Raw genomic sequence first — 50,975 nt, 5'->3', positions numbered from 1 at the left:
CAGAGACTAAGGTGGGGAGGGGGAGGGCATTCACAGCAAGTAACCGAAAATCAAAGTCACGGCCTCTTTAAGTGGAATCTTGGAAATCCCTGGACCACAACGCCTCCACACACACGCTGCTGCTCCCCAGTGCAGAAATTGCCTCTCCTGCACCCTGCCCAAATCCTTAAATATTCAGAAGTTATCTCTATGCATTTATAGGTGTGGGGACAGGATGATTTTTATTTTGTTTAGAGCTGATCTGTATGTCCAAACTCTCTATAATGAATATGTTATCATTTTAATCAGCCTTAATATAAGGAATACATTATTATGAAACAACAAATCATGTAGAAGTACATGCCACAGAAAGGGGAAGGTCCACCTTCAATCTGAGTCCTCGACCTGATCCCACATCCCAACCCCAGAGACAACCCCTATGCAACCTGCTGGAGTAACTGGGCATTTTATTTTACTTTTTGGCCGCGTCGCATGGCATGCGGGACCCTGACCAGGGATCAAGCCTGTGCCTTCTGCAGTGGAAGTGCGGAGTCTTAACCATTGGACCGCCAGGGAAGTCCCTCTCTGGGCATTTTAAAAGTGTATTCTAGGGCTTCCCTGGTGGAGTAGTGATTAAGAATCCGCCTGCCAATGCAGGGGACACGGGTTCGAGCCCTGGTCCGGGAAGATCCGACATGCCGCGGAGCAACTAAGCCCGTGCGCCACAACTACTGAGCCCGCGTGCTATAACTACTGAAGCCCGCATGCCTAGAGCTTGTGCTCCGCAACAAGAGAAGCCACAGCAATGAGAAGCCCACGCACCGCAACGAAGAGTAGACCCCGCTTGTCGCAACTAGAGAAAGCCCGCGCATGGCAACAAAGACCCAACTCAGCCAAAAATAAATAGATAAAACAAATGAATTTTTAAAAAAAATAATAAAAAGTAAAAAAATTTTTAAAAAAAATTTTTTTTTAAGTATATTCTAGAGAAACCCTGAAGACATTATGCTACATGAAGGAGACCAGTCACAAAAGACCAAATATTGTATGATTCCATTTATAGGAAAGAGCCAGGATAGGCAAACCTATAGAGACAGAAAGTGGATTAGTGGCTACCAGGGTCTGAGAGGTAGGGGTAAATGGAAAGTTATTGCTATTAGATTTCTTTTGGGGATAATGAAGATGTTATAAAATTAATTGTGGTGATGGTTGCACAACTCTATGATATACTAAAAACCATTGAGTTGTACACTTTAAATGGGTGAATTGTATAATATGATATGTGAATTATATCTCAATAAAGATGTTAAAGAAAAAAAAGTAAATTATAGAAATGCTCCTACCTCGGAGCCCTCAGCCCACTGACAGGGTGTTTCCCACCTCCAAGCCCCGGGTCCCACCTCCAGGTGGCTGTGACTGAGTGATTCTCAGGTCCAGTCACGGGTCCAGGTGAGTTCCTCAGACTGGTTCACAGATGTCTCCTTACCACACAATCTCAGACTGGGGGAAACCCCAGAAACAAAGCAGCAGTCTCCCTTAATCTTTTCTGGGTCCAGACCTCTCCCCTTTACATTGTAATTTTATTTCATTTTTGAATCAGTAATACACTCTCATGGTGTATAATTTTAAAAATACAAACATCTCCCTTTTCACCCCCAGAGGCAGCCATACGGTGATCAGTTTCCTAGTGAGTTACAAGCAAATGCGTATATTTTCTTTTTTATTCTTTTTAAACACAAGTGGTGGCAGTCTATGCATACTACCCTGCAACTCTGCAAATGGTTTTGTTTTTCTACTTAACGAAGTACTTGGAGACCTTAGTATTTCAGGATAAAGGCAGTTTCCTCATTTTTTCACAGCTGCATGTATATATTCCGCTACATGGAGAGAACAGCCTTTATTCAACCAATCCCCTAGCGATGGACATATGGGTTTTTTCCAATTGGCTGTTCTTCCTGGACATACATCATTTCACACATTTGAGTATATCCTTAGTATAAATTCCTGAAAGTGAAAGTGCTATCTCATGATTTCCCAGAGCCACATGGTATTTCATAGTGTATTTAGCTATTCTTTTGATGGATACTTAGATTGTTTCCAATTGGTTGCTCTTATGAACAAGACTGCTATGAACACTTTATAGATTCCTCGCAGACCCCTTTGGCAATGTGTTAGAAGCCGTGGAGCTTTTCCCCCCAAAAAATGCATCAAATTCACCCAACATCGAAACCCATCCAGGAGCCTCAAAGTTAAGAAACTCTGATCTAAACCAACTGCTGTCACACAAACAGAGAAACACAAGGCCGGAGATGAGCAGGGACAACCGTCCAGTACAGCGGGGAGAGTAACCTTGCAGCAGTGGGCTCAGAGTTGTTGACATTCTGCTCAACGCGTCGGGCCACCATCCTCCTCTGCTCAAAACCATCCCAGGGCTCCTATCTCACCAAAGTCCTCACTGTGGCCTCTGAGATCCAGCTATGCCCCTTCCCCCATATCTCCATGACCTTCACTTCCTAGCAGCCTTCTCCTTGCTCACTCAGCTAAAGTCACGTTAGCCTCTTGAACATACCAGGCACCTTTCTGCCTCAGGACCTTTACACTGATTATGACTTCTGCCTGAAACGTTTCGCCCCCAGTAGCTGAAGGAAGTGAGAGAAGAAGTTCTTTACTGAGATATCACCTTCTCAGAGAAGCCGTTACTGATCACCCCCACCCAAGATTGCAACCCACCCCAATCCCAGTCCTATCTCCCCGTTTCCTGACTTATTTTCCTCCATAATATTTATCACCAGAGGAGATAATATTGCACTTACCCTGCTCATTGTGTGCCCTCCTCCCCTAAATATAAACTCCACAGGGTAGTGAGTTCTGTCTGTTCTGTTCACTATAATATCCCAGTGCGGGTCCGGAGCCAGGGGCGCAGTAGGTGCTCCACAAATATTTGTTGATTGAATGAAGAAATGAGGTTTGCAAAGCACTTAGCACACAGGAAGCTAAAGGAGGCGTGATATATGGGAACCCACAGGCTTTGAGAACCCCAGACTTCAACCCTAGCCCTACCCAATCCTTCTTTGACCTTCGCCAAGTCACTTGTCATTCAGGACCTCCGTGTTCATCATCCCTTAATTGGAGGTGACACTTAGAGCATCTCTAGCGTCTCTATTCAGGGTGGCTGTGAGAATGAAACGAGATAATGATTTAAAGCCCTGATAAGTGCTTAATAAAAGTCAGCCAGCATTGCCGCTGCTATGATGATGATGGTGGTGGTGGTGGTGGTGGTGGTGGTGGTGGTGGTGATGCCGACAGACAGGGGTGTGTGCTGGGACCTCCACACGCAGATGGCCCTTCTCCTCCTGGGGAAGGAGGTCACATGGGGGAGGGGCATTCAGACCAGAGTCCTGAGATGTCTCACTGGTACTTTACAGCAAGAGGATGGGACTGTTGGGGTGGGGGGCAGCTAGAGGTAAAATGCTTCCACCAGAGAAGCCCTTAGACCCTGACTTTGGCTCCCCGCTTCCCAGTTGCCCCTGCCAGTGGCCACACCAGCCGCACCTCGCTCGCCGCCCGCCCGGAGAAGCTTTGGTGGGAGGGCGGCGGGAAGGCAAGCCGGTTTTTCCCACGCTCCCCCATCCCCTGAACATCTGGCTGCGAACATCTGCCTTTAGCCTTTGTCTCCGGGCCCCAGGCCGGCCTCGCACCCGCCTGCCGCCGCCCGCGGCCCCCGCCCACCTGTGAGCCGCTCCCGCAGGGCGGCTCCCGATACCCCCGCCCGCCCGGTCGGTTCCCACGGGGTGAGCGCGGGAAGCGGGGCGGCCCATCTGCCTGGCGCGGCGGGTCCGGCCGCCGGGCGGCCCCAAGGGGCGGAACGCCCCCTTTCAGGCGGGTGTGCGCCCCAGCAAAGCCCGGGGTGCGGGGCCGCTCCCTGCGCGCTCGGCCCAAAGTCACTGCCGGGACTGCTGGGGGCGCCCGGGCTCCCAGCCTCTTCGCGAAGCGTCTCCCTGATGACCTGCCCGCCGCCCCACCCCCACCACTCCCGTCAACCCCGGACGCCCCGGGTTCCCCGCGCACCCCTCCACCTCTAGCCCCCAACCTTTAACTGCGCTGGCCCTTCTGCCTGGAAACGCCCCTTTCCGTCCTTGCTTGCCTAACGTTTCATTTCGTGAGGTGTAAAAATGACGCACAAATATAGCGACTTCTGTTTCCAGTACCCTATTCCCACCGCCCAGAGCTAACAACCCGGCAGTTTGATGTGTTTGCTCCCCTCCCATCTTCTTTACAAGAAAAAACCCGCCCCCACCCCCATCTTACTTCCCCGACCGGGATCGAACCCATGTCCCCTGCAGTGGATGCATGGAGTCCTAAGCACTGGACCGCTAGGGAATTCCCCCCTCCCATCTTCTATAAAGAATAAAACTTTACAGGTACTGCTAGCTTTCTGGTAACCAGTGTCCCTGTCCTTTTCTCCAAGACTACTTGCCACCCCTCCACCTCCCAGTTAACAACACGACGTGAGCATGTTTCTTCCAGGCCATGTTTTCTTATACTTTTACTACACAGAAATTTATTAACATTATTTGTGGTTTTTTTAAATTTACACTTTAAAAAAAATCATTTTGCGTTTTTCCCTAAGCAGCATCATATTTTTGCATGTATCCAGCAGAATACATATAGGTCTAGTTCATTCCTGTTAACCACTGTCTACCACTCCACTGTCATTTCATTTCCCTGTCCTCCTGTTGTTGGACGGGTCGGTACTTTTCAATCTGCTCTGCTATCGGCACAGCCGCGGTGTTGCTGCCTGTGTCTTTGGCATCTTGAGGGCAGGACTGTCAGGGTATGTCCGTGGGAGTGAACTGCTGGGTCATAGGGCATTCCCATGTTCACTTTTACTCAATATCGCCGAACTGAGCTCTCAAGTGATCACACCAGTTTACATACTCACCAACGGTGGATGAGAATTTTTGTTTTCCCACATCCTCACCAATTACATTATCGGATTTTGAAGATTTTGCAGTTTGATGTGGCAGTTGCCTCCTGTGTACCTCCCAGATGTGTAAATGTTCAGGCTCAGGAGCCTCTGCCTTGTCCTTCCTCACTTTGTTTCATCTCAGCTGGCAAATCGCCTCTTCTTACAAGAAGGCCTCCCTGATCTCCCTTAGTTGACTGGGATATCTCCCAGGCCATGCCTCCCACAGCCCCTTGGGCTTCCCCATCTCAGCTCTGGCAACTGGGGGTTGACTTCCTGCCCCACCAGACCGTGAGCTCCCCAGGCAGGGACCAGGTCTGCAGGCTGTGAGGAGCCTGAAAGTGCTACAGAGCGTGATCCTGGAAGGCTTCATCCCCTCGAAATAAGGGGCTTCTCTTTCTAGTTCCTGCAAAGTCCCCCCTTGGGAGGGCAGCAGCTCACATATCGGTGGCATCTGGGTCCCCAGCATGTGGACACAGCAGCCAGGAACCAACCACCTGGTTCCCTGAAGGCACCAACTAGCACCTTGTTCTTTCAATGCTGTGTCTAGCACAGAGTTGGTGTGAACTAACTGTTTACAGAATGAATGGCTGACACTTTATGATTCTAAAGTTCCATAATTCAATGGTGAAGCATGTACCCGACTATTTCAATGGGGTTACCTCTGGGAGAGGTGGAAGAGTCACAGTAATAATAATAGCTAGTGTGTATTGAATGCCGACTTTGCTAGGCACTGTTCTAAGCTCTTTATGTGATTTAACTCATTTAATCCTCATAGAGATGGGAACTCTTACCGACCCCAGTTTCATAGATGGGGAAACTGAGACACAAGGAAATGAAGTGACTTACAGACCCACAGCTTCTAAGGAGTGGACTGGGATGTGGACCCAGAGCTCTCTTCCTGAGAGACCTCACCCTGCAGTCTTCTAGGAAAAGGGCCTCTTTCTTCCTTAAGTGTCTCTGAGGTGTCGACTTCCTTTTTAACCAGAGCAGTTCTGCTTTTGCATCAGCAAAAAATAGTAAGACTTTTAAAAAGACGTGAGAGGTTGACCTGAGTCACAGTATCTGAGGAGTATAGCCTCACCCATGACCTGAGGCAAGGGTGCATTTGAACAGCACTTAGAGTTGGGGTGACCGCAGAGGGTGGGACTGCTTCAGGCTTTTTTGGGTGGATAGGGACCTGGGCAGGCCCTGAGAGACACACCCTCAGCCGGTTCGGGTTCCGGGCCCCAGGGCAGGAGGGGGCCCCAGGTGTACTGGGGCAGGTGAGTCAAGGGAGGGCTGGGCTGGGCACCAGGCAGGGGCGGTGATTTCTGCTTCTGGAAAGGGGAGCTGTGGGGCCTCCTGTGCATCCCCTGTGGGCATACGGGGAACCCACCGAAGCCCCACACCAGAGGCCTCTTGCCCAGTCTCCCTCCTTCCACCTCCATGGGCCTACATGGGTCTTGCAGCAGGGGTGGTGGTCTCTGCAGTCTCTGCAGAGGGCACCCTGGCTTGGGGCATGCCTGGCTGGTGGCATCAGCTTCTGTGGCTGCCAGGGTCAGACCGGCTCCCATGCCTCTGCCCTGGGCAGAGCCCAGGTCCACATTCCTGAGCATGAGTTCCTGGGGTCTGTGTGGGTGTGGTTGAGTGGTTGTGGGTCCTTAGGGCGTATGCAGGATTCTGAAGTAAGTGTGTGTGTGTGTGTTGGGGGAGGTGTCTACATCTAAAAAGACTTCGGGGGACTTCTTTGGCGGTCCAGTGGTTAGGACTCTGTGCTTTCGCTGAGGAGGGTGCAGGTTCAATCCCGGGTCGGGAAACTAAGATCCCTCAAGCCACACAGCGTGGCCAGTAAATAAATAAATAAAAAGACTTTGGGGGTGGTGGGAGGCAGTACGGGGTCTTTGAACTGGTGAAGGTGGTGTTGGTTGGGTGTGTGCCTTGCAGGGAGCCGGTGCACGGGGGAAGCTGGCTTGTTGATTTGCGTTTGGTTGTTTTCTCTAAGATGCGGGCACTGTGTGTCAGCATCTTGGTGTGAACAATACTGATCTGGGTGTAAGTGTTTGTTGTGTTTGGTGAATGTGTGTTGCAGTGTAGGGTGTGCGTCTGGGTTGTGTTTCTTGAGGGTGTTGCTGTGGTGTGTTGCTTTAGTGTTCTGTTAGGTGTGACAGTTGGGTATTTCGATGTGTTGCCTCCTTGGTCTCTGTATGTTTGTTGATGTGTTGGTTGTGCAGATTTGGGTTTTGGTTGTGTGTTGGTTGTCCCTATCATGTAGTGCTGTGTTGTGGGTTTGGCAGGCTGCTCTGTTGGTTGTGTGTGTCGAGGTGTTGCTGTCAGTTGATGTGTCAGTCATGTCAGTTTGCACATATGTGCTGTGTTGGTCGTATAGGTGTGTCACTCAGTGTGTGTGGGTAGCAGTGTGTTTGTGCAGCCCTGCAGATTTGGCTGAGTGACCTAAAATGGGAGGTCCCTGGGCCCCGACTCTGTGCCTCCCTTTGGCCCTGAGACCCCAGGGCAGCAGTGGTCCTTTGTCAGGCCACAGGAGAGCCCTCCCCGCATCTGCAGGGGACCCAGGGAGCGGCCCAGACTGGCAGGCTCCAGCCTCCCTGTTCATTGTTCTGGGGTCTCTTTGGAAAACAGGATGGGAAGCTAAAGGTGCACCCGAGGCTGAACCCCTGTATTCCCTGACATGACCCAGGAGTCCAGCACAGAACCCCTAGGATGGAGGGGTGGTGACAGGCCTCATTTTACAGATGGGGAAACTGAGGTCCAGAATGGGAGAGGGACTTGGCAGAGGTTTTACAGCTGTTAAGGACAGATAGCTTGAAGTCCCCACACACTCATGCACTCATCCGTAGACTCCTGCTGGTTTGGGGGGATGAAAAAATGAGACCCCTGGAAAGACACAAAACTGTGTTCTGGCTCCCATTTCTGAATGCTTTCCATGTGCTAAGTACTGAAGTGTCATAACCTTGTGGATTAAGTTCAAATTTTGGCTCCATTTTGCACATGAGGTAACCGAGGACCATAAGTTAACAATTCATTAATTCAACAGATATTACTCTAAATATTACTCTATTTTAAGTACTATGCTGTGTGACCTTGAGCAAGTCACTTACCCTCTCTGGGTCAGGCCCTGTGCTCAGCTCTAGGGACATAGCAGTGACCGAAGGAGCTGTGGTTCCTGCCCCACTAGAGCTCACAGCCTGGGGAGGGTGTGGAGAAGATGGACAATTCCCAAGAAAACAAAGATCATTTTAGATGGTAATAAATTCTATGAATAATGAAGACCAGGAGAATGTGAAAGAAAGTGAATAGCCAAGCGAGATTCTAAGAAGGCCTCTGAGGAGGTGACATTTGACCTGAGACTTGAAGACTGAAGAGTCTTATAAAGATCTGGATGAGCCTTCAAGGCAGAGGGAACAGCAAGGGCAAAGGCCCTGAGGTGGGACTGCACTAGTTTAGTAAAGGAGGCTGTGTGGCTGATGAGAGAAAGGCAGGAGCAGGAGATGTGGTTGGTGTGGTTGGTGGTGCCTGCAGGGGCTGCAGGCCCGGGAGGAGTTTGGATTTTCTTCTCAGCATGATGGGCAGAGAGGAGTGTTGGCTGAGCACACAGTTCTGGGGGTAGAGTGTGGAGGGGGCGCTTCTAGTCTCCCATTACGGGGGGCGGGGACAGCCAGAGCCAAAGGTCTCTCCCCAGCAGCTCCAGCAGCCCCAGCCCAGAGGCGCCGGCCTGGCGGCTGGAAGACTATGCTGTGGGCACATCTGGGGAACAGCTGCTTGGCCAGGGCCAGAGCGGGTCACGTGGCACAGGCAGGACCGCCCCAGAGCCTACAAGGCCAAGACTCCCTGGAGGGGCAGTGGGAAAAGTGCCGGACGTGTACCCGAATCCCCGCAGTGTAGACACATGTGCACACAAGCCCCACAGCCCCTCACAGCCACTGCCTCAGGAGCCAGACCACCTAGGTTCGACACCACATCCTAGCTGTGTGATCTGAAGCAAGTCACTCAACTTCTCTGGACCTCGGTGACCTCAGCTGTAAGGGAGACATAATACTACCACCTACGTCATGGGTGGTTTTTCTCTCATCAACAAATACTCATTGAGTGCCTCCTGTGTGCCAGGCACTGTACTCGGCCCTGGGTTATAGCAATGATGAGAACAGCAGTGGTCCCTGCCCTCCTGAGCTCACTGTCTTAGGTTAAACTTGGAACCAGGCCTGACCCACACTGAGCACTTAGAAAATGGGAGCCATTTGCCTTGAGTCCTGGAAGCCAGAGGAAGGATTGTAAAGGCAGAAAGGGAGCGGTGGTGACAGAGACATAATAACAAAAGGCCTTCCCATTCATCACCTCCTGGCGTAGCTTATTTCATTCTCACAACCGCTCCACAGAGACGAATAAGGGTTAGGTCCAGTTTACACATGGGGAAACTGAGGCACAGCTTAATGGCAGAGCCAAGATTTGAAGGTGTGAAGGGCTGGTCCCTTCTCCTCTCTGGCCCCCAGTATTCCCATCTGGGAAATGGTGCATTATAATCACACAGCTGCTGCCAGCCCCAGGGAGCAGCTGTGAAACGCAGATGGTGCCAGGTGTGTGTGAAGGGCTTTCTGAGAGACTAGTAGCGGAACCCTGGGGTGGGATCATGGGGGTTCATTTAATGAGCCCTCCAAATTCCTGGCCACCAAAAGAAGGGTCTGTTTTCCTGAGCTGACCTGGTAGTAGGGTTCAGAGGCAAACACTCTCTCAATTCCCACTACCAAGGAGAGGGCCAGAAAAAATGGCCATTTGGCAAAAATATAAACAGGCAGTCTTTACTTAAATTCCTTGTCAGGCCTTAAAAATGCTAGAGATAAAAACCAATGTCTGGAAGTACTGAAAATTTTCTGGAGTGAAATGAAGCCAGCTTTTCCCCAGAGGCTTAGGATGGGTGTGTGTATAGGGGGGTGTCATTATTTCAGCTGGGAAGTTTGAGGGGAGCAGAGTGAAGGGAACGTTTCAGGGGGGTCTGAAAGCCCACCTTCCAGGGCTCACTAAAAACCCCTGGGAGCAAAATTACAACCAAATGGGCCCCGGAGGGACGGGCCTAGACTTGAACAGGTGTTTTTACTGTTTAGTGAGCATCTACTCTGTGCCAAGACCACAGTAGGAGCTTTTCAAGCCTAATCTCAATGACTCCTCGAAGTAGCCTAAGGAGGTAGGAACTTCTATCATTTTGCCAGTGAGGAAGCAGAGGTTCAGAGAGGTGAACGGTCTTGCTCCAGATCACATAGTATAACAAGGATTTAAATCCCGAGATTTTGGACCCCAAGCCCCAGCCCTTTACGCTATTCCACAGCCAACTGTCTCTCCTCAAACTGTCAAAGCTTTACGTGCCATTCACATGTCTTCATTCAGGCCTTTTCTCCTTGTGCTTTTCCCACATAAAGTGCCCAGAGGATAAGTCACCTCCTCTAGGAAGCCTCCCTGATTTCCTCCAAAGTAGAACTCATCCTTTCTTTGTGTGGCTAAGGCGCCTAGCAGGCAATTTTCATAATACAGTCTTGATATGGCTAGCACAGGAGGTGGACGCTCATGAACGTGAAGTGCACTTAGCTATTGGGGGTCCTAATTGTCCCTTGACTTTCTTTCTCTCCCTATTTGTCTGCAAAGTGTCTTTGGCATTCCACCTCATCCTAGTCAGCAGTCAGGCCAGAGGGAGGTATATTAAACATTTGGAGGTAGCTTTTTATTACACAAAGTAGTACATGAATACACTTCTGTTTAAAAATATACTCAAGAAATACCTATGTGTAATGGATCATAGATCTAAAACCTAAAACTTCTGGAAAATATAAGAAAAAAGCTTTGTGATCTTGGGTTAAGCAGAGATTTTTTTACATATGACAAGAAAAGCATGACTCATAAAATTAAAAATTGGACTTTGTCAAATTTAAAACTTCTTTTTTGGCTGTGTTGCACCTTCGTTGCTGTGCACGGCTTTCTCTAGTTGCGGGGCAAGCAGGGGCTACTCTTCATTGCGGTGCGCAGGCTTCTCATTGCGGTGGCTTCTCTTGTTGTGGAGCACGGGCTCTAGGCACGCAGGCTTCAGTTGTTACAGCACGCAGGCCCTAGAGTGCAGGCTCAGTAGCTGTGGCACAAGGGCTTAGCTGCTCCATGGCCTGTGGGATCTTCCCGGACCAGGGATCGTACCCATGTCCCCTGCATTGGCAGGTGGATTCTTAACCACTGCGCCACCAGGGAAGTCCTAAAACTTCTGTTCTTCAGAAGACATTGTTAAGAGGATAAAAAGCGTACACACACTAGAGAAACATTCATAAATCATATATCTCACAAGTGATATTTTTTCAAAATATATAAAGAACTCTCAAAACTCAATAATAAAACAAACAACCAAATTAAAAGAAATGGACAAAAGATTAAAGGGTGCACGAGGGATCCTTGTGAAGGAACTGCTCTGTGTCTTCACTCTGGTGATGGTCACACAAATCTACACATGTGATAAAATTGCACAGAACTAAATACACACAAGTGCATGTAATCAGGTGAAATCTGAATTTCAGCAGAAATCAGAGGAATCTTGTTGTGATATTGTACTGTAGTCATGCAAGATGCTACCATTAGGAAAACTGGGTGAAGGATACAAGGGGTCTCTATTATTTCTTACGACTGCATGTGAATCTACAATTATCTAAAAATCATTTTTTTATGAGCAAAAGAAATGAATATCTTCACCAGAGGAGATATATGGATGGTATATAGGCACATGAAAAGATGCTCGACATCTCTAGTCATTAGGAAAATACAAATGAATACCACAGTGAGACACTACAACACATCTATTAGAGTGACTTTTAGCTTTTATTATCCATTTTCATAAATAAGCATACAACTGTTAGAGAAGATGTGGAGGAACTGGAGTCTTTTTTTTTTTTTAATATTTATTTATTTATTGGGTTGCACCAGGTCTTAGTTGCAGCATATGGGATCTGGTTCCCTGACCAGGGATCGAACCTGCGCCCCCTGCATTGGGAGCGCGGAGTCTTAACCACTGTGCCACCAGGGAAGTCCCAGAACTGGAGTCTTAACGCTGCTGATGGGAATGTAAAATGGTACACTCACTGTGGAAAAGAGTTTAGCAGTTTCTTATAAAGTTAAATAAATATCTACTATGTGACCCAGTCATTTTACTTCTAAGTATCTGTCTAAAAGAAATGAAAGCATAGATTCATAGAAATTCTTGTATACAAGTGTTCATAACAGCTTTATTTGTACTAACCCAAAATTGTAAACAACCCAAATGCCCATCAACAAGTGAGTGATAAACAAATTGTAGTATATCCACATCCTCCTACTACTCAGCAATAAAAAGGAACAGGGCTTCCCTGGTGGCGCAGTGGTTGAGAATCTGCCTGCCAATGCAGGGGACACGGGTTCGAGCCCTGGTCTGGGAAGATCCCACATGCCAAGGAGCAACTAGGCCCATGACCCACAACTACTGAGCCTGCGCGTCTGGAGCCTGTGCTCCGCCAACAAGAGAGGCCGCGACCGTGAGAGGCCCGCGCACCGCGATGAAGAGTGGCCCCCGCTCGCCACAACTAGAGAAAGCCCACGCACAGAAACGAAGACCCAACACAGCCAAAAAATATATAAAAAAAAAAAAAAGGAACAAACATTCTCAAAATAATTATGCTGATTTAAAGAAACTAGGCTGAAAAAACTACCAAAAAAGAGTATATACTCTATACATTATATACTGTATATACTGTACTCGAGTATATAAAATTCTAGAAAATGCAAACTGATCTATAGAGTGCTTGAGCACTGGGTAAGAGAGAGGGGAGGGAGGGGTTACAAGGGGCAGATTTAAACTTTTAGGGGTGTTGAAGTATACAGTTTTCTTAAATGTGATGGTGCATGGGTATATATGTATGTCAGAACTTATCAGATTGGACTCTTTAAATATATGCACTTTGTGTATGTAAATTATACTTCAGTAACATTCTTTTAGGGAATTCCCTGGCAGTCCAGTGGTTAGGACTTGGTGCTGTCACTACCGAGGGCCCGGGTTCAATTCCCGGTGGGGGAACTAAGATCCCACAAATCAAGCAGCTCGGCCAGAAAAAAACAAAAAACAAAAACACTGTTTTTTAAAAAACAAACAGAAAAATTAAATACCCCTGTGAAGATCAAAGTGAAATTCTGATTTCATATTGCTCCCCTTCCCTTCTCAGGTAATGTTAATAATTTTGTTGTTTATCCTACTTTTTTTTTTTTTTTTGCTTTCTAATATTTTTTATTGAGGTGGAATTTAAATACAATGAAATGCACAAAAACATATAATTCGAAGTGTTTTGACTAAATCATACACTGTGTAACCTACACCTCATCATGATATGGACCATTTCTATCCCTCCAGAAAGGTTCCCCACACCGTACCCTGGCAATTCTCACCCCCCACCCCCAGAGGCAACCACCATTCTGATTTCTTTCCCCTAGATTAGCTGTGCCTGTTCTAGAACTTCAAATAAGAGAAATCACACAGTACTGTGTTTGAAATTTTTTTCTGTAGCATAATTTCCTCCCTTGTTTTAAATTCATTTCCAGATACACACGTACTCAGGAGCAATAAGAGGTCCTACCTTGACCCCCAGTCTAAAACTTGCTTTCTCCATCAACAGTAGGATCTAGATATCTCTCAGAGCCATGCTTCCCACCTGCTGCATAGCCTGGCCACTGCATTGACTTCCATTAATAATTTATATCATGTTGATGGACATTTAGGTTATTTCAACTTCCCCTCTCTTGCAAGTAGCACCTCAGTGAAACATACTGAACAGACATCCTTTGTGCCCCTGTGTGTAGGTTTCTCTGGAATTAATTCCAGCAAGTAGAATTGCTGGATCAATTAATAAACACTAGGTAATGAATTAATATTCTAATTTCCTCTGGTTGGTCATTGTCCTTCCAATTCTTTTGCACAGCAAAAAGTTCTCTCCAATAATTAGAGGATTGCTAAACAAGGCCTAGGGAGTTTGGAGAGTTTGGGGTAGGGGAGTGCTAAGGGGATGAGGAGTCCAGTTAATTAGTGATCTCTCTCCTTTGAAGCTGGTCTCACTGATCAGCTTTCCTGGTTTCCAGATGTGGAGGCAGGGGGTCAGTTTATCGGCCCCTCCCCCAACCTGTGGGAAAAGGAAACTCGCTGATACCCAGTGAATTAATTGCAGGGGGAAACAGGGCCATAATATCATCCTCTCCTATGTGAGCACAGAATTTTAGCCCCGCTAACGCTGTGTGACCTTGGATGGCTATTCTGAGCCTCAGTTTCCCCGCCTCTAGCCTATCCAGGGCTCGGGAGGCAGACTGCCTACCCTGGCAGGAAGGAACTGCATTACAATAAAGTGCCCTTGTTATAATAATGCAGCCATTACAACAGCTCTGGCTCCTGGGAAGCTTCTTGAGCCTCGGTTTCCTCCTTTGTATAAAGAAACCAAACAACTCCCTTCTTAGAGTTGTGGCGCGGACCGCATAAAATTGACAAAGCAAACTCTTCACACAGTGCTTGGCACCAAGTAAGAATGCAATAAATCGTCACCTTTGTCATTATCGAAATACCAGGCAGAAGTTAGGGCTCAGAGAGGGCCCGAGACTCAACTAAATTCATCCAGCAGCAGAGTTGGAATCGGAACTCTTTCCCCAGGCGTGAGCTGGAAGCTAGAAGTGGGGAGGAGGCGGTGAAGAAACCTCCCAAGTGGCCGGAGCTGTGGGCCTGGTGGAGAGATTCCCAGGTGTGGGGCGGGGAGGTAAGGTGACCCTTGCCCAGCGACCGCGCCCGCGAGGAGGGCATTCCCAGGCCTCCCACCCGAGGCCTGCAGGTGACTGGCGGAGCTGTGGGTAGCTGGGGACCTCCGGGGCTGGGTTTGTCGTCTCCATGGCGACCGCCCGCGCGGCGCCAGCCTGACAGCCCGTCCGGGTTTTATGAATGGGTGACGTCACGGGCCTGGCGTCTAACGGTCTGAGCCGCTTGTTCAGACGCTGACACAGAGCAGCCCCGGGAGTGGGGTGGGTGGGAGGGGGGAGACTCGAGCTCCGCAGCTGCCGCGCCGTGGGAGGGAGACCCTGATCCGAGGTCTTTGGGGGGGAAGGCAAAAAGGGAGAAAAAAATTTTAATTGCTTAATGATGCAGATTTGGGGAATTTTTGCAGGGGGCTGTAAATCCAGGGGAGAATCAGGGAAGGCAGTCCACTCTGGGCGCCTTCTATCTTGTTCAGGTCCCAGAGACCCAGTCCCCAATCCTGGAGGAAGACTTTACAGAATTAATTGCTCCCATCCCAAGGGGCCTGGGTAAGCCCGCCTGGTCCCAGGAACATTAACCAGCAACATTCTCTGGGAATTGGGAAAGGACACCGCCCCGGTGGGCAGAGTGTAAAGGAGAGCCCGCTTTAAGTTTCAGCTCAAATATTTGGGAGATCAGGGTCCCAGAGATAATCTTCCAATAGGGTCCAGAAGCCCAGGCTCAAGTACTGGGCTCTCTGGGCGACCCAGATCCAGCTGCTTCTCCATCGGGACCTCAGTTTCCCTCATCTGTAAAATGGGGCTGGAAAAGTGAGAAAATTAACCTGGGAAAACTGATTCTTGGAATCTTTTCGTTATTGGTAATATCGGTTTAGCCTCCTTCCCGAGGAGCCCAAGGCAGCCCTTGCCTCCACTAGCGACCTTGCACCGTGTCCTCCCACTCTCTCTGTTCTTGAGTCTCGGGTCCCTTTTCCACGCCGGTGAGGGTGCACAAATAGAGCAGGAGGCGGGACCCAGAAGTGCGCTAGGCCGCGCCTCCGGACCTCCCATTGGCTGTTTTTGAACGTCTGAGACCGCCCCCCATGGTGGGGGGCGGGGCGCCGCGGCGTCTCTATAAAAGTCGGGCGGTGGGGCTGGCATTTAGCTTTCTACAGCAGTCTTTTTACCGTTCCAACTTCATCCCGCAGTCCCGGCGTCCGCCTGCTCTCCGCTTCACCTTCTCTCACCCAGACGCCAGAGTTATGAAGGTCGCCAGTGGCAGCGCCGCGGCCGCCGCGGGCCCCAGCTGCGCGCTGAAGGCGGGCAAGACTGCGGGCGGCGCGGGCGAGGTCGTGCGCTGCCTGTCCGAGCAGAGCGTGGCCATCTCGCGCTGCGCCGGCGGCCCCGGGGCGCGCCTGCCCGCTCTGCTAGACGAGCAGCAGGTGAACGTGCTACTCTACGACATGAACGGATGCTACTCGCGCCTCAAGGAGCTGGTGCCCACCCTGCCCCAGAACCGCAAGGTAAGCAGGGTGGAGATCCTCCAGCACGTCATCGACTACATCTGGGACCTGGAGTTGGAGCTGAACTCGGAATCCCAAGTCGGGACCCCCGGGGGCCGGGGACTCCCCGCCCGGGCTCCGCTCAGCACCCTCAACGGCGAAATCAGCGCCCTGGCGGCAGAGGTGAGGTCCGAGTTGGAGTACGAGATCATTTTCCTTTTACGGATGGGGAAACTGAGGCCCAGAGAGGGAGGGGTTACTTGACCCTATGTCCGCCCCATCCTTTCGGGCACCTAGCTGCTCAAGGATGTCCAAGGAGATCGGAAAAGGTGCTGCCTTCTCGTGTTTCCTGGGGAAGAGGGGCTTGCAGCCCTGTCCCCTCCAACCTGCCCGTCTCACTTCTCTCTCCGTTTCATCACAGGCGGCGTGCGTTCCAGCGGACGATCGCATTTTGTGTCGCTGAAGCGCCGCCCTCAGGGACCGGCGGACCCCAGCCCTTCAGGGGGCGAGAGGAATAACTGTTCTCTGGTCCTTCCAAGCGCCTCGCCGGAGCTGGGGAGGAACAAGACAGATCGGCGGCCATTGGGCGCTTGCTGGATCCAGCCCGGGGCTGGGGGACTGACAGGGCAGGCTGACCCTCCCTCCTCGCCCACCAGCCACCAGAGACTTGGGGGAGTCCCCCCGTGTGTTTCTATTTTTTGAAAAGCAGACATTTTAAAAAATGGTCACGTTTGGTGCTTCTCAGATTTCTGAGGAAATTAATTGCTTTGTATTGTATATTACAATGATCACCGACTGAGAATATTGTTTTACAATAGTTCTGTGGGTTTTGTTTTTGTTTTTGTTTTGGTTGTTGTTATTAAACAAATACTTTCGATGGTGAAGTTGCAGTGACTTCTTGGATTGAGGGGAGGGGTCTGGGCTGGGGTGACCCCTGACCCTTTTCGCAGCTGCTGCTAGGGGGAGGGGACTGGAAGCCCACATCTGGACTGTCGCTTTTACTGACCTGAAATGAGTGTTTCCCGTGTCTTTAAAGTCTATTCTTTCCCCCCATCCCTGGCCATTTCCCCGCTCCCTAGTGTCATAAAATTAAATCCTTTAGACTTTTAGGGTTTCTCAAAGTGGTCATTGGGTCATATGGGTCACCTGGGGAGGTTGTTAAATGCAGATCAACCTGCCAAGGCCCCCTCTGGGTTGAAGAGTATTCAACAAGTCAGTTACATTGGAGAACCAGGTCACCGGACCACCTGCATCTTGGCCGAAATGGGTGAAGCCAGACCCACAGGAAAGGGACTTTCCCAGAACCTCAGCTTGTCGGGGGCAGGACTTCCATCTTGCCCCATTCCCCTGTAGGAGGTGCCTCCCCCACGGGCTCCAGGCTTGTCCAAGTGGGTGAGCAAGTTGGCAGGGCCAGCCTGGGCACAGCTGCTGGGCCACCTGCTCTGGGTCTGGACTCGGCCCCCTCACCCTGGCCTGGCTATGCCAGCAGCTCACAGACCTTCTCTCTCCCCCAGGGCTCCTGTGTGGGCTCTGAGGAGGAGTGGGCGAGTCAGTCTCCAGCTCCTGAGCAGGAAAAAGGTGTCATTGACAAGGACCTATCTGCCTGGACATGTGTGAAAGTTTGTACTCATGGGGGAGTGCATATGAGTGTCTGGACCTGTGTGTGTGACATGAGTGAACTGGTTGTTACCCTGTGGGGCTGGGTCATCTGTTGGTGTGCAGGCCTGGGGGTGTGGATGAGGATACACATGGGGATGTGTGCACAAGGGCAAATGTGAGCACATGTGTTCTGCAGATAAGTGAGCAAACTCCAGCTGTTTGGGCTGGTGTGCTCTGCTGAAATGCACTGTGCAGCTCTTGGCCTGGCTCTGGCTTGATGGATGGGTTTGTGTGTCTGGGGGCTGCAGAACTGCACTGGGTTTCTAAGTGTGTTCTGTAGATTGGCTGGCATTCCTGGGTCTCTGCTGGTCTGGGAGTGGGGGTGGGGTGGTAGGTTTATTCAGGCAAACCCTTCCTAAAAAGTTCAAGTACCACCTTTCCAGGCAGTTGTGAGGCCCTTGGGGACACCAACCCTTAAGTATCCCTACCAGGCAGTTGCCAGGTATTACACAGGTAGAAACTGAGCCCCAAAAAAGGCAAAGAACTTGTCCCAGAGACAAGTTAAGGACTGTTAATATATTTTGTCAATAAATAAAATAGAATAAAATAAATAGCACCAAGCACCACGAGCCTGACTGTACTCTAAACCCTTTACATAAAGGATTTCATGGATCCCTGTGGGGCTAAGGGCAGGATTCTGAATAATAATAATAATAATAATGCAGACTATCATCTACTGAGCACTAACAATAAGCCAGATATCAACCCCCTCCCCGAGCACATTCTAGACTATCAAAGAGCCCAGTATTTGGAGGTAAATCGTGTCCTTCGCTACTGCCCACTCAACTCTCCACCGGCTACTGTTTTGTAGCATTAACTTCACAGAATTATTGTAGAGAATAAATGAAATAGAGCACTTAGCACGTAGTGTTTGCTAGCTATAAATTATAATTATTAACTGTCCCCTGAATGTCCTTGCAGTGTCCTCAGAGGCACACGTGTGCACCCACTCCCTCCCGCGTCCCCCCCCACCCGCCTACCAGCCCACCCACCGGGCCGTGGGCGTGTCCCCGCGAGTACTCCCCCACGGCACGGCCCTTTTCCAGGAGAGGAAGGGGCTGTGCCGGAGGGGTGGGGGCCCGGGTCACCTCCCCCGCAGTGCAGGCACACTCTGGCTTCCACGTTTCCCTCTTTTCCCCTTTGGCCCGGGCCCAGCCCATCTGGAGGCCGGCTCGGCGGCAGCCTGGGAGCGTTTCCATCAGCTGGGCCCGAGGAATGCGGAGCTATTTAACCTGAGCATCCCCAGGTGTACGGAGGCGCCTGGCTGTCTGGGGCCCGCCGCCTTTGGCACGGCCGCGCTAGACAAACAGCGCGCCGCCCCCGCCCTGCCCCTCCGCCTGCAGCTGCAGCCGGGCCTGGGAACGGGCGGGCGCCGGCGGCTTGCATAAGAGGCTCGCGCCCCGCGGAGGGAGGGGCGAGGGGGGGGACGGGGGCCGCCGGGGGGTGTGAGAGCAAGAGTGTGTGTGTGCACGTGTGTGCGTGCGTGTGTGCAGCGCGCAAAACCCTGCTGCGTGTGTGTGTACAGCACTCAAAACCCTGCTCTCTGCGTGTGTGTGTGTGTGTGTGTGTAGCACACAAAACCCTGCTCCTTTGGGCCGCCGCTGGGGAAATCATTAACTCCTTAACCCTGCCGACTGGGGGCAGGAGCTGGGCGGTGCGGGGTGGGGGGGTGGGGGGGGGAGGAGACCGCAGAGAAAAACCAGGACAAAGTTCCTTGGGCATTGGACCCTGCCTCTCCAGGGCTTTGGGGCCCAAGAGCTGAAGGATTTTTTTCTTTTCTTTAACAAACACTTCTAGAGCGCTTATTCTGTGCCGGGTACTATACTAAACTCAAAATTAATTTGGTTAATCCTCACAGCTGTAAGGGGGCAATGCTATCACATGCTCATTTTAATAATAGCAACAACAGCAGCACAACAGTAAAGGTAAGGTAACATTTTAGTAGGGAGGCTGGTAGAACACTGCCTCTGAATCAGCCTTGATGCGCCTCACTTCGCCTGTCTGAGCCTCCATTTTCTCATCTCGGAAATGGGCTCCAGAACCTCAGCCTCAAGGATCAATTGAAGGGATGTGAATGGAAAGCTTGGCACCAGGACTGGCTCAGTGTAGACACTCGGTATATGTTGGTATAAAATGTTTTGTGCCCTCACTAAGGGGATTGTCTCATGAGCCCTATCAGGTGTGTGAACCCACCGCTATTCCTACTTTTCAGATGAGAAAAGGGAGACATCAGAGAAGTGAAGTGACCCACCCAAGGCCACACAGGGACTGACTTAGAACTTTCTGGAAACCAGGCTTCTGAGGGGCTTCACGTTCCCACAGGACGTCTAATTGAGCTATTTTTTTTCTTTTAAAATAGGAATGAATTTTTTAAAATCTGTTTTTGTTTTTTAATGTATTTATTTTTTATTTTTGACTGCTTTGGGTCTTCGTTGCTGCACGCGGGCTTTCCCTAGTTGCGGCGAGGGGGGGCTACTCCTCATTGTGGTGCGTGGGCTTCTCATTACAGTGGCTTCTCTTGTTGCGGAGCATGGGCTCTAGGCACGTGGGTTTCAGTAGTTGTGGCACGTGGGCTCAGTAGTTGTGGCTCTTGGGCTCTAGAACGCAGGCTCAGTAGTTGTGGCACCCAGGCTTAGTTGCTCTGCGGCACCCAATTTAGCTTTTTCATCTTATTTCCAATTGAAATCACACCGGGTCATTATATATTTTTGTTTTAAACACATAAACTGGAAAAATGCAAGACATAATGCATATCACAATTTTTGCAACTCATGTTTTGGCATTTCTTAATTTTAAAAAATCTAACGAGAGCCTTGAAAGATGGAAACGGCCCAGGCTCTCTCTTCCTCTAAGAGGTCCTGGGCCAGGTCCAATGTGACCTGGTTCTGAGAAGACAGGCCCCACAGTGGGGCACAGGTCTTGAACCAGGTAGTGACCAACCAAACTGTGGACACGTCTGCTTGGGTCCTGGTGGCTAGGGATCACTAGGCCCTGACCTCTGGATGCACATGCCCCCCTCCACAGAGGTCAAGGGGGTTTCATGCGCAAACACCAACCTTACACCTGCCAATTTGAGTCACCCAGACCTCAAAGTGCCCCTGGAGCCGCCTCCCCGCCCCCCAACATTGCCTCCTGAGCCTAAGACTCAGGGGTAAAACCTTTCCTCACACCAGCTACTCTTATTGAGTCCCAGGGACTGCACCCAGGGAGGGCTCCCGGCTGTCCAGGTCACACACTGCAAGGCTTTTCCATTGACAGTTGGGCCTGGGAGTCCAGCCTGACTGCCAGAGGGAAAGGTGAGTCATGGCCCAGCCAGGGTCCCGGCGCCGCTTTCCGGGAAAGGGAAGGGAACGGAAGAGAGGAAATCAAAAGGCCTGGAGGCGCACAAGGTGGCGGGGTGTTCTTATCTTCCCGGGACCCGCCCTGGCTGGCGCTTCCTGCCCCAACTCTTGCAAAATGGATTTCCCAGCGCTGCCCCCAAGAGGGGCACCGCGGGCCTTACAGGGTTGCATCAGGGCCTTGTGCAAGGCATAGCTGGCGGGGAGGGCAATGCTGCAGGCCAAGAGGGGGCAAGGGAAGGGGGACTCGGCTTCTAGGTCCAGTGCCACTTCTGATTGGCACTTGCCACCTCCCTGGCCTTCAGCATCCTCAGCTTTAAAATGGGTGTTACAGCCACTGTTCTGAGGTTTCAGTGACATCATCCCCGTCCCATCCACTCCTCAAGCCTCACCCAAGCCAGGCCATTGTCATCTCTACCTGGAAAACTGTACCAGCCCCAACTGGTTCATTCAACAAACATGTTGGCCCTTGAACAATGTGGTTTTGACCTGCACGGAGTCCACTTATAAACGGATTTTTTTCAATAGTAAACACTACAGCAGGGGTCCCCAACACCCGGGCCGCAGACCGGTACCTGTCCTGGGCCTGTTAGGAACCGGGCCGCTCAGCAGGAGGTGAGCGGCGGGCAAGCCAGCGAAGCTTCGTCTGCGGCTCCCCACGCTCGCATTACCGCCTGAACCATCGCTGGCATTACCTCCTGAACCATCCCCCCGCCCCTCCCCGGTCCGTGGAAAAATTGTCTTCCACGAAACCGGTCCCTGGTGCCGAAAATGTTGGGGACCGCTGCACTACAGGACTACAAGATCGGGGGTTGGCTGAAACCTCTGATGCAGAACCACGGATGCGGAATCCCCGATAAGGAGAGCTGAGTATAAACTACACGCGGATTTTCACTGCGTCGGGTCGGTGTCCCTAACCCACGCATTGTTCAAGGGTCAACAAAGTTCAAGGGTAGTTACAAAGTTTCTACCTGTGCTAGGAGCGGGTTGCAGGAGCTAAGAATTTAGATAAAAATCCTTGCCCTATTGGAATTTACGTTCCTAGTGGAAGAAGACAGACAGTAAATAAATATGCATAAGCATAATCAGAGGTGGATTTACCCTGAAATGACTGAAGCTTACATTTCAAGTCTTCACATCTGGAAGGAGTCCTAGCAATGAGTTATGTGGGGTTTTGTTTGTTTGTTTGCTTTGTGTGGGTGTATTTTTGTAAAATTTGCAAGATGTGCCTAGATTGCAAAAATCTAGGCCCACAAAACCTAGATTCTCTCCTGTATATGCAGAGGGCGTGCAACAGGATCCAAGCTTGAAGACAAGGCTGCTGGAGGCGGAGCAGAATCATGTCTACTCGGTTGTTCATTTTTTCAGCTTGAGACCCGATCTCTGAGCGGCAGAGAAGAGCTGGGTGGATCAGCCCGCTCCAGCACAGCTGAACTCACTCAGCTCACAGCAAACCTGGGCGCCCTGCCCGCTCCGCCCTTTCTCGGACCACTGGCCCCCCCTTGCCGGGAAGACCCAGAACTGCGCCAGCGCCGGCGAGAAACCAGGCCTGGTTCCCGAGGGCGGCGAAGGCTGGTGCCTTGGCGGCCTCTGGCGGACTGTCTGGGAACTGCAGCCAGAACTGTGATTTCTGTGTCTGGTATGTGACTGTGTGTCTGCGTACATGTACACAGCAGGCGACGAATCCAGAAATCTCCACCCAGCTCCTGCTCTGATCAGGGCCTTAGTTACTCTTTCCCCCATTCTTTCATACTCTTCCTTCTTCCTTGCTGTATGACAGCCCCCTCTGAGCCTCATTCCCTCATCCACAAGAGGAGGAGATCTTAGGCAAATTCTTGACATTTTTTAAAATTGTGAAATGTATTATACATACAAAACGGTACATATCACGAATGCATACAGTTTAAAGACAATAATAAAATAAACACTTAAGTATCAGCCACCCTGCTTAAGAAATAGAATATTAAATCTTTCGGTGCCCCTCTGGATAAAATCCCCACTCTCCCTGTAAAGACATTACCACTATTCAGAACTTTGTGTTATTTAATCATTTGTTTTTCTTTTATTTTTTTCCACATACATACCAGTATGCATCCTTAAATAATCTATTGCTTAATTTTACCTGGTTTTGTCTCTTATAGAATCATACTAAAAAATAAATAAATAGAATCATACTGTGTGTAGTTTTCTGTCACTTGCTTTTCTCATGCAATATGAATTACACTAGAGCCATCCACATTGATGTGCGTAGCCTTAGTTCACTCACTTTTCACTGCGTATAGTATTCTATAATGTGATTTTTTTTTTTTTTTGGCCGTGCTGCTCCTCATGCAGGATCTTAGTTCCCCAACAAGGGATCGAACCCACAACCCCTGCAGTGGAAGCGGGGAGTCTTAATCACTGGACTGCCAAGGAAGTCCCTATAATGTGATTTATTTACCCAATCCTCTGTTGATGGACCTTTGGGTTGTTTCATTGTTTTTGCTATTATCAGCAGGGCTGCTCTGAATGTCCTTGTGCATATCTCCCAGTGAAGATGTATGTGACGGAGATGGCTGCATCACAGGACATACACAGTTTAAATGTTACTAGGTTGGACTGGAGTCTATTTTGATTAAACAGAGGAGTCAGAACTGGGAAGTCCCTTACATACCACTTAACCCAACACACTCACTGTAGAGATAAGAAAAGGAAAACCCAGAGAGGTTAAGTGACTTGCCCAGCGTCCCCAGCCTTGGCTTCCCCATTTTGAGGATTAGCAAGACTATTTCATCGTTAAAATTGTCTTCTGGGCTGTTTTTAGAATTGTGGACAAAGTAGAAACAAGGATACTCCTTGGAAACCATCCCACAGACACACACACACATTCACTCCATCTCCAAGTCCTGCCAATTCTAACCTCCTAAATGCATCCCAAATCCACGCATTTCTACCCATCCCCCTGGTTTCCATTACCTCTCACCTGGACATTGCAGTAGCTCCCTCGTTGGTCTCCCTGCTTCTAGCATTGTCCCCCCCACATTCTCCACATGGCAGCCAGAGGGATCTTTCTAAAATGTAGGCAGAACATATCACTTGCCTGCTTAAGAGTCTCCTGTACCTTCCAGTTGCTCTTAGAATATAATCCTAATTCTGTACCACAGCTCACAAGGCACAGTAAGGCCTGGCTCCTGCCTGTGTCCTCCCACTCGCCTGCACTTACCTCACTGCTCTCCTGTCACTTTGGTCACTTTCCAATTACTCTTCCCTGACTGGAAGGCCTTTGCATGTGCTGTGCCTGTTGCCTGAAATTTTACGCCCCACAAATAAACATTCTTGTCACTCAGGTCTCAGCCCAAATGTTCCATCAGAGGGGTCTTCCTGACCATAACATCTCCTTTCTTTTTAAAAAAAAAAAATTATTTATTTGTTTATTTGGCTGTGCCAGGTCTTAAGTTGCAGCATGCATGCGGGATCTAGTTCCCTGACCAGGGATCGAACGCAGGCCCCTGCATTGGGAGCACAGAGTCTTAACCACTGGACCACCAGGGAATTCCCACCATCTCCTTTCATTCCCTGCCTTTCACCCTGTTTTCTGTTTCCTTCCTAGCACCATTCACATCTAATTGTAATTGTCCATGGGGAAATCTGCTTAACCTCTCTGGACTCGTTGCACTTAGAACAACTTATTATCCTTGTGGCAGTTTTTTTAAATGGCCACAATTATTCCTTCCATTGATAGGTGGGTCTGTGTCCCCTCCCTGTGAACCTGGATGGGTTTCTGTGACTGCTTTGACCAACAGTTTACAGCAATTGATGTTACATGACTTCCAAGGCTAGATTAGGAAAGGGCTTTCAGCCTCCGTCTGGTTTTCCTGGGCACTCACTCTGGAGGAAGCAGCAGCAAGGTAAGCCTGCCATGAGACCATCCTGCTGGCAAAGCCACGGGCAGGCACTCCCAATGACACTGCCAGCTGAGCTCAGCCATCCAGTCATTCAGGTCTACATGAAGCTATCTTGGATCCTCTGGACTAACCCGTCTGTCGGCTGAATCCCACTGAGTGACCACAGTTGACGCCACAGGGAGCAGAAGAATTGCCCAACCAAGCCCTGCCTGAATTCCTGATCCATAGAATCTGTGAGATGTAATAAAATGGCTGTTGTCTTAAGACACAAAGTTTTGGAGTAGTTGTTACCAAACAATATAAAACCAAAACAATCTTGTGTGTTTGTTCCCTTGTTTATTGTGACTCCTTTCTCTAGGATGGGGGCTCCATGGGCTGCTTTGTTCTCTGCTGTATGACCTCTGTCCAGCACAAAGCCTGGCATACAATTGGTGCTCAGTAAATACTTGTTGAATGAAAGACAGCGTGGATGAATAGAGGTACACACACTATACTCGGCTCCAGCTCGATTCACCCTGCTGGGTGGAGTTTTGGGGACAATCCTGCAGATACCTTGGCATTGGGAAGAGGGGCACCCAAGTTCCTGCCATCCCCTGGCAGCCCAGTCCCTAGCTCTGGAAGTGGGTACTGAGAGTTGCTTTGATCACCAAAGCCCACTGGGGCATCAGGGCCTCTCCAGTAAGTGCCCACCTGCCATGACCTCTCTTCTATGGTCCAGCCTCTAGGCTTTGCATAAGTTCCTTCCAATGATGTCTTTCAAGCCTCCTTTATCTGAAGTCACTTCCTCCAGAAAGCTGGTCCAGTTTGGGAACTTTCCCAGGCTCTCTACCTGACCTCCAGAAACAAGTCCCCTCAACTGCTTCTTTTTTTTTTTAATATTTATTTATTTATTTGGTTGTGCCAGGTCTTAGTTGAGGCACATGGGCTCCTTAGTTGTGGCATATGAACTCTTAGTTGTGGCACGCATGTGGGATCTAGTTCCCTGACCAGGGATCAAAACCAGACCCCCTGCATTGGGAGCGTAGAGTCTTATCCACTGCGCCACGATGGAAGTCCCTCAACTGCTTCTTGATCACAGACAATTCCAGGGATTTCTCTAAGATCATTCCTGCTCAGTGCCTGCAGAGCACCTCCTTGCTCTATACTGTTATCTCCCAACAAGGACACACAGCCCTCTCTCCTGCAGTTCAGTCCTCTGACAAGGACAGCCCCATCCCAAGATACCTATGTGTCAAGCCCTCTGCTAGGTGTTTTGCTGCCAGTATCTCATTTCAACACCTCCACAACCCAGTGAGGTCAGATTCATAATTATCTCACTTTATAAATAAGAAAGCTGAGGTTCCAAGAGGAAAAATAAGTTCCAGGTACATGGCTGGCAAGTAATCTTCTGGGATCCAATTCATCATCATCATCATTATGATTGTAATTTCTTAAAGTACTGACTGTAAAGGTAACAATCCACTAAAGGATGCTAAATTCAGGGGGTCAGACTTTAAGCAGAAACAGGATATTTTCACAGTTTCAAAGTATCCCCCTTAATGTATTTAATAATTACAAAGAGTAAAATATTAATTTTAATATCAATCCAGCAGACACCACCCTAAACAAGTGATCAAGGTGACATCACCAGTTATACATATCAACCTCACGAAGTCTTGGGCATATGTCACTTCTGTGGTGTTTTCCCCAAAAAACGCGTAACCTCAATTTGATCATGAGAAAACCTCCGACAAACCCAAATTGACGGACAGTCTACAAAAGAGCTGGCTAGTATTCTTCAAATGTGTCAAGATCATGAAAAAGATGGAAGGACAGAGGAACTGTCCAAATTGGAGGGGACTAAGGAGACATGACAACCGAATATGATGTGGGATCCTTCCTGGACTGGATCCCAGAACAGAAAAAGGACATTAATAGGCAAACTGATGAAACCCAAATAACTTCTGTTGTTAGAACTTTAGTTAATAGTAATATCCAAGGTTAATTTCTTAGTTCTGATAAGGGTTCTATCATTATGTAAGATGCTGGCAAAAGGGAAAGCTGGGCATAGGACATACAGGAACTCTGTACTAGTTTTGCAACTTCTGTAAGTCTAAAATTACCTCAAAAGGAAGAAAAAAACATTAAAATAAAAAAGAGAGAGAATGAAGGCTAAGCTGGAGTAAGCCTCCTACAGCCCAACTCTCCCATTGGTTACAGCTAAAAACTCTGGACAAATACAAAAAGCAACTACTTAAGAAAGCCATTCTCTGGTGGCGCAGTGTTAAGAATCTGCCTGCCAATGCAGGGGGACACAGGTTCGAGTCCTGGTCCAGGAGGATCCCACATGCCGCGGAGCAACGAAGCCCATGCGCCACAACTACTGAGCCCACGTGCCTAGAGCCTGTGCTCCGCAACAAGAGAAGCCACTGCAATGAGAAGCCCGCTCACTGCAATGAAGAGTAGTCCCAGCTCGCCGCAACTAGAGAAAGCCAGTGTGCAGCAACGAAGACCCAACACAGCCAAAAATAAATAAATAAATAAATAAATAAGAAAGAACACTGTAAATAATAGAGAGCAGATTGGAGTGAAAAGTCAAAATATGAAGAACAACCCACACAGCAGTAGTAAGTTTCCTGGTAGATGTTCTTCCTGTATCTTCTTGCTTAGACCCAGGGTACTCTGAGTTCAGGAAACTGCACATCTGACATGAGCAGCAAAAACTCCCATAGAGAAGCCCAACATTCTGGCCAAAGAACGGGGAAAATGGACCTCCGGAAGCTGGAGAGTGTGAAGAATTCCTTGGTATTATTATTATTTTTTTTAATTTTTAAAAAGTATTTATTTATTTATTTTATTTATTTATTTTTGGCTGTGTTGGGTCTTCGTTGCGGTGCGCGGGCTTCTCATTGCGGTGGCTTCTCTTGTTGCAAAGCATGGGCTCTAGGGGCGCGGGCTTCAGTAGTTGCAGAACACGGGCTCAGTAGTTGCAGAACGTGGGCTCAGTAGTTGTGGCTCACAGGCTCTAGAGCTCAGGCTCAGTAGTTGTGGTGCACGGGCTTAGTTGCTCTGTGGCGTATGGGATCTTCCTGGACCAGGGCTCAAACCCGTGTCCCCTGCATTGGCAGGAGGATTCTTAACCACTGTGCCACCAGGGAAGCCCTCCTTGTTATTATTTTTATTTAATCTTTGCTCTCAGCCCCAGTCTGCTCTGCAGTTCCCAAAGTCGTTGAGAAAAAAGTCTTGAGAAAACCCACCTGCTGGAGAAAAGAACTTGGAAAAGGGACCCCTGAGTATAAATACTGTGGGGCGAATCCTCAGTTTTCTGTCTTTTCTCTTGCTGCTTTGCTCCAGGGGCAGGCCCAGTGGTGACAGTGCTGGTGGTTAGAACTCTGAGAGAACTTCATATTTCAGACCAGAGGACCAGAAAAAACGGGCCTGTAGAGCCAGATAATGTAGATAAAATCCTGGAGAGGAGAGAATGGATGAATGAAACCCTCTAATTCTGTGTATGAACCAACACAAGTCCTGGGCTCAACCCCAAGCTGAGCCTGTACGGAAGACACCCCAAGAAGGTGAGCAAAGCTTTGAGTACTGACACCATGTAAACCACTGCCCATATCCCAGACTAACCCCTGCACCAGGCAGACCCAAACCACATAGCAAAGCTTTGAAAGTAAAACTGATATTAGAATCACTGCCTGCAGCAGGTGACATAGAACATGCAGTCTGCACCTAACCAGGTTTGCCTGCTACTAAAAAAGAACAAATTTCCAGAGGCTTTTTAACAGTACCCAGAGTCCCAGAAGATAATATTGAAAATGTCCAGGAGACAATAAAAAGTTACTCAATAAGGAACATCCAACCAATTCCCAAAGCAAAAGACAATCAATAGATGCAAACCATGAAAAGACCCAGATGTTGGAATTCTCAGACAAAGACTTCAAAGCAGCTATTATAACAGTATGCTGTGAGGGAAAGATGGATGCTTTAGAATGAATGGGAAAACAGACATTCTCAGCAGAGAAATAGAGACCATAAAAAAAGAGCCAAAAAACAGGCGGTGTTGGTCAAAAGGTACAAAGCCTCAGTAATACAAGACAAACAAGTTCTGGAGATCTGTACAGCACAGGGCCTGTAGTTAGTATTGTGTTGTATGTATACTTAAAAACTTGCTGGGTGTGATGAACTGGGAGATTGGGATTGACATATATACACTAATATGTATAAAATGAATAATAAGAACCTGCTGTATAAAAAAATAAAACAAAATTCAAAAATTAAAAAAAAAATGTTTTACAGAATAAAAAAAAAAAAACTTGCCGGGAGGGTAGATCTTATGTTAATTGCTCTCACCACAAAAGGGAAATCAATATTTTTAAAGGGGGGGGCAGGAAGAAACTTTTGGAGGTCATGGATAAATTTATGGCCTTGATTATTGTGGTGAAATTTTCAGTAGTGTATACTTACCTTCAAACTCATCAAGTTGTATACATTAAATATCTGTAGCTTTCTCTATGTCAATTATACCTTAATAAAATGATTTAAAAAAGAATCACTGGGGCTTCCCTGGTGGCGCAGTGGTTGAGAATCTGCCTGCCAATGCAGGGGACACGGGTTTGAACCCTGGTCTGGAAAGATCCCACATGCCGCGGAGCAGCTGGGCCCGTGAGCCACAATTACTGAGCCTGCGCATCTGGAGCCTGTGCTCTGCAACAAGAGAGGCCGCGATAGTGAGAGGCCTGTGCACCGCGATGAAGAGTGGCCCCCGCTTGCCACAACTAGAGAAAGCCCTCACACAGAAACGAAGACCCAACACAGCCAGAAATAAATAAATAAATAAAATTAAAAAAAGACAAACAACAAAGAAAGCTTTAAAAAAAAAAAATCACTGAATTATACTAAGAAAAAACAAAAAAAACAAATGACCAAATGACAATTTTAGAACTTAAGAAACACAATATCTCAGATCTTAAAAATTCACAGGATGGTCTCAATAGCAAAGGGAGATGACAGAGAAAAGACTCAGTAAACCTGAAGCTAGATCAATAGGAGTGATCCAATCTAAAGAAGAGAGAGAGAAAATATTTTAAAAACTAAAAAGAGACTTAGGGACATGTGGGAAAATATCAAAAGATTTAATATGCACGTCATTGGAGTCCCTTAAAGGTGCAGAAAAAGAATTTTTTAAAATGATGACTGAAATTTTCCCAAGTTTGGTGAAAAACTTAAATTTACAGATTCAAGAAACCCAGCAAAGCCCAAACAGGATAAACTCAAAGACAACCACACTCACACATCTCATAATCAAACTAAAAACCACCAATAAGGAAAAAAAATCTTGAAAGCAGCCAGGAAAAAAAAAAAGAACCAAAAGCCAAAAACACTTTACATTTAGGGGGCCATGGAGGCCAGAAGATAGTGGAACAGCATCTTTAAAGTGCTGCAGGTTGGGACTTCCCTCATGGCACAGTGGTTAAGAATCCGCCTGCCAATGCATGGGACACAGGTTTGGGCCCTGGTCCGGGAAGATCCCACATGCCGCGGAGCAACTAAGCCCGTGTGCCACAACTACTGAGCCTGTGCTCTAGAGCCTGCGAGCCACAACTACTGAGCCCACGTGCCTAGAGCCCGTGTTCTGCAACAAGAGAAGCCACTGCAATGAGAAGCCCATGCACCACAACGAAGAGTAGCCCCTGCTCGCCACAACTAGAGAAAGCCCGCGTGCAGCAACGAAGACCCAACGCAGCCAAAAATAAAATAAATAAATAAATAAAAATAAAGTGCTGCAAGGAACTTCCCTGGCAGTCCAGTGGTTAGGACTTCATACTTCCACTGCAAGGGGCATGGGTTCGATCCCTGGTTGGGGAGCTAAGATCCCGCATGCCACGCAACACGGCCAAAATAAATAAATAAATAACAATAATAATAAATAAAGTCCTGCAAGAAAAAAACTGTCAACAACTCTACATCTAGCAAAAATATCCTTCAGGAATGAAAGTAAAATAAAGACTTTCTCAATGAAGGAAACTAAGAGAATTTATCATCTGTGGGCCTGCTCTAAAAGAAAGTTAAAGGAAGTTCTTCAGGCTGAAGGGATATGACCCCAGAGATAAACTTGGGAGTTTAGGAATAAATAAAGAGCAACAGAGGGTAAAAATATGAATAAGTATAATAGATTATATTTCTCCTGTCAAGTTCTTTAAAATATATTTGAGAGCAAAAATCCTAACATTTTTTGGGGTATTTCAATGAATGTAGATGTAATACATATATGATAACTATTATAAAGGGGAAAAGGTAAAGGCACCTTTATGGTTTTAATGCATCTATCTTTTACTTGAGGTGTAATGTATGAACACTAAATAGACTGTCAAACGTTAAGTATGTATATTGTAATCCCTAGAGAAACACAGAACCTACAAAAAATTAATACAAAGATATACAGCCAAAAAGCCAATAAGTAAATTAAAATGGAATAGTAAGAATAACCAAATAATCCATTGCACAGCTAGATCCCACTTCATCCCAGTCTGGAAGCAGAGTGACCTGAGTGAACAGGCTTGATGGGTAGAGCATGCAGGAAAAGTGAGCCTGTGGGTTTTTATGTGTGTAATTTTGGACTGATTAGAGAGGGTACTTTCCACGGGGGTCAAGGAAAGCCTCTCTGAGGAGATGATATTGAGTTGAAATTGGGAGGACAATGGTGGGGTTTGGGATGTCAATACTTAACACCTTCTTTCTTGCCCAAGTTCTGAAACAACTGAGTCAAATGAGGAGTCAGATATATTGAATCCAAATAACATTTTGTTACCATTCCAGTTACTACTGCTGCATAACAAACCACCTGAAAACTTAGTGTGTAAAACAGCTGTCTGATGTTAATGGATTCTATTGGTTGGGAATTCAGAAAGGGCACAGCAGAGATGTTCCATAATGTCTAGGATCTTAGCTGGGAAGACTCGATGGCTGAGGCAGACTTGATGGCTAGGGACTGGGAACATCTGGAGATGTACATGGCTAGAAGTTGAGGCTGGGTGTAGGCTGGCACCTCAGCTGGGCTGCAGCCAGACCACCTACATATGACCTCTCCATATATTCTCTTCACATGGGCTAGTTTGGCTTCCTCACAGCATGGTGGCTGGGTTATAAGAGAGAGCATCCCAAGAGAGTCCATGGCATTTTATGATCCAGCTTTGGAAGTCACACAGCATCACTTTTACCATGTCCTATGATTAAAGCTGTCACAAAGGTGCACTCAGGTTCAAGGAATGGGGACATAGATGCCACCATTTGATGACAAGAGGGTCAAGGTCACATTGTAAAGAGAACGTGTGGAATTGGAGATATTGTTAAGGCCACAATAACTGATAAACTTGTTTGTAGACCAGAGTTTAAGTCTGCGGGTGAGAAGTGAGGTGTGTTGCTCCAGTAAAGCCTTTCTCGTGGAAACACACCAGTGGGAATAAATGAGTCTTGTTCTTGAGAGAAGAGCATTTCAGCAGAGGGAGCAGTTCCAAAGGCCCTGCCATGGGCAAGAGCGGAGTATGTTCCAAGACCTGAAAGGCAGCATGGCTGGGGCATGGTGGGAGAGGAGGAGAGGTTGATGGTGGAGCTGCATTTGCTGAGTCTGGCAGGAGGGACCTTAAATATCAGGCTAAGGAGTTTGCTGGGAGGCCAGTGGGTGCTAAGGAAGTCTGAAGGATGCCATGAGGCTGTCCCCACAAGGGCCAGAGTCACATCAGGGGGCACTATCCCCATGCCCATGAGGCAGCTGAGTTTGAGAAGACAAGGCTTTGGGACTTGGCCAGGGTCCCTCACACCCTGCCCTGCGCACCCTCGGTTTGTCCTGTGGTGCAGAAGGCCCTGGGAGATCAGGAAAAGAAGCTGCAGACCATTCCGTGTGGAGCCCCAGGGCGGGACCTTAAGGGACCAGTGCCTACCCCAGAGTTAATTTGACCCCCTGCGCCCCCAGGATCCCACGGCCACAGCCCTTCGCCAAGTTGGACTATTCTCTTGGTGGTCAGAGCAGAGCACTGGGCTGGACCTCAAGGCAATGCCCACACTGTCCATAGCTCCATCCATAGCCTGGCTGATACGTCACTGCTGTGGGCACCTCTAGGATAAGCTCCGCTTAGACCATCGCATTCACCCTCCTGGTCCCCAAGCAGAGTTTGGGTGTGACTGGCATTATAGAAACGTGGAAAGGAGGCCATGCAGGCAGCCACGAAGAGGGGCGGAAACCAGCTGAGGATAGAGCTGGGACTAGAATCCTAGATGTGGGCCTCCCAAGCCCTCAGTTTCACGGTCCCTGATAACCAGGGGGTCCTTTGATGCCGTTTGTATACATCTGCCCAGGTCGGGGGTGGTGGTGATGAGGACCCGGACCCCAGGCCCGGGATGCCAATGCAGCAAGTTCTGACGAAGCCCCACTCCCGCGCCCCTTCTCCTGGCTCGAGGCGAGTTCGGATACCCGTCCGGCGGCTTCGTGCCCTTCCTGCGGTCAGAGCGTGAGGGCTTCCCGGTCCTGCCCCGCTCGGGGAACATCTTCGCCTCCTCTGCCTCTGCGGTCGCCTGCAACGTTGGGGCTCCGGCTTGCACCCTCACTGACCACGTGGTGGGGTCGGGGCCTGAGCGGGTTGGAGGGGGCGGGGCCCTCGGGACGGACAGGGAGGGCCTGCGTGACAGTCTGGGCGAGGCCGGAGCAGGCGCGCGCCTGAGGGGAGTGACAGACTGGGCAGGGCCTCGGGGAGGATCTAGGGAAAGGGAGCTGTGCCCTGCGGGGGCGGGGCTTGCTGACAGGGTGGGGGCTCGGCTGGGGCGTGCTGTGGCGAGCAGGATGACAGTGAGGGCAGGGCTTGGGAGTGGGCGGCACCACAGAATGACTGAAAGAGCAAGGCTGGAGCCAGGGCAAGGGTTTAGCGAGTCTTGCGAAGGCAGTGCGGGAAGGACTAACTGGGCAAGGGGCCGGCCGGGGGCTGAGCGATTGAGGAGGAGCCTCCGGGTACGGGCCGGGCCGGCGGGCGGACTCAGCTAGGCGAGCTGGCGAGGCCAGGGATAACTGACGGGACTGGGGTAAGGCTGGAGATGGTGGAACGCTAGACTACTAGGTAGAGTCCAGAGGTGCGGGCACAATGACTGTGCAAGGGGCCAGGGAAGGATGACTGGCAGCTCGAGGACGGGGAAGGAGGGAGGAGACGAGGGACGTAGGTGAGTAGTGTGAGGCAGGTGGCGGGACCTAGAATAAGGGCCGCCTGTGGGGGGGGGGGCCAAGAGGCCACGAGTGACAGCCAGAGGGGTCGGCCTCAAACGTCTCCCCTGCAACTCTGCGAGGAATTCCTCTTCCGGCTGAACAACGCGGGCTTCGCTCACTTCGTGCCCCAGGTGTGGTGGTGCAGAGATAACAGAGCTGCCGGAAGGAGGTTTCCATCTTCCAGGCCACCACCGGTCCCGTCCCGTCCCAATGAAACCCAGCCAAGGGCTTCCACCTGCTCCTGCTCGCGCCACGGGATCGTTCCTAGGGCCGGGAAACCCGCCACTAGCGACCGCCCCCGTGGTAGCCCTGGTTCGGCGTCGGTTCTGAGCCGGCCCTCCTGTCCACAGTTGCAGAAGCGCTTTCTGGACTGGTCCCTGCTGGATCTGCCGGTCTTCGCACGACGTCCTCCGAGCCTGCGCTGCCGCCTGGGCACCTTCATGCTGGCGCTGCCCGTCGCCCTGAAGGCCGCAGTGTCCCGGAATCACAGTGTCCCTGCTGGGAGTCAGCTTTCCAGCTGGTGGGCGGGATCGGCCTCTGCTCTGTCCTGACCACGCCCCCTCTGTTTACCGGCCCCTCCCTCCGCCCAGCTGGCCCGATCCCCTTAGTGCCTCGGTTGCCCTGCTCTTCCCTGGCCCACTCTTACACGCAGTCCCCGCCCTTAAGGATAAGCCCCGCCCACTCCTACCTTCCGGTCTCCGACTACCCTATATCTCCTTCCCAGTCCGTGCACTTCTTGGCCTCGCCTGCTCCTATCCCAGGCCTCCTCCCCGTGTTCAAATGGCTCCAGGGGCTCCCCAGGGGCTGGGGATACGGGTCCGCAACGCTTTGTCCAACACCTCTTCCTACTTTCGGCTTTGTGTCCTCCATGAGGCCTAGCTCTTCCTCAGTATCTCCTCTGGGCTGGGAGGCCAGAGGTGGGTCCTGCATGAAGCCTGAATTGGAGGGGAGGGGTCGTACCAGCAGGATGCTGAGACTGTGGCTCAGGTCTTTGTGTCTGAGCAGAAACTCAGGGCCTCCCTGAATCTGATCAAGTGAGAGAGAGCTGCTCCTTTCTGTATGGGTTCCTACTGGGGGGTTGGAGCCGCAGGGCCGCCTGAAAGGGACAGATCCCTCTCACTTTCTATTCCTGCTGTTTCTGAAATCTCAGCCTGCATTCACATGTAGGGCCCCTTGCCGTGAGTGGTGTGTAATGCCTCATCTGGAGCCCACCTTGTGCCCACCAAGGTTCCCAGGGAAGACTCCTACTCCTCGGCCCCGGGACACCTGAGTGACCTGCTTTATGGGAGAGTCTAACTATTTCCAGGTTCCAGACCTCAAGACGCTGCTGGGCATCGCCCTCTAGGCAGTGGTGCTGCCCTATATCAACCTTGAGCCGCCGGGGAGCCTGCCATCACCCCATCACCCTCAGCCCTGGGGCCGGCTTCCCAAACAGATGTTCCTTGTCACAGCACTACTGCACATCTGGAGCCTGGAGTTCCCACAGAGATGGGGGTGGGAGAGGGTAGAGAAGAACAGAGGGTCAAGTTCTCCAGGGTCAAGTTCTCCCTTGGGAGGCCCTTGTAATGGATGGGGAAACTGAGGCCCAGAAATGGAGCCACTTAGTCACGAGTGTGGCAGCAGTAGAGCCTACACATTTGCCACTCACCCCAGTGCAGCCAGCATCCACCTGCCCCTGGAAAGTTCTGACAATACTCAAGGTGTGTCCTCCCCAGGTTGCCTGAAGGAGGGCCTTACCTCATCTTCTGTCCTTAGGGCTAATCTTCAGGACACCCTGGACAGCATCCAAGAGGTAAGGTAGTCCTCTTTGGGTTCTCTCAAATCTGGAATTCCCTTGATCATGGGGAAGGGGGAGGAGCAGCCCCCAGGAGTAAGCAAGGCCAGTCCTGGGAGCTGGGGTCTCTTGGACATCCAGGAGACTCCCACACTGCCTTCTCACCTCCCAGAATGGAGGTGACATGCATCCTGCCCACTCTACGGTCTCTCTAGCACCTTCCCCTGAGTCCCTGCTCTTCAAGACTCATCTGCTTCCAGGGCACTAAGCCCCTTCCTCCAGGCACTGGCTAGCATGGGTCTCTATGGCTTCACTTGGCTATAGGAACCCTGATGGGTGGGTGGGTGCTCGGCACACCTCAGGGGACCAGAGCTTGGAGACCTAGAAAGTTCTGGCCCCAGGCCACGAAAGAATTCACAGCCTTCACCCATTAGTCCAGAATCAGTATTCTAACAATTCCAAGCCATATTTACTGAACGCATGTTCTGCTCCATTTAACCACATCACTCCCCTACTTACCTTTTTTGGCTTCCCAGCTTTAAAATAAAATCCAAAATCCACACCGTGCCTTATGAGGCCCTGCTTGGTACTCCAGCCTCTCTCCAGCTTTCTCCTTTGCCCATTACACTCTGGCCAAGATGGCCTCTCTCTGTTCTGTGAATACACCTGTGTTTTTCTGCCTCTGGGGCTTTGCACAGGCCTCTCTCTGCTTGGAACTGGATTGTAAGCCCTAAAATGGCAGGGACCATGTTTGATTTTGTTTGTCTCTAAATCCCCAAGCGTTTAACCTGTTAAACAATAGACAATAATGCCAGCTGTAATAGGTCTTAATAAATAGTTCTTGAATAAATGTGCCTGATGCTTTTCTATTGACATATTTAATCTTTACAACAATCATGTAAGGTAAGAGATATCATTAGCTCTCTTTTTCAGAAAACAGAAACTCAGGGAGGTTTGGCCATTTGTTGAAGGTCACACAGCTAAGATTTGAACCCAGGGGGAGGCTTTTTTCACCTCTCATTGAGTATGAGGGCATTCGTGCCAGGTGGTACACCACAGGCCAGCTCCCAGATTCTAGATGCTTGTAGCTTCCTGGAGCAGGAAGGCATGGGGTCTGGGCTGGAAAGTTGCCAAGACTTGGGTCCTCAAAAGAGAGCATTCCAGGTGGAAGAAACAGCGGTGAGCAAAGGTGTGAAGGCAGGAAGATCCAGCTCCTGGGACAACTGGACTCACAGGGCTGGGCCAGCCCAGGACACACAGCCAGCTGGTCCCAGGGCTGCGTCAGCTGGGGGTCTCCAGAGGCAGGACCCCAGTGGGCAGGCAAATTGAGGCGGGGAGTCATTGTGCAGCCCCTCTTCCCAGTCTGTGGCTGGGAGCCCCCAGGGACGCGGGCTGGGCTCTCACAGGCAGGACGTTCCCACGCGGGGGCGGTCCTGGGAAAGGCTGTGGGGCGGGCCCGGAGGCGGGCGCCAGCGCTCGGGTCTCTCTGCAGCCTGTTCTGTTAGTTGCTCCGCAGACCCGGGTCGCGCTCTGGCTTCCGCTGAGCCGCACGGTGAGTGAGTGGGTGGGGAGAGCCCCGGCTGCCCAAACCCGGGCCGGTGGGGGACGCGGCTGGGACTCCGGCTTTTACCACCCGGTCAGGGCCCGTGGGGACGCTGCTATAGAGGAGGATGGGGGTTGGGGGGGGGTTGCGGCTACTGGCAGCTCAGAGTTGAGGGGAACTTTCCTCCGTCCGCATATGGGGAGCCATCTCTGTCCTCAAATGTAGATTACTCCTTCCCTCCCCATAGGTGGGGCTCTCAACCACTCATCACTGATGGGGAGCCCTTCCTTTCCAGATGTGCGGCCCCTTCCCACTTTCCATATATGGTACACCCCTCCCTCTCTCTAATGATTGGGTGCCTCTCTTTCCCTAGATGTGGGGCCTCTTTCAATTTCCAGAAGTGGGATACCCACTTCTTCTCCCCAGATGTGTGCCTCTCTTCCTCCCTCTGACCCAGTTTGGTCCTTGTCCTCCTCTAAGTCCCCTCCTCGCCCCCCTGGGATGCCAGACCCTGAGATTTCCCTGGGGATGGGGGGGGTTGGGCTCGCCTGCCCCCCTCTCCCACCAGGTCCAGCAGAGCAGGCCTTCCAGGCACGTAGGCAGCCAATTATGGGGGAAGGGGTGGGGGCCAAACCATCTGCAGGAGACCTTGGCAGATGGCCTTGTAGCGAGGAGAGTTATCCCAGGACCTGCTCCCTCCCTACCTGGACTCCCACCCTGTTTCCTCTAGAGGGCAAACAGCTGAGAGAGGTTTCCCAACCTAGCCACCATGAGCTGGGGCTGGAACCAGAACCCAGGCTCCCAGACCCAAACTGTTCAAGTCCTGCCTTAAGAGTTAGGCCTCCTCCCACTTCTCAGATGGTAAACTGAGGTCCCAGGAGGGGGCTCCAAATGTCTAGGATGCCCATCAACCCCCATAGGTATATCATACAAAATTAGAAGGGGCAGGGGCAGGAGGTGACGTTGAAATCCTGGGGACCAGTCCCCCAGCCACGACACCTGTGAAAAAGCTGTTTCTCTGTCTGGATCCTGAGGGGAAGGGCAGAGGGCAGAGGGCAGGACTCATCCACACACACCCCCAGATGTCCTTTAGAGCTGCCTGGAGCTTGGTGCTGAGGAAAGGAGGACTTGGAATGCGAGGGATCCACAGCCCAGGAGGCACTGGTAAGACCTGGACACCCACCCCACCCTGACCCTTGCCTAACTGCAAGGCCAGGGGCAAGGGTCCTGTCTGCAGGCTGCCCCTGGTCCCTTTCATGCTGCCCTGGGCCTGCCCCAAACCATTTCCCATGATCCTACCCCTTGGTCCAGGGCCACATTCTTCCAGGAAATAGAGACAGCCGTCCCCTCCTCCCAAGCTTTCTCAGGGTCTGACCCCCATATCTCAGGCCCCTAAGGCCTTTGTGTTCTGAGGTTGAGGGTGCTGACAGAACTTGGGACCGCCTTTCCAGACCCTTGTGTCCATGCTAGTCAGAAAAAAGAGGCCTAAAGTAGGAGAGACTTCAGCCAGATAGAAGGGCCTTCCTGACCCTCTGGAGAATAAAAACAGATAACATTTATTGAGCCCTTACTATGTACCCTGAGCTGTGATAAACTTTTTGCAGAGATTAACACATTTAGACCTCACGGCAGCCACATGAAGTGAATGCTATGCTGTTATCTCCATTTCTCAGGTGAACAAACAGGCCCAGAGCCAGGACTCTTTGCCCAAAGCAGTTCCCATGCTATTTGGGCAAGGTGGTACCAATGCCCTCCTTGAGGGCATCTCTGGTGACAATAAACAGAAGAAGCTTTACTGAGACCCTTCTAGCACCCAGCCTTGTTCTGGATACTCACATGGAGCCCTTGAGGGCTTAGCCATCAGGGAAAGCTTAAGAATGGAAGCCAGAGGTAAAACCAACCTCTGTCTATCAGTGTAATTTATGGAGCATCTACTGTGTGCCAGGCACTGTGCTAAGCCTTTTGAGTGCATTATCTTGAAGCTTCCACAACAGTGTGAGGTAGGATCTTTTACTATCCCCACTTTCCAGATGAGGACGTTGAACACAGTGAGGTAAAGGGGCTTGTCAGAGCTGGGCTGGGGTGGAACTGGGGTTCCGCGACTCCAAAGCTGTGCTCTTGACCACTCATTAAAAGCATAGGGATAGTGCTTTACAGTTTGTGGGGCAGTTTCCCATCTGCCATCTCAGGTTCATCACATTGAACCTTTCCCTACCCATTGCCTTTGCCTGATGTGCCCTCCTCACCCCAGATCTTCCCAGAGGACACAGGATTTGAAGCCAGAGGGGCTGAATTGCAGCCCTGGCCCGGCTCCCTTTTGCTCTGTGAATTTCGGCAAGTCCCTTAGCTACTCAGTTTCTTCCTCTATAAGATGAAGAGAACAATATCACTGTCTCAGAGTGATGCTGAGCCAATGAGTCAACTCGCCCGAAGGCCTTAGCATGGCTCCTGGCACACAGTAAGTGCTCAGTAAGTGCCACCCTCTTTGTTAATATTACGGTTAGTGCCAGGACGTCCCAGGGGCAGCCTGAACTCAGTTCTCCCCTGTGCCCGCAGCCCACGGCAAGGAGAAGATGCCCCCCTACACCAACTACCATGCCCAGCGCTCCTACCCCATGCCCGATGAGCCTTTCTGCACGGAGCTCAACGCAGAGCAGCAGGCCCTGAAGGAGAAGGAGAAGGGCAGCTGGACGCAGCTGAGCCACGCTGAGAAGGTGGCCCGTAGGTCTCAGGGTGGGGCTGGGGGCGACTTTGCAAAGAAGGGCCTGGCCTGTCACGGAGCAGTGGGCAGGGAGAGCCCCCAGCCAAGACAGCCAGAACCACCCAAAGACTCGAATGCAGACCTGAGGGGTGAAATTCATTCCTTTGTTCGTTCATTTTTTTATTCATTGAACCGTTTGTGCACAGCCTGATGCTAGGCGATGCTGGGGACACAGAAGTGAATCCCCCTGAGGGTTCTGGCCCTCAGGGTGCTCCCAGTCGAGTGGGGGAACGAACACAAACCCAGATAGCTGTAATACAGGATATGCGGCTGGGTGAGGTGTGTTCAGGGCGCTGTGAGAACCCAAAGGAGAGAGAAAGATGGAATCCGGGTGGGCCTTCCAGAGGAGGGTTGTTCCAGTTGGCTTTGGATGGTGAGGAGGAGGGGCTGTCAGGTAGTAGGAACAGCATGGGGAAGGATACAGGAGCTGGAGAGCATGGAGGGTCCTGGGCATCACTAAGTGGTGTGGGGAGATGGAGCAGAAAGAGGCAGGTGAGGTGGGTGGGAGAGCAGGGGCCTGACCCTGGGAAGCAGGAGGGACGTGTGACCCCAAGTGCTGCCCCCCAGAAGTGCCCCTGGGAGCCAGCTTTGCCATCAGCTCCTGGCCATGCTTTGCACATCGTACATGCTCAATAAGAATTTGCTGAATGGACAGCATCTGCTGCAGGGAGGGGGAGGCTGGAGGTCCCTGAGGCCAAGAGTTGGCCCAGGGCCCTCGGAATGGATGCACCTGAGGCCCCTCCTCCCCCACCCCTCACCTGCCTCCAGTGTACCGGCTCCAGTTCCATGAGACCTTCACAGAGATGAACCATTGTTCCAACGAGTGGAAGACAGTGATGGGCTGTGTCTTCTTCTTCTTTGGATTCACAGGTCTGCTGATTTGGTGGCAGCGGGTCTATGGTGAGTGGCAGTGTCTCACCTGGCCGCAGCCCTCGGCCATGCCCTTGTGGCCACAGCCACCAGCCAAGCTTTGATAAGGGAACTATGCTGGCATTCATCTGAAGAGTTTTGAAAAGTCCCCCAAAGAGGTGTATGGGGAAGGGCAGAGCATGGCTGCCTGGGTTGGAATGTAGGGACCCTACCTCTCTGGGCCTCAATTCTCTCATCTGTAAAATGGGAATAATAGTGCCCACATCTCAGGGTTCTTGTGAGGATTTAATGAGAAAACTGTTGGCTAGTGCCTGGCACATAGTTATGAATGATGTTGTTACTGATTGCTGTTATTAACCATGAACATTTCAGTATATTGTTTTGGCTGCTGTAACAAAGAGTCTTCAATGTACAAGAGCTTAAACAAGATAGAAGTTTTTTTCCTCTCTCACAAAAAAGGCCAGGGGGAGTATGGGGATTCCACAATATCAGACTCCTTCTGTCTTGTTGCTCTGCCATCCTTAACATGCAGCTTCCTTCTTGACATACAAAATGGCTGCTCCAGCTCCAGCCATAAAGCCTACATTCCAGCCAAGAAGAGGGAAAGGGAGGACACACTCTCTTTAAGGTCCAGAAGTTGCACCACCACTTCTGCTCACATCCTATTGGCTAGAAGTGATCATATGACCATGCATAGCCACAAGGGAAGCTGGGAAATATAGTCTTTAGCTGAGTGGTCATGTACCCAACCGACCATTTATTACTACAGAAGAGTGATTCTCAAAGTGGGGTCTCTGGACCAACAGCTTCACTTGGGAACTTGTTAGAAGTGCAAATTCTCAGCCCCACTCTGGATCTACTGACTCAGACACTCTGAGGCTGGAGGCCAGCAATCTATGTTTTAATATCCCTCTGGGTGATTCTGATGTGCATTCAGGTTTGAGAAGCACTGCTCTGGAAGTAGAGGGGAGGATGTTGGGGATGAGGTGGCAGTCTCTGCCTCAATTGACTTCACCTCCAGGGGCCTCACTTTGTTTCTTCTTCTGTAAAAATGTGATGGGAATTCCTACCTTGCATGAGGATGAAATGAGAGAACCTTTGGGAAAAATTCTATTCTAGCCCAATGTTTGGTACTAATAGGTACCCATAAAGATCTTTCCCTTCTTTCACACCCACTGGAATAGAAAGTACCAGGCACAAAGGCAGGTTAAGTTGGCCTCAGGGGCAGATGGACCAGGAAGTAGGATGTGAGCAGGGCTGGGAGCTCTGGCCCCCAGGCCTTTCTTGATCCACACATCAAGGCACCTAAAATGCCTCCGTGAGTTCACCCTTTGGGTCCCCATAGTTTTAAAGTGAACACCCCTATCCTACCTCCCACTCCCAACCCCTTCAGGAAGCATAAGAAACTATCTCATCCTGGACCCTTCCCAATAAGTGGGAGCAAACTCAGTAATTATAGTTATAGTAGCTATCATGTATTAGGGGTTTTCATATCTTCCCTCATTCTGCCAATTGCATTATAAATACTAACACATTCAATCCCCACAACCCTAGTGGACGGGACCTGTTTTTGACAGGTAAGGAAACTGGGGCTCAGAGATGAAGTGACTTGTTCAAGGTCACACAGCAAGGGAGTGCTGGAGCTGGGATTTGGACCCAGAAAGACTTCAAACCAGTGCTCCTCTTACCCTTGGGTCACAGAGTAGGTGAGGAAACTGAGGCTCAGAAAGGGGAAGGACCTTGGCCCAGTTCCCACAGCAAGTCTAAGGCAGAGCGGGGATCATAACTCAGAGGTCCCCGGAGTGCAGCTTTAGTGGGGAGTCTGGTGGGGGGTGGCGAGGGGTCCTCATGCAGGGCACCCTGGCCCTGTGCCTGGAGACCCTGGCTCAGCGGGAGGGGGTGGGCCTGGCAGGGTCCCGCATGCCCCTGTCCCTACCCGGTTCCTTCCCTGCAGTGTTCCCTAAGAAACCCATCACCCTGATGGATGAGTGGAAGGCCCAGCAGCTCCAGCGCATCCTGGACATGAAGGGCAACCCTGTGCAAGGCCTGGCCTCCCGGTGGGACTATGAGAGGAAGGAGTGGAAGAAGTGACGTGGCGTCCCAGCTGCTCACGCTGCAGCTCTGCCCTGGCCCGGAGCCTATGGAGGCCCCTCCCCGCCACTTAACCCCAATAAAGCTGGCCTGCTCTCATCTGCCTTTAGTCTCCTCCACAGTCTCTACCTGCCATAAAGCCTACATTATACCTAAAATTGGGCAGGACAGTAGGTGAGAGGCAGTAAGCCACTTTCCAGGGCCCCACTTATCAGGGAGGGCTTCCTGGAGGAGTAGAGGTTGGGGTTGAGCCTTAAATGATAGGTGGGATTAGGAAAGGTAGGAAGGAGAGGGAAGGCATTCCAGGTGGAGGGAATGGCTTGAGCAAAGGTAAGGACACTCCTATATTCGGTCAACTAACAAATACTTATTGAGTATCTGCTGTGTGCCAGGTACTAATCTAGGCCCTGGGGATGCAGCAGTGAACAAGACACACAAAGTGTCTGGCCTCATGGAGGAGGTGTTTCTTTATGTGTGTGTGGGGGGGGGGGGTGGGGGGGGAGACAGAAAAAGGAATAAGTAAGTATAATATACAGTATGTTACAAAGTAATCAGTGCTATGAAGGAACAAATCAGAGCAGGATAAAGGGACAGAGCTAAAAGGGGTTTGGGGGTGGTAGGTGAAGCCTCTTAGAAGAGGTGGCATATGAGAAGACAAAACAGCAAGTGCAAAGATCCTGAGATAGGATTTTAGTTTGTCAGCTTGTGGAACATCAAGGAGGCCACAGTGACTGGAGTAGAATGACTTGGAGAATAGTAGGAAGGTATGTGTTGTGGGAGAGGGTTGGTCTTGGGGCAGAAAACAGATTATATAGGAATACACACACACACCCCCCGCCCCGCCCCGAACCAAAGAGAGAAGCCTCCTTTCCTCTTGGTATGTCTCCTCCAGCACCCTCTACTGGAGAAGTTTAGCATCTCACTGTAAAGGGGGCGATGCTCAGAGTCCTGCTCATTCATTACCTTAGAGCAGGCACTGAGGGGTGAATTTGGGGTGGAGGGGCAATACATTGATAACTGGCACAGCATCTTTGAGAAAGTCTTGGCCAGGCCAATGGGGAGCCTTAGAGCAAAAAAAGCCCATTAGATGAGTCCTGTGTTGGGCAAAATTGACCCATCCCTAGAGTCCCACTGTGCTCAGTCCTTTGTAGTCCTTGGTTTCCTAGGGGGCTGTGGCCTTGGCATGAACACTGCAGCAGCTCTGAAAGCGCAGCAGCTGGAGGTGGTCATACACCTATCCTCTTCATAGCAGGTCCTCTTGAAGAGACACCTGAGCGGCACACCTCCAAGGACACCCTGGATGCCAATGGAGGGATTCAGCAGAGCAATTGGGACAATATTCATTCAATCAACAAATATTTATTGTGCATCCACTATGTACCAGACTCTGGGGACAGAGTGAATGAGACCTCATTCCAGTGTCGTGATTTCCAGTCCTCATGAATCTGAAAGTCCGTAATGGTCACCCTAATAAATTATAGAACAGATGAGTGCTAAGAAGGGGAGATACATGGTACTTGGACTGACCTAATCTAGAGAAGTCAGGGTGGGCTTCCCTGAAGAAGTGTCTTCATATTTGAGATATTGTTGCCGAAATTCATCCTCTGTACACTGGTGCCAGATTAAACCTCAGAGACAGAATTTTGAGTGAAGTAGAAAGAAACAGCTCTATTGCTTTGCCAGGCAAAGGGGGCCCCAGTGGGCTAATGCCCTCAAGAATGTGTGTTCCGCCCTGGAGGGGGTAGTGAGGAGTCTTATAGTATTCAAGGATCAGGGTGTGATCAGCTCGTGGACATTGTTCTGACAGGTTGGTGGGGAGGTAATCAGGAGTCAGCATCATCAGCCTCCTGGTTCCAAGTGGACTGGGGTCTACATGCTTGCGGGCAGCCTACAGTTAACTTCTCCCACCTGGCGGGGGTTTCAGTATCTGCAAAACAGCTCAAAGGACATGGCTCAGAATGTTATCTATAGTCCTCGAGGAAGAACTAAAGGTCCTTGACTTTGTTTAATGGCAAAAGTATTATTATTTTGTCTTGCTTGACTGTTTTCCTTTCTGCATTTTCTCACTTCTCTGATTAACTTTATTCTTTAAAACTTTGACTAAAGTTTTTCTACAGACAAAAAGCAGGTGGAGGACATGGGTGGGGATCTATTCAGGGAAGGCCTCATAGGGTCCTGCTTGGTTACAATATGAAGGATGACTGGGTGTAAACTAGATGAAAGGGGTGGTGGAACAGCATTTTAGGCAAAGAAAAGCATGTGCAAAGGCCCTGTGGTAGTGAGGACCATGTCATGAAAGAGGAAATAAAGGAAGCCAGTGGGTTGTCAGAGGAGAAGGAAGAGATGAACAAGGGGAGACGGGGAAGTGGGAGACTCATACAGGGCCTTGGAGTCTCTGCTGCCTCTACTGAAGACACAAGTCTGGGGGAAAGCAGGGAAAGATGGAACTGAGGGAGTATGTGGCAGTCAGAGGATGGGGAGCCTTGAACATCCATTTAATTTTTTTTTTCTATTTTTAAAATAAATTTATTTATTTATTTTTGGCTGCGTTGGGTCTTTGTTGCTGTGCGTGGGCTTTCTCTAGTTGCAGCGAGCGGGGGTCACTCTTGGCTGCAGTGCGAGGGCCTCTCATTGCGGTGGCTTCTCCTGTTGCGGAACACAGGCTCTAGGCATGCAGGCTTCAGCAGCTGTGGCGCGTGGGCTCAGCAGTTGCGGCTCGCGGGCTCTAGAGCGCAGGCTCAGTAGTTGTGGCGCACAGGCTTTGTTGTCCTGTGGCATGTGAGATCTTCCCAGACCAGGGCTCAGACCCATGCCCCCTACATTGGCAGGCAGATTCTTAACCACTGCATCACCAGGGAAGTCCCCATTTAATTTTTATTTGAGAAAGACAGCTGCCTTAGTGCCAGGTTCTGTCTGGCCTGAGGGATCCATTTCACTGCCTTAGCATAAAAGATGCTGGGGATGCAGACATGGAGCAGAAAGGAGCCCTGGCCTTCGGGTCTCCTGGCCTGTGGGCAGGACTGGCATGAACATGGCCAGTCGGAGGCTAAGGGGGATAAGAGCTATAGAAATGTTTGATAGTATGTTTTGACCCCATTATTTTGACCCAGGCCCTGATGCTTTGCTAGCAGCAGGAGCAGTTTCGACATAACTGAAGATGTTGAACTATGCAGGCGATAAACTTTGCTTAGATTAATAAATTGCTAAGAAATTATGTTGTGGGTAATAAAGAAAATTGTCAAAATTGGCCTGGGGAAAATTAGATGTTGTACTAGTCATTTTTTCGCCTACAATAATGCTGTGTAACAAACAACCCCAAAACTTGGTGGCTTATAACTTTGAGCATTTATTTCTATCTTTCATGGGCTTATGGGTTGGCTGAGGCTCTGCTGGGATCTGCCAGGTTTAGTTCCAGGCTCTGGGTTGGTATTTTGGTTTCCTAGGGCAGCCGTAACAAAATACCACAGACTGGGTGGCTTAAACAACAGAAATGTATTTTCTCACAGTTCTGGAGGTTAGAAGTCCAAGATTGAAGTGTTGGTAGGATTGGTTTCTTCTGATGCCTCTCTCCTTGGCTTGCAGATGGCCTCCTTCTCACTGTGTCCTCATGTGGTCATTCCTCTGTGTTTGTATCCCTGGTGTCTCCATGTGTGTCCAGATTTCCTCTTCTTATAAGGACACCAGGCAGATCAGGTTAGGGCCTTCCCTGATGACCTCATTTAAGTTTATCACCTTTTTAAAGGCCCTATCTCCAAATACTGTCACATTCTGAGGTATTAGGGGTTAGGACTTCAACATAGGAATTTGCAGGAGACACAATTCAGCCCATAACAGTTGGGTTCAGGGTTATTCATGTGTCTCCTTTTTCTGGGACCAGCAGGCACATGTTTTTGTCATGACAGAAGTCAGAGACTCCTGAGGGGACAGAGAGACAGTGAGGACCCATGATGCTCTGAAAGCCCAGGCTCAGAACCACACACACAGAACCAGCACCGCGTTCCACCAGTCAAAGCAAGTCCTGTGGTGCTCTGGTTACAACTGCTACATTACAACCCCCCTTAAAACTTAAAGGCATGAAACAGCAATTTCCTTATGCTCACTGATTCTGTAGTTCAGGAATTTAGGCAGGGCACACTGGGAACTGCTTGCCTCTGCTCTAGACTGTCTGGGCCGCCAGCTGGAAACACTCAAGGCTGTGGTCAGAATCTTCTGGAGGTGTTTTCACTTACACATCTGGTGGTTAACATTGGCTGTCAGCTGGGACCTCAGTTGGAGCCGTCAACCAGAACACCTCTTTGTGGCATTCCCCAGGTTTTCTCTCTGTGTGGGCTAGTTTGGGCTCCCTCAAAGCATGGTGGGTGGGTTCCAAGAGAGCAAGGGGGAAGTGTATTGTAGTTTTATGATCTAGCCGCAGAAGACGCATCACTTCTGAACCCTGTTGCTCGAGGCTCTCACAGAGCTCCGCTCAGGTTCAAGAGGGAGAGGACAGACACCTCCCCTACTTGATGGGAAGACATCAAGGTCAATGTAAGATGTGAGATGAATGAAACAACAAGGTCCTACTGTACAGCACAAGGAACTATATTCAATATCCTGTGATAAACCAGAATGGAAAAGAATATGAAAAAACACACACACACACATATATATATATATATATATATATATATATATAACTGAGTCACTTTGCTGTACAGCAGAAATTAACGCCACATTGTAAATCAATTACACTTCTATAAAATTTTTTTTTAAATGTTGAGGGATGAATGTGAGATGGGAAATACATTGTGGTCATCTTTGGAAAATATAGACTGCCAACCACAGTCAAGTTAAACATCGATGAGTAGAGAAACGTCCTCCAGTAGAGGGTATGTGGAGAGCGTGAGGAGGGAAGGCAGAACTGTGAGCAAATAATACAAACTACCACAGATGTCTAGAAATAACCAACACAAAATCAAGTTGACAGAAACGAAAACTGACATGTTAAATTAGATATTGACTAAAATTCAAACAGGGAATACAATTTTGACATTTAGATAATCAAATGTGACCTGAAAAAATTGGACCAATTAAAAATAATGGACATAGTAGACAACGCACAATGGCAGGAAACTGGTGAAATCAGATATAGACTAAAAATGACTGAGAGAAGAATTAAATCTTCATGGTGGCATTTACCCCATGAAACTAAGTGATTTTCATGAAAAAATAATTTTGTAAAATTAAATTTAAAGTGGGAAACGTTAGAAAGAATTTAACTTTGGTCATAAAATAACTGATGGAGGGATTAAATTTGTTTCATTCAGCTTGCCCAAGAAAACTCTTTCTTGATGTATTGGATTAGTGTAATCCTGATAAAAATAATTGAATTCAAAACTCATAGTCAAAATAGTCTTGGGGTAAACACATATACGAGGTCAAAACATTTGGGTCAAATTATCCTGTAATACTGAAATTTTCTGTAAAAAATGAGAAAGAAACTCAAGAGACAAATGAGGAACTAAAAAGTATTTATCTGTATGACAGATAAAGGGCTGATTTCCTTTAAAAAAAGGTTTTTTTAAACCCATCTAACAAACCAGTAAGAAAAAAACAAGAATGCAGTAGAAAGTAAACAAAAGTCATGACCAGGGAGATTATAGAAAAAGAATAGAAATGCCCTAAACAGTTCTTAAGGAAAAGTTCAAACATACAAAAAAGAATAGTTTAATAAACCTCCATGTGTCTCCCGGGAGTCCACAATTATCTGCTCATGGTCCTCATTTTCCTACCCCTGCCCCTGAATTATTTTAATAAATCCCAGGCATCATATCATTTCATTCATAAATATTTCAGTATGTCAATAAGGACTGTTTTAATATACATAACCAAAATACTATGACTAGACATAAAAAATCTTAATATTTCCTTAATATCATATATCCATTCAGTATGCAGATTTCCCTGATTGTCTCAAACATTTTTATTTATTTGAATTTTCTTGGAATGAGGATCAACCTTAAATCTAGATTGCAGGTGGTCATCTGAATCTTTGTCTGGTTTTGGCATCAGGGTAATTCCCTTCCTTCTATTTTCTGGAAAATATTATCTAGAAATAGTGTTACTTTTTCTTTAACCATTTGGTAGAATTCTCCAGTGAAATCATCTGGGCCTGGAAATTTGGGGGTGGGGTGGGGTAATTTTTATATTGCAAATTCAATTATCTTAGCTTTTAAAAGGTTATCAAATTATCTATTTCATTTTGGGTAAGTTGCAGTAGGTTGTACTTTTCAAGAAATTGGTCCATTCATCAAAGTTGCATTTATTGCTATAAATTTCCCTGTGAGCATTGATTTTACTGCATCCCATAAGTTTTGGTGTGTTATGTTTCATCTGTCTCTGAGTATTTTCTAATTTCCTTTGTGATTTCTTCTTTGACTAATTGGTTATTTAACAGTGTGTTGTTTAATTTCCATGTATTTGTATATTTTCCAATTTTCCTTCTGTTACTGATTTCTAGTTTTATTTCACTGTGGTCAGAGAAGATGCATTATATTATTTCAATCTTTTAAATTTATAGAGACTTGTTTTGCGATCTAACATATAGTCTATCCTGGAGAAAATTTCATATGCACTAAAGAATGTGTATCCTGCTGTTGCTGGTAAAGCGTCCTATAGCTGTTTGTTAAGTCTAATTGGTTTGTAGTTTGCTTAAGTCCTCTATTTCTTTTCTTTTTTTTTTTTTAATGTTTATTTATTTGGCTGCGCCGGGTCTTAGTTGCGGCACGTGGGATCTTTGTTGCGGCATGCGGGATCTTTTCAGTTGTGGCATGCAGGCTCTTAGTTGTGGCATGGTTCCCCGACCAGGGATTGAACCCGGGCCCCCTGCATTGGGAGCACAGAGCCTTAACCACTGGACCACCAGGGAGGTCCCAAAGTCCTCTATTTCTTCTCATTTCCTTTTGTGTATATTTTTCAGATATTTTCTTAATGGTTACAGTTAATTACAATTAACATCTTAAATTTATAACTACCTAGTTTGAATTGTTACCAGCTTAGCTTCAATAACATAAAAATTTCTCCTATACAGCTCTGTAGCTCTTCCTTTATATTTGTCAAAAATTGTATCTTTATACATTGTGTGCCCTGATAACATAGGTTTCTAATTTTTTATGCATTTGTGTTTTAAATCATGTAGGAAATAGAGTTACAAACCAAACATACATTAATGCTCCTTTTATATTACCTATGTAGCTGTCTTTATCAGTTCTTTATTTCTTCATATGTCTTCAAATTTCACTGATTTCTGCTTTTATCTTTATTATTTCCTTCTTTCTGTTTGCTTTGAATTTACTTTGCTCTTCTTTTTCTACATCTTGAGGTGAGAACTTAGATTAATGAGTTGAGAATTTTTCTCTTTTGTGATGTATACACTTATTGCCTAAATTTCCCGCTTGGCACTGTTTTAACTCTGTCCCACAAATTTTAATATCTTGTATTTTCATTTCATTTAGTTCAATGTATTTTTTTATTTCCCTTGAGACTTCCTCTTTGACCAATGAGTTATTTAGAATTATGTTGTTTAGTTTCCAAGTGTGTGGACATTTTCATGTTATCTTTCTGTTACTGGTTTCTAGTTTGATT

General features: G+C 49.1%; 2 protein-coding genes across 2 annotated transcripts; both read left to right on the top strand.

Annotated features, from left to right (window-relative positions):
- Positions 1 to 15,876: 15,876 nt before the first annotated feature.
- On the top strand, positions 15,877 to 17,094 carry ID1 (inhibitor of DNA binding 1). Its single transcript, XM_061208760.1, has 2 exons — positions 15,877 to 16,383; positions 16,622 to 17,094. The coding sequence occupies exons 1-2, from the start codon at positions 15,961 to 15,963 to the stop codon at positions 16,661 to 16,663; spliced, it is 465 nt and encodes a 154-aa protein (XP_061064743.1). The 5' UTR covers positions 15,877 to 15,960; the 3' UTR covers positions 16,664 to 17,094.
- Positions 17,095 to 35,739: 18,645 nt separating this feature from the next.
- LOC133103512 (cytochrome c oxidase subunit 4 isoform 2, mitochondrial) lies at positions 35,740 to 43,456 on the top strand. Its single transcript, XM_061208938.1, has 6 exons — positions 35,740 to 36,105; positions 37,604 to 37,639; positions 38,713 to 38,794; positions 40,187 to 40,351; positions 41,160 to 41,291; positions 43,216 to 43,456. Exons 1-6 carry the CDS (start codon positions 35,905 to 35,907, stop codon positions 43,350 to 43,352), a joined length of 753 nt encoding a protein of 250 aa, XP_061064921.1. The 5' UTR covers positions 35,740 to 35,904; the 3' UTR covers positions 43,353 to 43,456.
- The last annotated feature ends 7,519 nt before the right edge of the window (positions 43,457 to 50,975 follow it).

The sequence above is a fragment of the Eubalaena glacialis genome, chromosome 13 (assembly GCF_028564815.1).
Source record: "Eubalaena glacialis isolate mEubGla1 chromosome 13, mEubGla1.1.hap2.+ XY, whole genome shotgun sequence".
Taxonomy (NCBI): Eukaryota; Metazoa; Chordata; class Mammalia; order Artiodactyla; family Balaenidae; genus Eubalaena; species Eubalaena glacialis.
Note: the sequence above shows the minus strand (reverse complement) of the source record. Positions and strands in the feature narration are given on the sequence as shown.

Excerpts from the sequence above, each read along its gene's own strand:
- ID1 (XM_061208760.1), top strand. The coding sequence starts at position 15,961 with ATGAAGGTCGCCAGTGGCAGCGCCGCGGCCGCCGCGGGCCCCAGCTGC. Across the intron at positions 16,384-16,621 it reads TCAGCGCCCTGGCGGCAGAG|GCGGCGTGCGTTCCAGCGGA; the intron begins GTGAGGTCCGAG and ends GTTTCATCACAG.
- LOC133103512 (XM_061208938.1), top strand. The coding sequence starts at position 35,905 with ATGGAGCCACTTAGTCACGAGTGTGGCAGCAGTAGAGCCTACACATTT. Across the intron at positions 36,106-37,603 it reads CCCTGGACAGCATCCAAGAG|ACCCGGGTCGCGCTCTGGCT; the intron begins GTAAGGTAGTCC and ends GTTGCTCCGCAG. Across the intron at positions 40,352-41,159 it reads CCACGCTGAGAAGGTGGCCC|TGTACCGGCTCCAGTTCCAT; the intron begins GTAGGTCTCAGG and ends ACCTGCCTCCAG.